Below are 70,954 nucleotides of genomic sequence, written 5' to 3'. Positions count from 1 at the left end.
AATTCTTAAACATTCCTAAAAATTCCCAAAAATTCCCAGAAATTCCTAGGAGTTTTTTAGATTTACAGCTTTTCAGGGAAAGTCATTAGTTCTCTGAGTTGGAATTCCTAGGAATTCCAAGTCCTGTTGGCTATAAACTCGGAATTTCTGGGAATTTCTAGGTTTTTAGAACCAGAGTTGTTATGGTTGGGAATTCCTAGGAATTCATAGGAATTCCCAGTCCGAATTTACCATGAAAATTCACACCTTTATTCCTAGGAAAATCCTAGGAATTCCTAGGAATTCCAAAAGCCATTTCGCAAGGGTGTTTTTGTCTATGTTTATTCATTAATTTTTTTCCCTTTTGTTTCTGTCAACCACTTTCCATGAACATATATCAAATTGAGAATCATATTTCTCTTGTATTTTTCTAATGGCATCAACAAGTGAAGCCATTCCATTTCTGTTTCTAGTGTATTGAATAGGGGACATGTCTCTTTCATTATAAAGCATGAGGGAATGCATATATTTCAATCCTTTATTTTTGTGGGTTTAAAGGTACAACTGATGCAATAAGAGAAAGACGATATCAAAAACTGTGCATTCAATGTTATTCATTGTATCATTCTCAAGAATTGACTTACTTTGAAGTGAATCAGTTAATAGTCCTTCAGTTTAAAACAAATCATCTAAATTTACTACAGTTCCACAAACATCTACAGTTCTTGGAAAGATTAGCTGTGTTCTAAACTTGATTTATAACACATTTTTTTGCTACTGTCACCAATGGTGGGTAAGGATGAGTTGTAATTCCAGTATTTACACAGTTTCACCATAGAGTAGTAAAGAGAGTATAGAGCTACAGCGCAACTTAGATTGAAGTTTGTGGTTCATTCACACTGTGTTGAGAAACCATTCTATTTTGAATATTCTCAATTTGTACTCCTCACTTCAAATATATCATTGTTAAGTATACTCTGAAAAATAATGCACAAAACTATCAAGGGACAGTACTTTGAGAAGAAGACTTGTACCTTGAGGCTGCCCTCTACCATACAAATCACAAGAATCAACTATTTTGAACCCCACATTACTATTACAATAGGTTGTAACAGCAATACACCTCAGTGTTATTATGTAATAGGTGTAGTTTTCAGATATGTGCAACTCAAAGGCTCTTCATAAAGAGGGACAGTACTGATCTCCCTCTACTGTAGTTTCTTGGTGAACAGTACCAGAGTAGCTTTCACTGTATTCCAGTTGATAATCAGTGTCAAACACATGTAATGCTGTTGGTAATTCTGACTGCATTATAAATGCCTGTCTGGTTAATTGTGACAAACTTGAATAAGATAGATTCCTATATTTATTATTTGCGCAGGATCATTCGCAGTCAGCTGACTCCCCTATGTGATATTGTAATAAAAGCAAAGAGCACAAACTCATTGCAACACACTGTTGTCCTACATTCTGTCCTAAGGCTAACTCATTATCTTGACTATAGAGAGCTGCTATTGTTTTGCTAGGGTCAACATATATTGGAGGACCAGGATTTTTTTCTATGTCTCTATCTCAGTATAGTTGCAATAATTTGCTACATGAGCCTCACTCTTGCACGTGAACATATCAGTTTGTTACAAGAAAACAATGTTAAATATCGACTGGCACGATATTTAATCTTTCTTATACTTTGACGAATTCTTTCACGACAGTTCAACTAAAAATTCGTTTTATTTAATAGTTTTTTTTTCATTTACATAACAGTACAATGTAGATGACATGGGTATATATGAAAGAATACGTTCATATACAAATTCTCTTGTTCCTACCTTTCAAACTTCGTATTGGTATTCTGCTTGGTTCACGATCACGTCTACAAACACGATGTGATTTGCGTTCATGCTTCTCTCGATTGACATTAGATGGTTCATTTAATATAGCATGTTTCTCGATGAAAGGTTCACTCGTAAAGAGATCTCTCACAAGGTTCGCGGACCGACCCGTTCCGAAAACGCTCGAAATCCTTTAGTGTGGATCAACCGCTAACGCTGTGTGCATATTATGCATGCATTTTCAGCATGTGTTCAAAACTTCGCGCATGCGTGTTAAGAATTTAATTGCTGTTTGCAGCTGAACAAATTGAAGAACGAAGCCGGAACCCGAGTAATAACACATTGAAACTCTTCAAAGGTTACACTTGGAAATCTGAATAGGGTGGAGAGGATGAGGGCTTATTAGGTGACTGGTCCCTCCGCTAAGTCTCATTTTATGCATGATAAGCAATGTGATGTGTCAACTGCACCCAGCTCTCAACTTATTCAGCTAGATATGGATGTGCAACAACTGTTTACAAATCTCAAGAAGGAAGCCGAGTGTCCGCTGTGTCTAGAAACAGTCAAAGATCCCAAGACACTGCCATGTCTACACTCATTCTGTCTGCAGTGTATCGACAAGCACGCAGGATATGCAAAGAGAAAGTTAGAAACGATGATCAAATGTCCAGTTTGTCAAGCTTCCTTTCAGATCCCCGAAGGAGACACGTTTGGCAGCCTTCCCACATCTTTTCATCTCAACCGATTGGTGGATCTCCTTGCTTTGAGAGATGGCAGCCAAGAGGCTCAGAGATGCAGCAGTTGTGAAGAAAACAACACGGCAACTTGCTACTGCTTTGTTTGCCAGAACTTTCTTTGCAAGGATTGTTTTGATGCTCATCAGCGCCTGAGGGCCACGAGAGGTCATCACAATGTTTTGATCGAAAACTTGCAAGCGCAAGATGTGGAGGAGTTGATGCACAGACCCGCCATGTGTACAAAGAAATATCACGAGAATGAACCCCTTGATTATTATTGTCGAGACTGTAGCGTTTGTATTTGCCACAAGTGTAGTATAGTAAGTCATAATCGACATACTTTAGTAGACTTACAGGAGGCTGCCGAAGAACAAAAGATGCAGATGACGCAAGTCTTTGCCAGAGTTAAGGAAAAACTTGTTATCGTGGAGTCAAAGATATCGGAGCAAACTGAACTCATGAATAAAAGCGAAGAAGAAATCTGCGCCGCTGAAGAGAAGGTTACGAAAGTTGTGCAAGAACTTATTCGAGTTGCGAAGGAACATGAAACGGCTGTAAAAACTAAGCTGGCAGAAATGAAAGTCACGCAACAAACGAATTACGCAGCGAAAATAGGAAATGTTCAGTTACTTGCGGCTCAGCTAAAGAGTTCTGTCGAATATGGTGAAAATATCGTACAACGAAGCATCGGTCCTGAAATTCTGCAAGCAGGACATGCTGTGCTTGGTCGATGCGAGGAACTTTTAACCACACAGGATATTGAAGTATGCACACCTCAACATGTAGTCTATTGTGTAAATGTGGAAGCTATAAATAATCTTAGGGGCTTGGTTCCGGGTCAAGTATTCGAGACTAACACGGATCCTTCACTGTCATCGGCAGAAGGAAGAGGTTTAATCGAGGCTGAAGCAGGCACTGAAACTAGCTTTACAGTAACAACGCGAGATTCAAAGGGAAGTCAATGTTATTATGAACAAGACCAACTGACCGTGATAATCCGCTCTCAAAAAGGAGAAGAGGAAACCAAAATTGATGACTGTAAGAATGGAAGCTACGTAGTGCGTTACAAGCCAAAGAGTGTTGGCTTACGTGACATTTGCGTCAAGATGAATGGCCAACCGCTGACTGGTAGTCCCTGGAGAGTTCAGGTGACTGGTCATCAATACAAAGTTATTCATTCAATTGGATCACATGGGAAAGGACCGGGACAGTTTGACAGACCAGATAGCATTGCAGTGAATAAAAGAAATGGAAAGATTGCCATAGCAGATCATAACGGAGTTTATTTGTTTGATCGTGAGTGGAAATATCTGAGAACAATAGGAGACAAATGGCTTGATGGTAAGAGACTCACGTTTTCTCATTCGGTGGAATTTACAACATCTGATGAAGTCATTGTCATTCTTAGAAATTTTTTGGAACCGCGTAAGATGTTTTTGTTTACTGAACATGGCGACTTCATTAAAGTCATTAGTCAGCATTTGATTGATCCTCGTTCCGTATCTGTCAGAGATGATGGTCACATGATCGTGTGTGACTGGGGCGACAAGTCAGTCAAAGTCCTCTCCCCTGACGGTACAGGATTAGTACAGTCCTTCAAAGAACCACGCGGTTTTAGTAATCCGGTTCTTGCTGTTTATCATGAAGACAAGTTTTTTGTTTCATTTGTCTCATTTAACTATATTAACGTGTTCAACAACGAAGGACTTTATCTGTATGACATTGGCGAGGAGGAACTCTGTGCAGGAAAACTCTTTTTTTATACAAAATTCACTATTGACGCGTTTAACAATCTGATCGTATGTGATAACAGCAATAATCGCAGATTTCAAGTGTTTTCTTTTGATGGAAAATTTATTTACTCGTTCAATATTGAAGAAATTGAATGTCCCTCGTTTGTCGCTGCTTTTGAAGATAATAAGTTGTTGGTTTGCGATGGCAAAAAGCATGTAGTCCATGTTTTGCAGTAGAAAGTGAACATTGCTCAACAGTTATTCTGATGCGATTCTTTCAATGTGGCCTTTGTTTCGTTGTAAGGTATGACCCTTTTTTTACAGCCGCTGAAATATTTCTCGCGGGCTCAAAAAGAAAAAGAAAGAATGGAAATTGGACTTTGTAAATATTTTAAAGATAACTTTGTCCTAATTTTGTTTTAGTTTATTCATTTTTTTCTTTCGTCGTCTTTGCGTTTGTCTCCATTTATTAGCTGTATGTGATTATCTTTCAGAGTAGTAAATAAAATAGTATTTGATTTGGTGTGGAAATTAAGGTAAAATTGTGCAATCTTGGAAGAAGAATCTTGAAGATTTTTTCCTCATCGGTGTTGATAGATCTCATTCAAAGAGGCCCGCATATAATTGTTTACTTTTACTGGTATGCAGCACGCTCTTCAAACACTAAACAGTTAGAGTACCTGCATTGTGTGTGAGTGATTAAAACTGTTTTATTCAAGAATTCACGGTCCAATTTTTTAAGCTGTTCTCACGACAACTTTAATCAATTTTTGTCACAAATAATCAAAAGGAGAATTTTCAAAGGAGAGTGGGTAGCCTGCAAGGAGGCCTAATTATTTGTTGACTGTTTCTATTGAAGTTATCTTTAATACTGAATTTTCTGGACATCCAATTACCCTTTCTTTTTCCCTTTTACCTCTCTCCAGGTCCCTCTTACCTCCTCCCCCCTCCCTCTTACCCCTCCCCTGTTCCCTTTTACCCCTCCCCCATTTCCCTGTACCCCTCCCCTGTTCCCTTTCACCCCTCCCCCTTCCCTCTTATCCCTCCCTCATTCCCCTTTACCACTCCCCCTTCCCTCTTACCCCCTCCCTCGTTCCCCTTTACCCCATCTCCCTTCCCACTTACCCCTCCACAGTTCCTTTAGTCCCTTCCCCCTTCCCTCTTACCCCTCCCCAGTTCCCTTTAATCCCTTCCCCCTTCCATCGTACCCCTCCCCCTTCCCTTTTACCCCTCCTTTCTTCTTTTCTACCTCTTCCTACTAGATTTAAGGGTGATACGTATGTTGTTCAAAACCTCCTATTTCAGTGTGCTAACTCTTATAATAACCCACAAGCTTATTTGAATTCAAATATCCCGGCCCCCATTCCTCCAAAAAGTATTCTTTTGTAAATATCCACGTTTACAAAAAATTACAGAACCATCATAAGTATCCCTTAACCCAAAGTTACATCTTCTTTACACCTGCTACTTGAGGTGACTATTGCCGTGTTCCGACTGTGGTTTGTCCTTTATCTGTGCAGGTGGCAGAAGTCTTAGTGACATTTCTAATGCGGCTGAAACTCGCTGTGACAAAGGATAACTTTCTGAGGTAGGCATTGATATAGAACCGACTCCCGCACTTGTTTTTTGTCATACTTGTCGCGCACTCTGTCTTTGTTGGGCGATTTATTCGGAACCTTTTATTGTTTTATGAACTAAAGGATTCCCAATCCATCACCGAAACAAAGATGTCTTATATTTGCGACAACCGTAAGTGTCGCAGTATCTTTGCATGGATCCAAATTTTAGAATCCTACTTCACGTTTGGATGATCTACAATCTGAGCATATAGGGTTTTGTTGTGGCAAGCATCCTACATACTGATAGGATCATAAATGTCGATAGCTTTCTACACAGAAATAGCACTAAACTTCTTTTGGGTTGGTATATTCTGGTCGTGATTGGGTTGTTGTTTCAGTGACGTTATGAAAAGGTGGGAACAATTTTTCTCATGCTATTTTTTTCCTCTTTCTTAAACAATCAAAGTTTTGTGTGTCACTTTCGGTGTAAACCTAAAAATTGTAGAAACTAAAGAAATTTAATGCTTCAGTTTTCAAGTTAGTTTTTGCGCACCTCTCCGACGTCAAGGCGAACACAAATTTCAACCGAGGAGATTGAATCGAATACCGGAGATATTTACAGACAATTCAAGCACAAAGTGTTTCCTATGTGATATTTTGTTACCTTTTCCTTCTGCAGACCTATGCCGGCGTGTTAGTCATGGATCATATTTCTTCTTGTTGTCAAACCAATACGAGCAGGAGAGAGTTTTGCCAAGTTCATTTAATCTCTGTTAATAAGACTTTACACGTTAGGTTCTCTTTCTGTAGAGATTAAAAGACCAGCGAACGCAAATCGAGTGGGTATATAGTCTTTGCATGGCAGCTACCGAAGCAAACTGGGTTAGGGAGGGGCACTTTTATACAATCCTTCTTGCCCAAGATCACTGCATAATAACCCGTGCGAGGTTTGAAACAGACTCTTTTGACGCTAAAATACAAAAAAGTCTTGTAAAAGCTTTTTCCCGTCTTTTTCCGCTAACACGTCCTCTAGTCGGAAGTTAAAGTTAGCCATGACGAGCTTTGCGTCGGAAAAAAATTTATGCAAATTAGCTGGCTGCACATTGAATGTGCAGCCAGCTAATTTGCATAAGTAATTCAAGCCAAGGTTCGACGCCTCTTGGTGGCATGAGGTGTTCGCTAAACAGTCTAGGACATCCCATAATCGCTTCAAAAATGTAATTATGCTACCCTCGAATGAAAAAACCGCAACTTCCGATGATTACAATTCTAATCATTTTCAAGATGCAACTCTACTTTGTTCACTCATTTTCCAGAAACAAGAGTCCAGAGAAATGTCTCATACAAACTTAACGGGTCTAATTCGAAAAAACTTAAAGGGCGGGACGCTAAGCTTATTTTCTCTGTAGAGACAATACATGTCTTAAAGAAGACAACAGTAAATCGTTAACACAAGGTCCGCGAATATTCCTGACCAAATGTTACAGAAACATATAACAGGAACAATTTAAAACACGTAAAACGAAGAAACTCAAAAATAGCTTAAAAAGCGGCACCGGTAAAGCTGATTTCACCTCCATGATCGATGACCTAAGCCTACGTAAGGTTAACTCCTACAATCCCTTCTTTATACAGGTCATGGTTTTTAACTTTTAAAGTCCAGAAACTGTGTTGATTAGATAATCCAGAGAATACACATCGCTTCCAACTGATGGTCTCCTTGTTCGGTCTTCAAGCTTCGGCACAATGCAGTTATTCTTATAACTAGTTATAGTTCTCACTAGAGCTGCCCCCGCCCTACAGTACCATTTTCTTTTTTTTTTTTTGAGTTGGGCTTGTTGTTTACAGTTGTGTAATTTCTCTGTTATGCTGTTACGGAATTGCGGCTCGGTACTTTGGTGTTAGTAATTTTGCATCTCAAAATACTACAAGTGTACAAAATGTAGTTTTGCGAAGTGCTTGGGGTTTTTTTTTTTTGCTGTGTGGTTTAACTTAGGATTTGTTTGTTCTTCACGATCAAGAAGAAGCAGAATGTAGGGACTTGGGTGAGTTTTAACATTGGAATGTTATAGGTGGCATTGGAGAACAATTTATAGACAGCATTGAAGAACAATTTATTATTATATAGTTATTAGACACAAAATTATACCTTAAGAGGGCCTACATTCTCTCTTCTCCAGTCTTCCTCTATACTAGGACAAATCTCGTGTCAAAGACGCCGATCCTAAAAGTCCTCGCACGCGTGTCTTTTTACTGGCAGCCCATGACCGTTTGCGGGAAAAAACGTTGATACCTTGCGGCCGTGCAAGCGATCAAATCGAGATTTTTTCTGGTTATGATCTACCGAAAATACCCACATTCTCTCTTCTCCAGTCTTCCTCTATATTACACGGGGAGTACTAAGGTGACCCTGCGGGGGCAATGATCTTCTATGTGCGAAGGTTTCAGTTTGGAACGGCATTTTTTAGCTTTTCCGAAGACATCAGTCTTGTCAAAATCGACTATAACAGGGGAGAAGCTGGTCTAAAACATCATTGTATTTTAGGTCATTGGGAACAAATTCACTCGTATGGATATCGTCTTTCGCGATTGCCGAGTTAGGAGGGATAAGAAAAGGTTATTATACCCTCAGGTATACGCTACCCAAGAGGATATAGAAGAGATTAAAAATAACCCTCAGGTATACACTACCCAAGAGGGTATAGGAGAGTGTAAGAATAACCCTCAGGTATACACTACCCAAGAGGGTATGCAAGAGATTAAAAATAACCCTCTGGTATACACAACCCGAGAGGGTATAGGAGAGATTGAGAATATCCTCAGGTATACACTACCCAAGAGGGTATGCAAGAGATTAAAAAACCCTCAAGTATACACTACCCAAGAGGGTATAGAAGTGATTAAAAATAACCCTCAGATATACACTACCCAAGAGGGTATAGAAGTGATTAAAAATAACCCTCAGGTATACACTACCCAAGAGGGTATAGAAGAGATTAAAAAAACCCTCAGGTATTCACTACCTAAGAGGGTATAGAAGGGATTAAAAATAACCCTCAGGTATACACTACCCAAGAGGGTATAGAAGTGATTAAAAATAACCCTCTGGTCTACACTACCCAAGAGGGTATAGAAGAGATTAAAAATAACCCTCAGAAAAAGAACAAACAAAAGCAAAAAAAAAGATAAATAGTTACCACTCCGCCCCTAGAAACAGAGTACACGAAACGTATATTTGCATTCACTCGGGCTTTCCGTCGGAATGTTTTTGTGTCCGCATTTGCCTAAGTTTTTATGCAATTATTGGCTTATCCTGTAACTTTTAACTTGATTAAATTTTATTTCGTGGGTTAAGGGGTTTTAGCGGGGTGAGTCATTTGCCAAATTGGGTGTCCTGTTATGTTTCCTTTTTCTTGGTTGACAAAGGATTTCAGGCTGATGTAGCTTTTGACTATAAACAGTCCCAAGTGCTAGGGTGATGACACTTAACCCATGCAAGAAAACCAATTACTTATTTTTCTTATCGCCAAGAGAAAACTAGAAGTCAGTACCAAAGCCTATTAGCAGATGAACTATTAATTTTATGGGGCTTTTAGAGTGGTTCTCATGAACCTATGAAATATACTTTAGCATATTTCGTACTATAACCCTCCAATTTGTTTTTTTCCATTTGGAGTTACAGGGCTAGCATACTTTAGTCAATACATTTTGGTTTATCGGTTAGAGTGATTTAATTAAACCTGATGAGAACTAATTGACTGTTAATGTTTAGAGTGATTTTTCATTTTTTGTGAAAGAATAGGGTAATTAATATTTGGTGGTGTACTGTGAATCTTTTGTTTTCTTTTGTTCTTCATCAACTATTACATACTAAATAGTCATTTTTTTATTTCATGGGCAAATGAAAGTCACTCTAAAACATGCAAAGAAACAAAAGGTGACAAAGCATTTAGCATCTAATCACTTTTATGTGATTCATCAGCAGTATCCAGGCTTATTGAAATCACACTAATCAAAACCACATTTGCATTTGCCCTTGAATAAGAGTTAAGTTAAGTTTGAAGCAGTTGAAGATGAACAAAAAATTAAGGGTCTACTTATTACAGTAATTGCAAATTTTCACTGGCATATGGAAATTATCTAAGTGTGTTCATTCTGTATATAAGAAGTGAGGAAAAAGACAATTAAACTAGTTTTAATATTTTTTCATATGACAATATAATTTATCTGCTAATTACAATGATAATATGATAATACCATGAACTTTCTTAAGGGCAATGTTGATGTCGTCAGATACTTTTTTCTCTTTGATAATGAAATGAGCAAAGAAAAGATATTCTGGATCCGTTGCAAATCTTCCACAGTGATGTAGCAGTCTGGCATTAAAGTATCTAACTGATGACAATTTGATTTGTTGTTCTGTGGTATGACCAAATCTTCCTTTTGGAAATAATACTGGAAATGCAAGCTCCTCACATAGTTTCTCAGTCATTACAGACACTGGGTGTTTGTTTTCACCAGGTGCTATATGGTAGTACTGATTTCTCTACCATTGGAGTTAACAGATTGATGTTCCTCAGTTAAAATGGGATAATCTGGAATAACTAACTGCAAACATGTCTCACTAGCAGGTGACCTGTGTATATTAAAAGGGCCTTCTACTTCTTAATTTGAAGTTCTGATCTATTATAAGGAGCATCTACAGAGCTGTTCAATTTTGAATTCTCAAGAAAACAGGCATCAAAAGGTTGTCCCATAATAACTAGATTTTCAAATGTACTCTCTAAATGATTATTAACAGTATTTGCTAGTAAGTTGGTGTCATCATTATTAGCCTGTGTCATATTTGTCAGTTCTACACCAATGTTTGAACAATCAGTTTGAATATCTTTGTATAAAGGATTAGTGGCTTTTAACCAGTTGAGTGCTGACATTATGAACTCTGGTCTAACAGCTTCAAAATAAACATGTACTCCTCTGAAATGAAGTTTTCTTTTTAACTCAATGACAATTATACCGGACATTTCTGAAGGACAAGGCAAGATGTTGCATTTTTGATTACAATTTACTGATACATTACATATAGAACCTTTAATTTTCCTCTGTTATCCTTTTGGCTTAACAATTGTTTTCCAAATACAATGCACTGAGCTATTATTTGTTCCAGTTTGTTGGGATGTTATCTACATATAAGTTGTTTACTCTTGCTTGACATGGAAGACTACCTTGATTGACTTTAGAGTGACAAGTCTTACAGATACCCTCTTTTCCATCAAATGACAATAGTATATTAAAAATGAGAAGGGTAACTAGTTGTATTGAGTTTTAAGACAGATTTTTTATACATTGTTCTGTTACATATACAACAAATACAATATGGGCCTTCCTTGATTTTTCTCTTCTTAAACTCTTCAATACACAAATCTACAGTTTCATTCTTACAAATACGATATTTTTGTTGTGTCTCTCAAGTACTTCTTGTTTTGTAGCAGCATCCATTGTTTTGCATTCTTGTGCTTTTTTGTTTAACAACTCTTGATTCTATCAGAATCCATAGTTTTATATTGTTGTGCCATTATCTTTAGCAGGTCTTGTTATTTTGGAACAGTTTTTTCTGCAATTATTCCTGTCTATTTTTCATATCTCAAACTTGTTTTTTCTCCAAAATATTTTTTCTTTGGTGGCTGCACTGCTTCATGGTATTGCCCTTGCAAACTGAATTCCCAGTTTTCTGCGAATTCCTAGGAATTCTCAAAATAACTTAAAGATCATGAAATTTGCTATTCAAACTAAGTTTTAGTAAATCTCTACATTAATATGGATTTTCTCGTGAATCAGCAGTCAATTATGTTAAATGGAAATTGCCAATTAATCCAATGTACTCATATTACAGATTTGCTTTCTAACCTCAAAGGACTCTTGGATTCCATGATCATAAAATGTTTTTATTGTGATGCAAATTAATGTCTCATGTTCACTGATGTGCCAAAATCATCAAACATTCATTAGCTGTTCCTTGGTACAGAACTTCCACAATAATTACATTGACATAAATGAAAGTGATCCTCGCAGTAATGTGCACTTTAATAATTACATTGTTATCTACACTTACAGAACTTTGTTCGTTATGAACATACGTTACTTCCCTAACCTACATTACTGGTTGCCTTTGTTAGAAAACCTTGGAACGGTCAAGCTCAGTTGCCTCAAACACAGTCAGAGACTTTTTGTTGACATTATTTTTAGCAGAAATTTCATGCCTTAGACAAACAAATTCAACACCTAACTAATCTTTCCTTTTTTCATGATTGTTGTTGCTGTATTTTTTTTCTTCAGTTTTTTGCTCTGTTTTCGTGACTAATTGCTGTAATTTGTTTTGCTGTTTTTATTCTTACAAAACATTTTTGTCAGAGTTCCAATACTTGTGGATCATCCACACACTTTGCAAACATTTGGCATGCTGACAAGACAGAGGTAGTCAATGTTCCCTTTGAGAAAGAACACCTTTTAAATGACGTCTTCAATTTACTTTAAACTCTGATCCGAAAATATTTGTCAACAAGACTTGTTAGTAGTGAGAAGAACAAACCAAGTTTCCTTTCATAACTTACTTTCTTAAATGTCCCAATCACTGGATCTCCCAAACAATATCACATCTTTTTATTTTTGGTGCAAAATACAAGTTCTTCGTTATATACAAATGAAAAGCGCAAGTCACACTTCAATAACAACAGCTCTAAAGTTTACTTGATGTTCTTCTCTGTCTGTCAGCTATCAACAAAATTGTTTTATACTTCGGACAGTGCATAACTATTTGTGGACCAGAGTTCAAACGCACCTCTGTAATCGCATATAGTTACTTCTGTCTCTTGTACAAATGTTTCTCCTTTGTAAGACGCACTCTACTCTGTTGTCACCACTGCTTTAAGTTCAGTGGAAAAGACTGACTGAGGAATCGAGATGGCGGTGTTGGAACGTGTTGCTGAACGCTTGCTACGGTCAAGCTTTGTAGATTTAGGTACTGGTACACTAGGATCATCTATGTGTCTCTTATACTTCCTAATGTGGTATCCTTCTTTTATAAATATGAGGATAAAAGACGATTTGTAGTTGCATTCAAAACTGTGATTGGCTTGTGTTATTTCTCACCTTTGCCATGAACACAACTCAAGTGAGCTTCGAGTCTTTGTTCCCTCAACAAATTTCGGCCACAAATCGTGCATTTCTAGTACGATCGATTCTTGTCGATTATTTCTACATAGAGTGAGTTCACATCATTATTCATTCACATCACCAAGGTATCCATCGTCTAGAAGCAGAGGACTAGTCGGAGAAGTCAGAATAAAGATATGCGCTTCTCTTAAGACTGCAATCGGCAAGCCAGCGGATTCACCTTGCTAGCCAATGACAAGTCCTAAAAGATCCACGTGATCATACCCGTGATCCGAAACAAAGAAGACTCCATTTGGCGCTCATCTTTGAATGTACTTTTCATCGGTTGATTGTTCGTGCGTTAAGTTGTTTCTTTTCTCAACTGTTTTGCTTAATGTAACATTTCTAAAGATAGCTTTTATTGTGGTTCAATGGGAAAACGAGAACAGCGTGAGTGTTGTAAAAGAAAAGAAAGTCGTTGGCGCCGTGGAGTTAAAAGAAGGGACAACAGTTGACATATTGACTGATACAAACAAGGGTCGAGTGGCCATCTGTAAAGCTACGATTTTGAAAGTTTGTCGTGAGTAAAAATTGCGATATTCGTTACGTGATCAAAATCTTATAAAAGAATAAATGTAACGGGTTGAATTAAGCGTACATAAGTCGCTCGGCGCAACTGAAACTAGAATAATTCTGAGAATCGAATCGGTCACTTGCATGCCGCAGTTTCTTAAGCCTATGCTTTACAATGAAATAAATCTATCAGTAAGGTTTCAAGATTCCTTTAGTCACGTTTGGGAACATTCAAGATTCATAATAGGAACTGTTATTAAACAAACCTTATCACATAAAGAAGCCCTCCTTGGTAAAAACAAAATAATGTATTCAGCCCTCTTTTAGTAAAATCTATGGGAGAGATGTACTAACTCCAATATAAAAGTCACTCAACATAACAGAGATTTCTCAATTTGAGAATCCAATAAATGCCCTTTTCCTTATAGCCATCTTAAAGGCCTGGTCTGAGCTTAATATATATATTTACATATATTTATATATATTTATATTTATTTATATATATTTATATATATTTAATATATATATTTACATATATTATATTTTTTTCAAATTCAGATGTCATGGAATCCAGATACAAAATGGTCAAGCTTCTTGTAGACAACCTCATTTAAGGCCAACTCATTGTGAGCCCAGGAAAAAAATACAAACAGCAGCTAAGTTTGCAGTTTAGGATAACTTCATTCTAATTTATTGTTACAGTTACAACAAGATTTTAATCAAAAAATCAATTTTATTTGTCTGTAATTAACCCCTTCACTCCCAAGAGTGCTTGGTTTTCAAATATAATTTAAGATATTGTATTTTATGGAAAAGAATCAACAGATTTTATTCACAATGTGTGTCAAACCAAATTTAATGATTGATTAGGACTATTTTATATGAATAGCTGTAATTGAGGATTAATCTGTATGAAGTTTTCAAGAAAAGAAAAATAAATCAAATTCCATCCTAATATTACCACACATTGATTTTAATAATTAATCAAAAATATTTTACATGTAAGCCTTAATTAAGCTTTTAAATAAATTTCATTGAATACTTGAATTTAAGCTGGGTTTTTTTTATTTAAAGTATTTATTTGATATCATTAGCCTCTAAAATTCCCAGTAATTCTTAAACATTCCTAAAAATTCCCAAAAATTCCCAGAAATTCCTAGGAGTTTTTTAGATTTACAGCTTTTCAGGGAAAGTCATTAGTTCTCTGAGTTGGAATTCCTAGGAATTCCAAGTCCTGTTGGCTATAAACTTGGAATTTCTGGGTATTTCTGGGAATTTCTAGGTTTTTAGAACCAGAGTTGTTATGGTTGGGAATTCCTAGGAATTCATAGGAATTCCCAGTCCAAATTTACTGTGAAAATTCACACCTTTATTCCTAGGAAAATCCTAGGAATTCCTAGGAATTCCAAAAGCCATTTCGCAAGGGTGTTTTTGTCTATGGTTATTCATTAATTTTTTCCCTTTCGTTTCTGTCAACCACTTTCCATGAACATATATCAAATTGAGAATCATATTTCTCTTGTATTTTTCTAATGGCATCAACAAGTGAAGCCATTCCATTTCTGTTTCTTGTGTATTGAATAGGGGACATGTCTCTTTCATTATAAAGCATGAGGGAATGCATATATTTCAATCCTTTATTTTTGTGGGTTTAAAGGTACAACTGATGCAATAAGAGAAAAACGATATCAAAAACTCTGTGCATTCAATGTTATTCATTGTATCATTCTCAAGAATTGACTTCCTTTGAAGTGAATTAGTTAATAGTCCTTCAGTTTAAAACAAATCATCTAAATTTACTACAGTTCCACAAACATCTACAGTTCTTGGAAAGAGTAGCTGTGTTCTAAACTTGATTTATAACACATTTTTTTGCTACTGTCACCAATGGTGGGTGAGGATGAGTTGTAATTCCAGTATTTACATGGTTTCACCATAGAGTAGTAAAGAGAGTATAGAGCTACAGCGCAACTTAGATTGAAGTTTGTGGTTCATGCACACTGTGTTGAGAAACCATTCTATTTTAGAATATTCTCAATTTGTACTCCTCACTTCAAATATATCATTGTTAAGTATACTCTGAAAAATAATGCACAAAACTATCAAGGGACAGTACTTTGAGAAGAAGACTTGTATCTTGAGGCTGCCCTCTACCATACAAATCACAAGAATCAACTATTTTGAACCCCACATTACTATTACAATAGGTTGTAACAGCAATACACCTCAGTGTTATTATGTAATAGGTGTAGTTTTCAGATATGTGCAACTCAAAGGCTCTTCATAAAGAGGGACAGTACTGATCTCCCTCTACTGTAGTTTCTTGGTGAACAGTACCAGAGTAGCTTTCACTGTATTCCAGTTGATAATCAGTGTCAAACACATGTAATGCTGTTGGTAATTCTGACTGCATTATAAATGCCTGTCTGGTTAATTGTGACAAACTTGAGTAAAATAGATTCCTATATTTATTATTTGCGCAGGATCATTCGCAGTCAGCTGACTCCCCTATGTGATATTGTAATTAAAGCAAAGAGCACAAACTCATTGCAACACACTGTTGTCCTACATTCTGTCCTAAGACTAACTCATTATCTTGACTATAGAGAGCTGCTATTGTTTTGCTAGGGTCAACATATATTGGAGGACCAGGATTTTTTTCTATGTCTCTATCTCAGTATAGTTGCAATAATTTGCTACATGAGCCTCACTCTTGCACGTGAACATATCAGTTTGTTACAAGAAAACAATGTTAAATATCGACTGGCACGATATTTAATCTTTCTTATACTTTGACGAATTCTTTCACGACAGTTCAACTAAAACGTCGTTTTATTTAATAGTTTTTTTTTTCATTTACATAACAGTACAATGTAGATGACATGGGTATATATGAAAGAATACGTGCATATACAAATTCTCTTGTTCCTACTTTTCAAACTTCGTATTGGTATTCTGCTTGGTTCACGATCACGTCTACAAACACGAAGTGATTTGCGTTCATGCTTCTCTCGATTGACATTAGATGGTTCATTTAATATAGCATATTTCTCGATGAAAGGTTCACTCGTAAAGAGATCTCTCACAAGGTTCGCGGACCGACCCGTTCCGAAAACGCTCGAAATCCTTTAGTGTGGGTCAACCGCGAACGCTGTGTGCATATTTTGCATGCATTTTCAGCGTATTATACACAGTGTCTATGCTGATTTTGCACCCCAAATGCTCCTCTTCTTTAGCCATTACACTATGCTATCCATGCTATGTATTTATCACGCGCATGCGTTCAAAACTTCGCGCATGCGTGTTAAGAATTTAATTGCTGTTTGCAGCTGAACGAAACGAAGAACGAAGCCGGAACCCGAGTAATAACACATTGAAACTCTTCAAAGGCTACACTTGGAAATCTGAATAGGGTGGAGAGGATGAGGGCTTATTAGGTGACTGGTCCCTCCGCTAAGTCTCATTTTATGCATGATAAGCAATGTGATGTGTCAACTGCACCCAGCTCTCAACTTATTCAGCTAGATATGGATGTGCAACAACTGTTTACAAATCTCAAGAAGGAAGCCGAGTGTCCGCTGTGTCTAGAAACAGTCAAAGATCCCAAGACACTGCCATGTCTACACTCATTCTGTCTGCAGTGTATCGACAAGCACGCAGGATATGCAAAGAGAAAGTTAGAAACGACGATCAAATGTCCAGTTTGTCAAGCTTGCTTTCAGATCCCCGAAGGAGACACGTTTGGCAGCCTTCCCACATCTTTTCATCTCAACCGATTGGTGGATCTCCTTGCTTTGAGAGATGTCAGCCAAGAGGCTCAAAGATGCAGCAGTTGTGAAGAAAACAACACGGCAACTTGCTACTGCTTTGTTTGCCAGAACTTTCTTTGCAAGGATTGTTTTGATGCTCATCAGCGCCTGAGGGCCACGAGAGGTCATCACAATGTTTTGATCGAAAACTTGCAAGCGCAAGATGTGGAGGACTTGATGTACAGACCCGCCATGTGTACAAAGAAATATCACGAGAATGAACCGCTTGATTATTATTGCCAAGACTGTAGCGTTTGTATTTGCCACAAGTGCAGTATAGTAAGTCATAATCGACATACTTTAGTAGACTTACAGGAGGCTGCCGAAGAACAAAAGATGCAAATGACGCAAGTCTTTGCCAGAGTTAAGGAAAAACTTGTTACTGTGGAGTCAAAGATATCGGAGAAAACTGAACTGATGAAACAAAGCGAAGAAGAAATCTGCGCCGCTGAAAAGAAGGTTACGAAAACTGTGCAAGAAATAATTCGAATTGCGAAGGAACATGAAACGGCTGTAAAAACTAAGCTGGCAGAAATTAGAGTCACGCAACAAAGAATATACGCAGCAAAAATAGAAAGTGATCAGTTACTCGCGGCTCAGCTAAAGAGTTCTGTCGAATGTGGCGAAGGTATCGTACAACGAAGCATCGGTCCTGAAATTTTGCAAGCAGGACATGCTGTACTTGGTCGATGCGAGGAACTTTTAACCACACAGGATATTGAAGTATGTAAACCTCAACGTGTAGTTTATTGTGTAAATTTGGAAGCTATGAATACTGTTAGAGGCTTGGTTCCGGGTCAAGTATTCGAGACTAACACGGATCCTTTACAGTCATCGGCAGAAGGAAGAGGTTTAATCAAGGCTGAAGAAGGCACTGAAACTAGCCTTACAGTAACAACGCGAGATTCAAAGGGAAATCAGTGGTATAATGAACAAGACCAACTGACCGTAATAATCTGCTCTCCAAAAGGAGAAGGGGAAGAAACCAAAATTAATGACTGTAAGAATGGAACCTACGTAGTGCGTTACAAGCCAAGGAGTGTTGGCTTATATAGCATTTATGTTGAGGTAAATGGCCAACCGCTGACTGGTAGACCTTGGATAGTTCGGGCGACTCCTTTTCCGATCAGAGTTAGAGATATGAGGAAATCGAGATCTGCTCCAACGGAGTAAGATTTCATTGTTTACTGAACATGGCGACTTTATTAAGGTCATCAGTCAGCATTTGATTGATCCTCGGTCCGTATCTGTCAGAGATGATGGTCACTTTATCGTGTGTGACAGGGGCGACAACTCAGTCAAAGTCCTCTCCCCTGACGGTACAGGACTAGCACAGTCCTTCAGAGAACCACACGATTTTAGTAACCCGGCTCCTGCTGTTTATCACGAAGACAAGTTTTTTGTCTCATGTAACTCACATAACTATGTTTAAGTGTTCAACAACGAAGGACTTTATCTGTGTGATATTGGCAAGGAGGAACTCTGTGCAGGAAAATTCCTTTTTTCTAAAGCATTCACTATTGACGCGTTTAACAATCTGATCGTGTGTGATAAGAACAATAATCGTAGATTTCAAGTGTTTTCTTTAGATGGAAAATTTGTTTACTCGTTTAATATTGAAGAAATTAAATCTCCCTCGTTTGTCGCTGCTTTTGAAGATAATAAGTTGTTGGTTTGCGATTATGGAAAGCACATAATCCATGTTTTGCAGTAGAAAGTGAACATTGCTCAACAGTTATTCTGATGCGATTCTTTCAATGTGATCTTTGTTTCGTTGTAAGGTATGGCCCTTTTTTCACAGCCGCTGAAATATTTCTCGCGGGCTCAAAAAGAAAAAGAAAGAATGGAAATTGGACTTTGCAAATATTTTAAAGATAACTTTGTTCTAATTTTGTTTTAGTTTATTCATTTTTTCTTTCGTCGTCTTTGCGTTTGTCTCCATTTATCAGCTGTATGTGATTATCTTTCAGAGTAGTAAATAAAATAGTATTTGATTTGGTGTTGAAATTAGTGTAAAATTGTGCAATCTTGGAAGAAGAATCTTGAAGATTTTTTCCTCATCGGTGTTGATAGATCTCATTCAAAGAGGCCCGCTTGTAGTTGGTTGCTTTTACTAGTATGCAGCACGCTCTTCAAACACTAACCCCAAGGCTGTGTCGGCTCTCCCTGTGACTAAACAGTTAGAGTACCTGCATTGTGTGCGAGTGATTAAAACTGTTTTATTCAAGAATTCACGGCCTCATTTTTTGAAGCTGTTCTCACGACAACTTTAATCAATTTTTGTCACAAATAATCAAAAGGAGAATTTTCAAAGGAGAGTGGGTAGCCTGCAAGGAGGCCTAATTATTTGTTGACTGTTTCTATTGAAGTTATCTTTAATGCTGAATTTTCTGGACATCCAATTACCCTTTCTTTTTACCTCTCTCCAGGTCCCTCTCACCTCCTCCCCCCTCCCTCTTACCCCTCCCCTGTTCTTTTTTACCCCTCCCCCATTTCCCTTTACCCCTCCCCTATTCCCTTTCACCCCTCCCTCTTCCCTCTTATCCCTCCCTCATTCCCCTTTACCACTCCCCCTTCCCTCTTACCCCCTCCCTCGTTCCCCTTTACCCCATCTCCCTTCCCACTTACCCCTTTCCAGTTCCTTTAGTCCCTTCCCCCTTCCCTCTTACCCCTCTCCAGTTCCCTTTTAATCCCTTCCCCCTTCCATCGTACCCCTCCCCCTTCCCTTTTACCCCTCCTTTCTTCTTTTCTACCTCTTCCTAATAGATTTAAGGGTGATGATACGTATGTTGTTAAAAACCTCCTATTTCAGTGTGCTAACTCTTATAATCACCCACAGGCTTATTTGCATTCAAATATCCCGACCCCCATTCCTCCAAAAAGTATTCTTTTGTAAATATCCACGTTTACAATGTGTAAGCTCTTAATGTTTGTCTCTCTTGTCACCTTATTTAGATCACTTTCACCAATTTATCAAACAGAGGAATGATTCAAATACTGTAAAGAGAGTGATAAATCGAGTTACAGAATTGTTAATAAAAAATTGTCTGACTGGAGAAAACGATAAAAAGTATCGCATTGAGCAGAACCAACGGAGCTACAAGGAGTACTGCTTTGCGTGTGTAAATGTTGAAAGCACTTTTAAGCTGCTGTTAATGAGACGTTTTACTGATATGATAGACCCACAGCAGTCCCTGCTTTTCGGCGAAGTCTGTAGCGCGAGTCAAAAAGATCAGCGCCCACCATACTTCCAGAGTTCCACGCAAGGCACTAACTTTAAATCTTTTTTCATTGTTTGGGTATTTGTCGTTTAGAGGGCTGATGAGAGATTTACTTGGAGGATTGACTTGTCCAAGACTGATCAGTTTTGGGAAGGTGAATCTAGGATTACTTGGACGTGCACTTCTCGCCTCATGAATACTGATGGAAATGTCATGTATACTTTCATAAGGCTACACGCTTCTATAACCCTGGAATCATGGATTTTAAAAGTTAGGATTATACATCGTTTCCCCTTGTTCTACACCTCTAAAGGAATGAAGTGTCTGATAGATATCAAGAGTCTCCACCCTTGTGGGTGAACTGGTGAACTACCCTTTACCCTTTAGTGGGTAAAGCAGGTGTCTACATTCCCCTTTTGTCTATCATTTTTATTCGTTTTTATTTTACATCTTTTTTTATTTTCAAGACTGGTTTAAAGGCGTGTCCAAATTTATTCTTATCGTGTCCTGTTCAAAAGCTTCTCATCTTGACAGGTAATTAAATATAATATTCTGGATTTCAATTTTGTGCGCCTGTTTGTTTATTTGTTTATTTTACTTTGGTATTGAAGATGATGATGATGATGATGATGATGATGATGATGATGATGATGATGATGATGATGATGATGATGATGATAATGATGATGATGAAGCTTTCATTGTTTTTGTTGTTCTGGTTGAAAGTTAGATGATATATGTGACTAAAAATTTTGAGCAAACTCAACTTTTTGAAAAATTTAACATTTCATCTACATTTTAACACAGTTTGGCGAAAAGATCTGACGACTGGTCAAATGCAAGGTATGATGTCTCAGATTAGTTGAGACCTAGTTTATGTGATATAATATTTTCTTGTTTGAATGACAATTTTTTTCTAACGATAGAAACTCTGCGATATTCGTTTAATGGTAAATTTCAGATGCAAGTATCACCACGCTGTGGTCATTGCGTTCACGAGGATGCCTCGGACAAAGTAAGTGAAGTAGCGAATTCATTCTCAGCTTAGAACGATAAATGAAAAAAAAAAGTAGTAATAAAATAATAATAATAACAATAATGATAAATACAAAGATAGTACTGAATGATAATGATAACAATGGTAGTAAAAAATAAAAAAAATTCTGAGCTTACCAGGGTTTTCCATGCCTTGTTGTGAACGGCTGCATCATCTCCTCAGAGCAATTTGAAATTTCTCACATTTAGTAACAATCAAACCTTTACTTTTTCCTGACGTATTTTTGTGGTATGAGTGGAATAAAGTTGGGAAATTGCGAATGTTCTGAAATTTTCAAAACTTGAAAAACGTGAAAAACAGGATTCACGGTAAAGAGACCGACTCTGAAAAAAATTACAGTACCAACATAAGTATCCCTTAGCCCAAAGTTAGATCTTATTTACACCTGCTACTTGAGGTGACTATTGCCTGTTTTCCGACTGTGGTTTGTCCTTTATCTGTGCAGGTGGCAGAAGTCCTAGTGACATTTCTAATGCGGCTGAAACTCGCTGTGACGAAGGAGAACTTTCTGATGCAGGCATTGATATAGAACCGACTCCCGCTCTTGTTTTTTTGTCATATTTTTCGCGCACTCTGTCTTTATTGGGCAATTTCAAGTTAGTTTTGCACACTTCTTTGACGTCAAGGCGAACACAAATTTTAACCGAGGAGATTGAATAGATTCAGGCACAAAGAATTTCTGATGTAATATTTTGTTACCTTTTCCTTCTGCAGACCTATGGCGGCGTGCTAGTCGTGGATCGTATTTCTTCTTGTTGTCAAACCAATACGAGCAGGAGAGAGTCTTGCCAAGTTCATTTAATCTCTGTTAATAAGCCTTTACACGTTAGGTTCTCTTTCTATACAGATTAAAAGACGAGCAAACGCCAATCGAGTGGGTATATAGTCTTTGTATGGCAGCTATCGAAACCAACTCTTCCCATTTTGTATACTATTCCCACTTAACTATCGGAGCTTAGCATTACGTTACGAGGTGTATTGTCACTCCTGTTCTTATGGGATAAAAATATGCAATCCCCTTCTTTCTTAGTCAGAATTCGTTCAGTTTACACGACAGTTACCTGATGCACACAGTGGGTTAGGGAGTGGCACTTTTATACAATCCTTCTCGCCATAGATCACTGCATAATAACCCGTGCGAGGTTTGAAACAGACTATTTTGACGCTAAAATACAAAAAAGTCTTGTAAAAGCTTTTTTTCCCCTCTTTTTCCGCTAAAACGTCTTCTAGTCGGAAGTTAAAGTTTGCACCAGTCAGGGCAAAGTAGGTCCACAACGCGTGCGGATCTTAAAATTTTTGGAACAATGTGGCATTAGATTTAATCGGACCGATGAAAAAAATCAATTCATTAACAAGATAAACAAACTCACAATGCATGGTATTATAGCTAGATATCATCTTTAGAATCTTTTTTTTGAAAAAAACACAGAACATTTATTTCGTCATGTTCCTTCACGTATAATCCTCTCCCACAAGCCAAGTTCCGTCTTAATAGCCCAACCCCCATACCCCTTGATTGTATTCTATTATAATTATACACACCTCTATTTTATTATTATTAACATCATTTTTTTAAGTACAAATTACAGACATAGTTAAAATTACTACACAGAAACAAGGAGGATTGGCGCAATTGCCGCTTGTAAGCATTTTCAAAGGACACTTTATGGGTCAGTCACTCTTCTTGAAAAGTTAAACTGGATTAGAAAATCCTTTAAACCTCACTCACGGGAATGATCAAAACGAAAATTCTCAGCAGCATCCAGAAATTTTCAAGCAGAAAGTTGATTAGAAAAAGTAGTAATATTTCATAATTTAGCTGTACAAAGCAGCAAATTGCAACTCCATTTTAATTATGGAGATAAAGCACACCTTCCGAGATTACCGAGGTAAGGTAATGCCACTCGAAAACGTATGCAAAGTTCATTGAATTTCTTTCCGTGGAAACTGAATTCAGTTCTTCACTTCATCTTCATAATTAAAATAATAAAACACTTTTAGCATGGAATCGTCGGTCGTGCGTGCGAAATTGTCCTGTACGAGTGTGGTCGAATTTTGTCACCTGCAGCCTTACGTGTAAGTTGGCAAACGGGGCCGTTTAATCAAGAAGTTGACGATGACTGTTCCTCGTTTAGGAGCCGAAACAGAACTTATTCCGACAAGTGTGCGTTAAAAATAAATGATTCCATAGCTTTCATTTCTCAAAAAGAAAAACTTTAAAAAAATGAGTAATCACTCCGCCCCTAGAAACAGAATAAAAAACACATTGAAACACTTTAGAGGCTACACCTAGGGTGGAGAGGGTGAGGGCTCATTAGGTGACTGATCCCTCCCCTAGATCTCCTTTTATGTATGATTAGCGATGTGACGTGTCAACCGCACCCAGTTCTCAACTTAGTCAGCTAGATATGGATGTTCAACAGCTGTTTACAAGCCTCAAGAAGGAAGTCGAGTGTCCATTGTGTCTAGAAACAGTCAAAGATCCCAAGACACTGCCATGTCTACACTCATTTTGTCTGCGGTGTATCGACAAACACGCAGGATATGCAAAAATAAAGTTAGAAACGACGATCAAATGTCCAGTTTGTCAGGCTTGCTTTCAGATCCCTGACGGAGACACGTTTGGCAGCCTTCCCACATCTTTTCATCTCAACCGACTGGTGGATCTCCTCGCTCTGACAGATGGCAGCGAAGAGACTCAGAGATGCAGCAGTTGTGAAGACAACAACACGGCAACTTGCTACTGCTTTGTTTGCCAGAACTTTCTTTGCAAGGATTGTTTTGACGCTCATCAGCGCCTGAAGGCCACAAGAGGTCATCGCAATGTTTTGATCGAAAACTTGCAAGCGCAAGATGTGGAGGAGTTAATGCACAGACCCGCCATGTGTGCAAAGAAATATCACGAGAATGAACCGCTTGATTATTATTGTCAAGACTGTAGCGTTTGTATTTGCCACAAGTGCAGTATAGTGAGTCATAATCAACATTCTTTAGTAGACTTACAGGAGGCTGCCGAAGAACAAAAGATGCAGATGACTCAAGTCTTTGCCAGAGTTAAGGAAAAACTTGTTATCGTGGAGTCAAAGATATCGGAGCAAACTGAACTCATGAATAAAAGCGAAGAAGAAATCTGCGCCGCTGAAGAGAAGGTTACGAAAGTTGTGCAAGAACTTATTCGAGTTGCGAAGGAACATGAAACGGCTGTAAAAACTAAGCTGGCAGAAATTAAAGTCACGCAACAAAGGAATTACGCAGCAGAAATAGGAAATGTCCAGTTACTCGCGGCTCAGCTAAAGAGTTCTGTCGAATATGGTGATGGTATCGTACAACGAAGCATCGGTCCTGAAATTCTGCAAGCAGGACATGCTGTGCTTGGTCGATGCGAGGAACTTTTAACCACACCAGATATTGAAATATGTAACCCTCAACGTGTAGTCTATTGTGTAAATGTGGAAGCTATGAATATTCCTAGAGGCTTGGTTCCGGGTCAAGTATTCGAGACTAACACGGATCCTTCACAGTCATCGGCAGAAGGAAGAGGTTTAGTCGAGGCTGAAGCAGGCACTGAAAATAACTTTACAGTCACTACGCGAGATTCAAAGGGAAGTCAGTGGTATTATGAACAAGACCAACTGACCGTAATAATCCGCTCTCAAAAAGGAGAAGAGGAGGAAACGAAAATTGATGACTGTAAGAATGGAAGCTACGTAGTGCGTTACAAGCCAAGGAGTGTTGGCTTACGTGACATTTCTGTTGAGGTTAATGGCCAATTATGGTTAATGGACTGGTAGTCCCTGGAGAGTTCAGGCGATTGGTCATCAGTACAAAGCTATTCATTCATTTAGATCAGATGTGACAGGACCGGAACAGTTTGGAGAACCAGATAGCATTGCAGTGAATGAAAGAACAGGAAAGATTGCCATAGCAGAACGTCTTAATCGTAGAGTTCAGTTGTTTGATCGTGAATGTAGATTTCTGAGAACAATAGGAGGCAAGGGGCCTTATGCTAAGAGAATCAAGTTTCCTTTTTCGGTGGAATTTACAACATCTGATGAAGTCATCGTCATTCATGGAGAACGTTTTAAATTGAGTAAGATGTTCTTGTTCACTGAACATGGCGACTTCATTAAAGTCATCAGTCAGCATTTGATTGATCCATCTGTCAGAGATGATGGTCACATGATCGTGTGTGACTCGGGCGACAACTCAGTGAAGGTCCTCTCCCCTGACGGTACAGGATTAGTACAGTCCTTCAAAGGACCACACGCTTCTGATTACCCGGCTTCTGTTGTTTATCATGAAAACAAGTTTTTTGTCTTATATCACCCATGTTACTATGTCAAAGTGTTCAACAACGAAGGACTTTATCTGTATGATATTGGCAAGGAGGAATCTTGTTCAGGACAACCCTTTTGTTTTGGAAACAAACTAACTATTGACTCGTTTAACAACCTAATCGTGTGTGACAATATTAATAATGACAGACTTCAAGTATTTTCTTTAGATGGAAAATTCATTAACTCGTTTAACGTAGGAATTAAATCTTCCTGGTCTGTCGCTGCTTTTGAACATAATAAATTGTTGGTTTCTGGTTATAAAAAGCATGTTATCTATGTTTTGCGGTAGAAAGTGAACATTACTCCGCAGTTTTTCTGATACAATTCTTGTCCAAGATCACAGCATAATAACCTATTAAGGTGGTATGATACCTTAAAAAAGGCAAAAATTTCGAAGTTTTACCTAAAAATTTTTATTGCTGGAAAAGGTCCGTATTTCACTTGGTATTAACGCCACAGTTTAATTTTTCATGAAAATGTTATTTGTTGTCCAGTATTTACTCATTTTTGAGACCAGGTCTTTGGTTGCCAGGGGCAACAGGTTTGTTTTTATCTTGTTTACAGTGAAGAAACAATCCCCCAATAGTTGTTTTCGCCCGGAAAACGATCGTTGCGTGACAAGGGACTCTCTGTTACCCCGTACATAACAACGATTAGCCCATCGTAGTTGATGAGCCTGCGAAACACGAAAAATTGTCGTTGCGAAATTCACAACAATACTAGTGGCGTGACGTTTTGAGTTTTTTATCCTGTTTCTCGTTCTTTTTTCACGTTAACAACCATGCCTCCGAAGCATCGTGCAATAAGGCGTCCTAAAAGGAAGTTTTCGGGAAATCAATTCACGAAACCTTCGAAAGAAAATGCCAAGAGGACGAAAGAAGCGAAAGAAGAAGCACATGGTTCGAACACCCTCGGTCAACATACTAAGAAGTCTGTGTCTTCGGAAAAGCTTTTGCTTAAGTCCGATGCCATGGAATCAAAACCTGGCAAAGTTGAAGAACCTTACGAAGAGGAGGCAACATTAACGGGCTTCAGGTTTGTCGACATGGAGCTACTCGGCATGGCATTTTCTGCCATGAGGTGTGCTGATTGTGGAGAATTCAGCATCGTGCTTTCGGAAAACCACTTAGAAAGGAAGGGATGTGCTTCGAGTCTTCGAGTCTTTTGCGAGAGTTGTGGCTGGAAACATGAGTTTTGGACATCTAAAAAGCAGACTTTAAGTTTTGAGGCGAATAGGCGTTTAGTGTATTCCATGAGATCGATAGGAAGAGGGCACAGTGGAGCGAAGAAATTTTGCTCATTAATGAATATGCCACCGCCTCCAACAGCAATGGCATATCAAAAAAATGCAAGAACGATTGCTAAACATGTGAAAGTTATTGCTAAGGATGGTATGTCCAGTGCAGCAAAAGAAATCAGGGATGCCCAGCATGCTCGTGAAGATGATTTAGTGAATTGTGGCGTTTCATGTGACGGTACCTGGCAGAAGAGAGGATATTCTTCACAGAATGGTTGCGTGATTGTCATGTCAATTGATACTGGTAAAGTTTTGGATGCAGAACCTCTCACTAAAGTTTGTAAAAAATGTCAGCTTCACTCCCATTTAGATAAAGACAGTGAGGAGTACCATAGATGGAGGGCAGAACACAATAACTGCAAAGCTAATTATAAGGGCTCTGCCCCAGCCATGGAATCAGAGGGTGCAGATCGTATTTTTAGACGGTCTGTTGCAACTCACAAGCTTCGTTATACTGACTTGTATTCAGATGGTGACAGCAAAAGTTACAATAGAGTCAAGGATGTTTACTCTGCAGATGGAATACAAATTGCTAAGAAAGAATGTATAGGACATGTGCAAAAACGAGTTGGCACAGCACTCAGAAAACTAAAGAAAGAAACTCCTGCTCTCGGTGGGAAAGGAAAACTCACTGATGCCATGATTGATAAACTTCAGAACTACTATGGAATTGCTATTCGTTCTAATGTTGGAGACTTGAATGGAATGAGAAAGGCAATACATGCAAGTTTCTTCCATTGTGCCTCAAGTGAACGGCGTGATCTTCACACCCACTGTCCAACTGGACCCTCGAGCTGGTGTGGTTTCAAGCGAGACAGAAACAGTTTTAAACATTCTCCTGGTTTGCCTGATGCTGTGATTGCAAAAGTCAAACCTGTATACCAAAGATTAAGTGAAGATTCTTTGTTAGAAAAATGCCTCCATGGAAAAACCCAAAACCAGAATGAAGCTGTAAATGGAATGGTGTGGGAGCGCATTCCCAAGGAAGTTTTCGTGGGAGCTGACTTGCTGGAATTTGGCTTGTTTGATGCCATAAGCCACTTCAATATTGGAGCAAGGACTGTTCTACTGCTTCTAAAAGCACTCAAAATTTCCCCAGGAAAATACACAGAAGAGGGGTGTAGGCACCTTGACATGGATCGAATTTGTGGTGCTGAGTACAAACACAGCGAGGAAAGGAAAAAGAGGAGAAAGGTCCTAAGGGGACAAAGAAAGAAGAAAGAAGACAAGAACCAACAAGCAGAGGGTGTTACTTATGCTGCTGGAGCATTTTAAGACACTTCCTTTGCTCAGAGATTGAACAGAGGGTTTTCAAACCCAAATACAACTTGTAAATGCATTTTTCCATCAAACTGCATTTTGATAGAACTCCGAGTAGCTCAACATGTTCAGTTCAAAAACTATTTAAGATAATTTCATGAAATTTTCCACAGAAAATCTTGAATGGTGTTTCTGTGCAATAAACCTAAAACAAAGTACAAAGGTAAATTGATGATTCAATGGCAGGCAAATTTTTTCCAGAAGGGGCCCATTATTTGTTTATGTGAAAGTTTTTCATTATTTGACATGGTTATAATCATGTTGTATAAAATGCTTAAGGTTCATTGCACAGATCCATCTATGCATAAGACATCCTGAAAATTTCAGAGCCATGGGATTTTTTGTTATAGAGTTATTGTTGTTGGCGTGATGCCTGTAAAATGAGGGTTTGGTGGGCGTGGTCCTGTTGCTATAGTAACAGATGGTGTCAACAACAGTGCCAAACAATATCTCTCAGTGAGTGTTATCACTGGAGGGACTAATAAAAATGTTTCAAATAATGTAAAAAATTTCCCTTTTTGAAGGTATCATACCACCTTAAGCAAGGTTTGAAACAAACTATTTGACGCTAAAAATGAAAAAAAGCCCTGTAAAAACCCTTCTGATCTAATATTAAGGTTGCTCCGTAAGAAGACATGTTAAGAAGTGAGTTAACGTGTATTTTTTTTTCTTTTTTCCGCCAAACGTCTTCGAGTCGGAAACTAAAGATTGTACCATAACCAGTGCAAAGTAGGTCCGCAATGCGTGTGGATCTTAAAAAATTGGGTGAGCAAGGTGGGGCTATATCTAATCGGACTAAACAATGAAAGCACTGATTCATTAACAAGATAAGAAAACTTATAACGCATGGAATCATATTTCGATATCATCTCTAGTTTGTTTTTTTTGTGAAAAAGAAAGAAAATTTATTTCGTCCTGTTCCTTCACGTGTAATCCCCTCCCATAAGCCAATTTCAGTCCAACAACCCGACCCCTTACCCCTTAATAGTATTATTTTATAATTATCCACGCCCGTAATATATAGGCTCTCCTTATTTTTCTCCCTTGTCACTTCATCAAAGTCACTTGCAATCACAAACATGCTTCAAAATTTATTAAACACCCAAAATTTTCAAATACTTTGGAGAAAGTAATGAATCAAAAAAATCATGCGAAAGGAGGAAACTATTTGAATGGCATCACGTCTTGCACAACCCCTCGCTAAAACACAGGTAAAATGCAACGGAGCGGCAAGGAAAACTACAGTGAGTTCAGTAATTTAAAACTTGCAAGAGCTTTTAGCCGCTTTTAGTGACACATTTACTGGAAAGGACGCAAAACCAGCAAAACTAAGGAGGCTCTGTACGCTACATTACAAACAAATCAATGGGTCACTCTTCTCAAAAAGTTCAACCGGCTAAGGAGATCCCATAATCCCTTTCATTCTAAGGACTGCTCTAAACGAAAATTCTCCCAACAGGATCGAGAAATTTTCAAGCAAGAAGGTGGTGAGAAAAAAGAGTAAAAATTTCCAATTTAGCGATGCGAAGCACCAAATTGCAACGCTATCCTAATTATCGAGATAACACACACCGTTGCAAGATTACCCGAGGTTAGTTTATGCCTCTAGAAAACGTTTGCAAAGTCCACTGAATTTCTATGCATGACTGAATTCAGTTGTTAGTTTCGTCTTAATTAGAATTTCAAAACACTACTAGCATGAAATCGTTGGTCATTCGGGCAAAACGTCCTGTACGAGTGTGGTCGTATTTTGTACTGTCATCTGCAACCGTGTGAGAAGGTTGGCATAGGAGCTACGGACAGTAAGATTGGGTTTCTCCCGGTAGCTTTTATAAATGGGGCCCTTTAGGAGAGGCCGAAGACTGTTCCTCATTTACGTGCCGTGAGCCTACACAAGCAGAAACTTATTCCGACAAGCGTGTGTTAAAAAAAAAATTCCATGGGTTCCATTTCCCTCGCCTAACTATTATTCAAAGAGGGAAAAAGAGAAGAAAAAGAAAAATAAGAAAAAAATAATTACCACTCCGCCCCTAGAAACAGAATGAATAACTCATTGAAAGGCTTCAAAGGCTACACATATAAATCTGAATAGGGCGGAGAGGGTGAAGGCTCATTAGGAGACTGATCCCTACCCTGGGTCTCGTTTTATTGCCCCCGCAGGGTTTTTGGCGCTAGAGGGCCAAAAACCCGAGGAGGCACCTTAGGACTCCCCGTGTAATATAGAGGAAGACTGGAGAAGATAGAATGTGGGTATTTTCGGTAGATCATAACCAGAAAAAATCTCGATTTGATCGCTTGCACGGCCGCAAGGTATCAACGTTTTTCCCGCAAATGGTCATGGGCTGCCAGTAAAAAGACACGCGTGCGAGGACTTTTAGGATCGGCGTCTTTGACACGAGATTTGTCCTAGTATAGAGGAAGACTGGAGAAGAGAGAATGTAGGCCCTCTTAAGGTATAATTTTGTGTCTAATAGTACTGAGCCGCAATTCCGTAACAGCATAACAGGAAAATTACAAAACTGTAAACAACAAGCCCAGCTCAAAAAAAAAAAAAAAAGAAAATGGTACTGTAGGGCGGGGGCAGCTCTAGTGAGAACTATAACTAGTGTATGATTAGCGATGTGACGTGTCAGCCGCACTCAGCTAGCTCTCAGCTTTTTCAACTAGACATGGATGTTCAACAGCTGTTCACAAATCTCAAGAAGGAAGCCGAGTGTCCACTGTGCCTAGAAACAGTCAAAGATCCTAAGACACTACCATGTTTGCACTCATTCTGTCTGCGGTGTATCGACAAACACGCAAGATATGCAAGAAGAAAGTTAGAAACGACGATCAAATGTCCAGTCTGTCAGGCTTGCTTTCAGATCCCTGAAGGAGGCACGTTTGGTAGCCTTCCCACATCTTTTCATCTCAACCGATTGGTGGATCTCCTCGCTCTGAGAAATGGCAGCCACGAGTCTCAGAGATGCAGCAGTTGTGAAGAAAACAACACGGCGACTTGCTATCTATCGAATGTGGCGAAGGTATCGTACAACGAAGCATCGGTCCTGAAATTCTACAAGCAGGACATGCTGTGCTTGGACGATGCGAGGAACTTTTAACCACACAGGATATTGAGGTATGTAAACCTCAATATGTCGTCTATTGTGTAAATTTGGAAGCTATGAATACTGTTAGAGGCTTGGTTCCGGGTCAAGTATTCGAGACTAACACGGATCCTTCACAATCATCGGCAGAAGGAAGAGGTTTAATCGAAGCACCAACAAACAATGAAACTAACTTTACAGTCACTACGCGAGATTCAAAGGGAACTCAGTGTTATTATGAACAAGACCAACTGACTTTAATAGTCCGCTCTCAAAAAGGAGAAGAGGAGGAAACGAAAATTGATGACTGTAAGAATGGAAGCTACGTTGTGCGTTACAAGCCAAAGAGTGTTGGCTTACGTGACATTTCTGTTGAGGTTAATGGCCAACCGCTGACTGGTAGTCCCTGGAGAGTTCAGGCGACTGGTCATCAATACAAAGCTATTCATTCGTTTGGATCACATGGGACAGAACCGGGACAGTTTAAAGGACCAGTTAGCATTGCAGTGAATAAAAGAACAGGAAAGATTGCCATAGCAGATTATTTTAATCGTAGAGTTCAGTTGTTTGATCGTGAATGTAAATATCTGAAAAAGATAGGAGACAAGGGGCTTGATGCTGAGAAAATCAAGTTTCCTCTTTCGGTGGAATTTACAACATCTGATGAAGTCATCGTCATTTATGGAGAACCTTTTAAACCGAGTAAGATGTTTTTGTTCACTGAACATGGCGACTTCATTAAAATCATCAGTCAGCATTTGATTGATCCATTTTCCGTATCCGTCAGAGATGGTGGTCACATGATCGTGTGTGACTCGGGCGACAAGTCGGTCAAGGTCCTCTCCCCTGACGGAACAGGATTAGTACAGTCCTTAAAAGGACCACACAGACTTGATTACCCGACTTCTGCTGTTTATCACGAGAACAAGTTTTTTGTCTTAAATAATTTACATAACTATGTTACAGTGTTCAACAACGAAGGACTTTATCTGTATGATATTGGCAAGGAGGAGTCTGTTTTTGGATCGCTTAGAAAAAGCTTCACCATTGACGCGTTTAACAACCTGATCGTGTGTGACAATGATAACAGTAGTCTTCATGTATTTTCTTTAGATGGAAAATATATTAATTCGTTTGATGAAGGAAATATATCTCCCTGGTCCGTCGCTGCTTTTGAAGATAATAAGTTGTCGGTTTGCGATTATAAAAATCGTGTAATCCATATTTTGCAGTAGAATCTGAATATTGCGCAGCAGTTATTCTGATGTGATTCTTTCAGCGTGATCATTGTTTCTTTTTTTTGTAGTAAGTTAGGGCCTTTTTTTTTCACAGCCGATGAAATATTCCTCGCGGGCTCAAAAAAAAGAAAAATAAAGAATAGAAATTGGACTTGTAAATATTTTAAAGACAGCTTTGTTTTAGTTTTGTTTTGTTTTAGTTGGTGCCTTTTTTTTTTGGCGTTTGTCTCCATTTATTGGTTGTATTCAATCATCTTTCAGAGTAAAAAGTAAAGTGTTCTTTGATTTGGTGTGAAATTATAGTTAAACGACTTAAAGAGTGTTATCTTGGAAGGGGGGGGGGAGTGAAAAGTTATTCCACATCGGCGTTTCAAAAAGAAACAACAACAACAACAACAGAAGAAGACTACTTTTCGGTCGAGAGGTCTCACTCGAAGAGGTCCACATATAGTAGGTTGCCTTCACTTGAATGCAGCAGGCTCGTGTTCTTCCTGTGACTAAACAGTTATAGTACCTGGATTGTGTGTGGATGATTGAAATTGTTTTACACAAGAATTCAGGACCTATTTTTTAAGCTGCTGTCACGGCAACTTAATCTAATTAACTTCTCCCTGAAGAGTTTTGTCACAAATAATCATAAGGATAAATTTTCAAAGGAGAATGAAAAGTATTCCTAGGAAGCGTGCGAGAAGGCCCTTGTCTTAGCGTTTAGGCGCGCGCGTTTTGAATCTTTTCCTCCCCCCCCCCCTCCATTAGACCTCCTTGTGATCTTTACATTAGTTATACCGTTGAGATTAATTTATTTTAAGGTTTACAATAATCAATCAAACTGACTCTGATAGGAATACTTATATTGTGTGAGTATTTTTCGTTTAGAGGGCTGATCACATTTTGCCATACTATTCCCGCCCCCAAGAAAAAGTTTTCCAAGACTGACTCACTTTGCTATCAGAGCTTCGCATTATGTAACAAGGTGTATTGACACTCCTCCACTTATGGGATGAAAATATGTAGCTCCCTTCTCCCTTATTCAGCATTCGTCAAGTTTCAACGACAGTTCTCTGATACATATTCTGTGTTAAGGAGTGGCACCTTAATACAAAAGCCTCTTGCACAATAATTCAGCACAATAACCCGAACAAGGGTCGAATCAGTCCCCGTTTTTTCAATTTTTAGGATCTTTACAGGCTACCTATTTACCACTCCTACCAAATTTGGGATCAAATTTGGGGGTGGGACTGTTCTTTTTCAGCCTTGTTTTTCCTCGATTCAACTTCTGCTGTTACCCGAACCAGAAAATGGCTACGTATAAATCTGTGAGGTCATATTATCATACAAAGTTTTCGCATAAGCTTTAAACCGGGCATTCGTAGCCAAGAAGAAAGATGTGTCCAGAAATGTATTCATTCAGACTTTTTGATCCGGAGTTCGGCGAGTTAGCCGTTTGGGCGTTGTACATGTCTCCCTTAAAAAAACACAGGGAAATAAAATGGCCGACATAGGGAGTTGGCTGTTAGTGTATGTTCGTCTGTATTCAAGAAGTCTTTTTTTTTTTTTGTAGGGGATTTGTTTCTTGTGGAACTTAACGGTGGAATAACATAACTGGAAGATCCCTAGTAGTCAAACGTCAAGAAAAAGGAGAGGCTAAAATGCAATGGACATACCTTGTAAGACTTCAAACGTCGTTCAGTTGATGGAGCGTCAAAACATGAGTTAGGATGTGAAATAATGAGTCCCAAAAAAATTATTCCCCCGGATCATCCTGGAGTTGGACTAAAACGAGCACAAAGAAGGTCCTCAAAGCGTACGAATTTTAAACTGAAGGAACAACTTGCGCTTAAATCAAATTGATTCATTGATGAGATAAACAAATTCGTGTCATGAATTATATCCTATTTCTATATCATCTCAACGATACTAACAATAAAACAAATCCACACTCTAGAACTTACTAATTAACAATGATTTTATTACAGTGTGAAACACAGACACAAACATTGGGAGAGATGGGCGTTTAACCTTTAGTCTTAAATTTCGAATCTTCTTCCACAAAATTGACTACATTCTAATGAGCCGAAGAATCATTTTTGAAACACAAGAATTGATGAATAACTTATATCAATAGCATTTAAATTAAGATTTTCTTTTGGATAAGTAACTCTCAAGCGAGTTACAAATTGTCACCCTTAGCAGCGATTTTCGACCATGATGCCGTCGACATGTCCTCCGGTCTTATAAGAATTGTCATCTGTACTAGCGTTGCATCCCAAACGCTCAGTCTCTCCGTAGCATGATAATTCTTTTTCCTCCATTTCAGCAAAAGGCTCAACCTCTTCCAAGCTCATTCGCCGCCATCTTCTTCCTTCCCACAACTGGATTATTTTGGCTTTCTTGTTCGTCAGAGCGTGGCGGGACTCGCGCTGTAAATCCTGAAAGAAACTCTTTATCTTGTTTGCCGAGCTTGGGCTCTTTTGAGGCGAAGCATCACTGCCATCTGGTGTTGAAACTTTAGGTTGTTCCTGTGCTGGACTTGTTCTGCCCGACGACGAAAAGTCGTGCTTTGGTCCGGTCGCATTTTTCGGAGTTTTCTGGTCGTTTCTCAAAGAAGTTTCCATTTTTGTGGTAGCTTCTTCAGTCGCCGAGTGCGTCCTCTTCTTTGACTTCTGGATGTTTTTCAACTTTCGAAGTAGTACACAATTCCAAACCTCGCTTGCAAACGCAACTGCACCATTGAAAAACGAGCCTCTTATCGAGTCTATACCGTTTCAAAACCACAGAGGAGCTTTTTAAAATTTCAAACGAGTGCATTCCAATAAACCGACACCTCTTCCTTTTTGTACTCAATCAGTCCTTGCGCAAAATTCCGTTCTTTTGCCACACGAATTTGATCTCATATCAACAGAGCTAATTAGTCATGGAACTTGAAGTTCGTGCATGCAACGTTGCCCCGCCTCCCAACTGAACAGACAACTAACAGAGCACGTGTTTCCAGCCGCATGATCTGACAGTTAATTTTTCCCTCTAGCTGCGAGACATTTCCTCGTAATTAAGATATTAGAATTTGGTGTTCGATCAGGATAACAACTTCTACCTGTTAAGTTTGAGTATTCTCATTAACTGTTTGCTGGATAATGTATGGATATTATTATAGCGAGAAGTTACATGCTCACCTCTGAGAGTAACACGGTTATTGTGCTTTTCATTTTATATCTCCTCTCTCTTTCTTGCTACAATTTACTTGCGTCAGAATTAAGCACCTACAAGGAATCTTTTCATTAATTTGACCAGTTGAGTTGTACCCTTATAACATTCCGCCTTTTGAGAGGAAAAAAACAACAAGGAAAACAACAAGGACGAGACAATGACAAAAAAAAAACAAATAAACAAACCAAAAATAGAAAGGAAAAAAAACGTACACGCATCGTTCCATGTGTGATTTTTTTAATCAAAATAATCTATGAACAGTATAAGTTACACCTAACTCTACAGTTTTCAAAGTTTAAATGATAATCCTACACAAGGATCCCACTATGTAAAAATGCGCCGCTGCAGAGATTGGTTTACAACCTTATTCATATTAACGTTTTCATGTAAAAAAAACAAAAAACAAAAAACGAAGCCACTCTAACTGATACAGGACAGGGCCCTATGCACTTCCGCAGGGCTCCCAGCTTTAGCTGCCCTTATAGGTATAGTCAGTGGCTTTGTTTCCTCATTCTTTTTTCCTTTTCTTTTCTATTTCTGGTGCGATGCCTTTTTGAGATTGATTATGCAAGCTGATTCCAGCATATTTTATATAGTATCAGGGTAAATCAAAGAGTATCCTATTGCACTCAGATAACACGAGTATGAAGGGGGGGGGGGGGGTAAGAGGAAGAAAGGGAGGAGTGGGAAAGGGAGGTAGGGAGAGGGGTGAGTGGTGCCCCAAAAAAGTATAGTTTAAGATTATGGTCTGACTATAAGTAGCACCGTATGGATTTTAGTAACCAGGTTTGAAATGGGTACAGGAAATGACATGTTATGATTCCAAGGTGAACAGATGAGAAAGATGGCAAACCAACTCTAGTAGATTTGCACAAGTACCCCCCCCCACCCCACCCCTTCTAAGACCAGTCATTATTTATCACGTGAGAGAGGAGGGGGATCAAGTAAATTTTACAGCACTACAACCAAAATCCTCTGGTCCCTGACATTCAGGCAAGCTCTGCAATAACCCTTAAAATCATAGAATGAGATTGATGACTTTCCCCTCCCCGCTGCCACATATGTCCTTGTAAATAAGATAGGACCATATGATGTTCTCTAAGGATAAAACTTTGTTTGTAAATCTGCTTACTTTGATCACCAATTTGAAGGATTTTTTATTAAAATTATTAGAAGCCACATGGAAGTTACTTTACCTCTGAGAGTTGATGGATAAAAAAAAGGATGCTTTTACAAGCAGGAAATTGTTTGATGTTTTTGAAAATCGGAATACCTCTCTAAACTATCTTTGATAGCTTACATCTTTTTTTCTTTGCTATTTTTGCTTTGAGTTTAATTAAGAAATACCTGTAAACATTTACCAAGACAACAACGTAGCATCACTCATTACTGAACACAGCATATCAATTCCCAGGTGTGACATGCTAAATCCTATGAAGTAATTTTCAGTGAAATACTCATAAAATATATTTCCATAACACACTGAGGCTTAAAGTTTACGTCTTTTCCATCTTTTTTGAGCTGCGAGACACACTCCCCTTTCCCCTCCCCTCCACTTCTCTCCCTTCCTCACCCCACCTCCTTCCCAACCTGCTTTGCAATTTGAACTTTTCATGAGTCACATTTTTACCACATGAAAAGTTCCAAAAGGTTTCCTCACCATGTTCAAAATTTTATCCCATAAAATAAGAGCAGAATGCCTTTCAGGTTGGTGTTGTACAATGAAGATCAAGTACATGTAATCAAATTAAAAAAGAACAAAATTGCTTGAGGAATCAGAGCAAAAAGTTTAACAAATTTAAAGTGCAGGAAAATTCAGTGTAAGCAAGATATTTTTCCATTAAATATTGAATATGCTCAGTTGAAAAAGCAATGCAAGTTTCCTGTACCAAAAAGCAGAGTAGAGTAAAGCAAAACCAACCCACACCCTGCCTACAGGTGTTTTGACAATCAATTAAGAATTACTCTCTGAATTAAATATCCATAATTATAGTCACTTTGAATGCAACATCTTGTTTACTTATTGACAAACTTTTGTTTAAGTCCAGCACCTACTCCTATCAGTTTCAAATCTATTACTGTTCAGCAAAAATTCCATGGGACTAGTTTTCATTGCCCTTATGGGAGTGGCAAGAGGCAGGAGGCTGTGGAGGCTCAACCAAAGTTGTTCCCATACTCCTTTTACTGTTTTTACTTATCTTTTGATGTAAGTTGCTCTGGAAATTACTCGTAATTACTGGTAGGCGCAATAATGGAAGGTTCAATTTCAATAAATATTTCATTCTCTACAACATCAGAAATTCCTAAGATGATTCAAACTGTACCACAAGGGCATCTCTATGTTCAACATGGAACCCAGACAATGATGCATCTGCTCCTTTAGCTGCTTGGATTGCCTGAAATAAAGCAACATTGTTCCTTTCATTTTTTGTTTCATTTCACAGATTCCAATAAGAAACAAAAATGGTAACACTACCACTGAGAATAAGAACTCCCTGCTTTAGAGAAGAACTGATACCAAAACATGACTGTGCAAGTTCTCAAAATCTCAATGTAAGATTTGGTTAAAAAAACATCGGGGTTACAGTAAATTTTTCCACATGTGGCTGCTGACAGTGTAATACAAATGTAGGTGGTTGTAAAGAGAAATGCAGCCTGCTTTGTACTAAGACAGTGGTGAGATGTCTTACAGGTGGCGGTAGACTGTCAGTAACCCCCTTTCATTAAAACCTCTGTGTTTTTGCTCTTTAGATTTTAAAACCATTCTTCAAGAGAAAAATAGTCTGTTACAGTTCCACTCTACCTCCTTTCAAAGATAGTACATGTATACATGTATGTTCTAAACAACTTGAATTTTTCAGGAGGGAGAAGTACTTAAGTGGGTTAACAAATACAGTTCTGGTGTCCATTTCTTAATATTCCTTATAATTTTGACCTTTTTTTTTCCAGAACTGTTCCCAAAAGCAGACTTAATCTTACCAGCTGATTCCTGGATTTGCAACATGCTAGCACTATGCCGTGGAGAGTTTGTTGTAAGGACAGGACGGTTTCAATTAATTCGGGACTCAAAAACATTGGCCATCAGATTCTTCAACAGTAATCAAACACTTACAAATGCGACATCTCCTTGTGGTATTGGTTCACTAGCTAACACTGACGAAGGTGCCTTCACTCCACCAGGAAGATTGGAACTGTTATGTAGTGCTGAACCATTAACAGCAGATAATTTTGACCTGGAAGCCCAATAACATTTGTGAAAGGTTAACAAGAGCTGTGGCTGCATGGTCAGATGGTCATGGAGACTCAGACTAAATCCAATGTGCCAATGTCACTAGGGCTTTTGCATAATCAGCTCTTGTCAAATGTAATTGTTATTTACTCATTCAACAGAGTTCACATTTCACCCTTCAAGATAATTTTCTTGGCTAACTAGAGTTTTCTTAGTGAAAGATCAATATTAACCCTTTACACCTTAACATCAGTATTCATATTCTCCACACTGTTCTCTATACATTTACTAAGGTGCTGACAAGGAGAATTAGTCAAACAATCAAGAGTTTCCTTAGTTGGTGACCATTTCCTTTATTCTCATGACATCAATGTGTGATTTACTACCCTTGCAACAGTTCTGTGAGTTTCTGTGAGGTTCTGCCTTGTTTTCTTTCACTCTTAGGGGTTAAAGGGTTAAGTTTGGGTGCATAATTCTATCTAATAATATAACCTAAGTGTTAAAATAACTGCAGAGGGAAGTGCTAATGCTTGAATGTCAGCTTGAGAAACTCTTTACAGAAGCCAATTTACAAAAAACAAAAAAAATCATCTTATTATAGCCCAGTGACTCAGCACTAGGCGGAGTTTCCTTTACATTTTTTGCAATTGCAGGTATTATCATTGTTGTACACTTAATTCAACTGAGAAAATGTTAAGATCATCTAAAAATATTTTGTGCATTAAGCATTGTGAAATTCAGCCATATTTATATGAACTGATCCATGTATTTCAACGCACCAAAATTGCTTCCCTTCATTATCAGAATATCCAATGATACTGTTGTGTTCTCAGTGTCAATACACTTACATGTACTGTCTGGATCTTTCCATGTATTCCGTTCTTTCTATACTGTGAGGTTCTGTTGAGGAGACATCTATGACTTTGCTGCAACATAAGTAATGTTATTAGTTTGCATGTGTCACATGATTATGTTCTGAGGATCACCTGACAAAAAAAAAATTCAAAACATAGAAGTTCAAATCCTCAAGTTGTACAGGCTCTGTTTCCATTCAAAGCAAGAGGAGGCAAGACTCATACCATTCAAGTTCAAAACTTTTCTTCATTTCATCCTTGACTGTGAAAATTTCAAACAATTTTATGTCACATCTAACCCTTAGACTCCCATGAGTGATCATGAGAGAATATCTCCTTAAAATATCAATACAATATCAAGCAGATAAGTGAGGAGAATCACAAAAAAATTTTTTTTCAGGATTATTGGGTGAAAACCAAATTCTCCAAACTAACATCATAAAAAAATTCTATGGCAGAAAGTAGAGAGAATTAGTAAAGAGATCCTGGGAGTGAAAGGGTTAAGCTGTACAGTCAGGCAATGTGTGTCTTGTGACAATATTGATGGTATCCCATGGAGAACTGAAATCAAGTTTCTGGTTTTCACCAACTTTGAAACAGGATGATACAGTGGTTAAATATAAGATGGTGTTTGTACAGAAAGCTTTACATTCATAGAATTAATCAATTTGTACTCATTAATCTTCCTCAGAGAGTCTTGGCTTAATGGCTGATATAATAAGCAAAATTTTGAATGGTTAAATTATCCTTTTGACATAGTCTTGGCTTCAAGGCTGATCGAGTGACCAACAAAATCCTTAACAACAACTAGCCAGGCAAGTAAACCAGTTCCCAGCTCTTGTAGCCATGTACAACCCTCCAATGTGCAAACACAAGATTCATACTCATTCAGTTTGATGACAGATGATTATAACAAGAAAAATTACATACTGTGCAGTTTGATGAAGTATTCTGCTTAATAATGATTGTTCATCTGTCTTGGATATTGGGCCAGAACTATGGTTGAGTACATCATCACTGAAAATGAAACCAAGTCACAGACTAAGAATACCATGAATGTTTCAGTTGTTTATTGTTAACTAGTATAAGTGTTAACTGGTCCTCTCAATTGCAAGCATTCTTAAAACAATTAAGTTACTTAATATATCATTGAATCTGTAATGTTCCATGCCTGTTGTATTAAGATGCAAGCCAGATAAACTGGGTTAAGTTCAGTGTACATAGAGTTTAGGTTACAAGTAAATTTCACCATACAACAAATAAAGTAACATAAATTTACTTGAATGGGTGGACATGTTTTATTTTTTTGTTTGGGTTTCACATGTCTTTTAATAAGTTCCCACCAGAGAAGTTTTGTGATTGTGTTTTGGAACTCTGCTCATTCAGCAATTCCGGAAAAAAAAAAGACGACAAGATATTTTAAATTCATAAAAATTAGTGTGAAAGTGAACAACAAAGTCTCCTCTTGATAAAGACCCAAATTTCTAGGCTCATATAACAAATGTAGCCATACCCTTCACCCCCCAGGTGAAATGGAGGCAAGGAAATGTCTATGCAAACCTAACACTTATTGTGTTCCATGATGTCCCTCTTTTGCGAAAAAAGAAAAATATAATGACTGTTTATTGGTTAACCCCTTTTGCCAATTCTTTTTTAACTTGTGAATTGTGTGCATGCACAAGAGCGAGTTGTAAATATGTTGTAGAGAATAGCACTCGCTTGCTCGCTCGATCGATTCCTGAAAACTTTTTTTTGATTTTAGGCTTTTGAGTGCATTTGGTAGTTTTTGGCAAGTAATAAACAAACAAAATGGCAACCTTTATTGCTAAGAATAATGGTGGGGTGAAAAAGAAGCCAATGATAATCTTAAAAGGATTTTTTTTTTCGTTTTAGTTTCAATAAGCAGTGCCAGTGACTGGCAGGTGTGCGAGGATTCACACTGAAATGAGAACAACCTTCATTTTTCATAAAATTAAAATCCAAAATGACAGTGGCAGTCTGGGCTTAGTTATAGCACTCAAAACTCATTCCTGTTTGTCTCATTTGATAAAGAGGGAATCATTAATGTTGTCATTAAGACAGTATTGACGTGATTTTCCAATATTTACAACGATAGACAGTAAATTTCACTTTTCACCTATATTTACTTCCAACCTTTTCTTTTGAACCAGAAACAAAAATGATATAAGTTTAAAACACATGCCATCATCCACCCTTGTCAAATGTAATAGCATGATCATTTCAATTGTAATGCCTTCTTATCCCAATGTTACTTTGTTTCTTTGCTACATTAGTGAACACTGAACTACTGCTCATACTCTAAATATGACAATCAACTACAAATTCCCTAAACCAGATAACATTAAACATAATCCAAAAAATCATGTTAGTCACCTGTCAATTCACGAGTTTGCTCACAGAGCACTTTGATTCAATTCTGATTGGCTAAAGTTGGTAATTTATTTTGACACTAGTTAGCAAACACAGTGTTCTCCCTTATTTTAAGCATGACAGGTAAAATAAATTTTCAAACCAGAAAAGCATTCCTTTTACCTGTTGAATTTCAAGAATTCTAAGCAATTTTAAACAGTAATAAGAGGTACTAAAGACGGTAAATGTTACTGGTTACCACCTGAAAAGGAGAACACTGCAAACAAGATGGTGAAAAAAATGCTTTCATAGACAACTTCTCAGACAACAGCCATCTACGATGAGGTTTTAAGGCAAGTTAGCATGACTTTTGGGCCAGAGACATTTCAAGAAGAACAGCAGAAAGCCATAGATATGTTTTTCAAAGGTAACAATGTTTCTGTTTTGTTACCAACTGGCTATAGAGAATTCTTTAATATATCAAGCAGTGCCAGTGATTGATCACCTCTCTTCTCAAGAAGAAAACCGGTCAACTGAACTCAATTAGTGCCAGGTTTGCGTAGACATTCCCTGGCCTTTGTTTCATCTTGGACGGGAGGGTACGGCTACACATAGGCTAATTACAAGTGTAGCTCATTCCCGTGCTGAACTGGATAGAAATATTCTTCAGAGAGATTGAGGGTGACAGCAAAGGTAAAACCTTAAACAGTCAACTCCCATTATTTTGGACTCCCTCAGAGAGGAGATTGAGAGTCCGTAATAGTGGGGTACGAGAGAAAAACAATTGTTTTGTCTCTAAACATATGAAATAATAAGTAACTAAGCGAACATATATTTTTAAATGTCGCCTTATAAACTGGAAAAAGATCTGGCTGCTGCAAGCAGGAAATTCTCCTGTTTGCACCCATTTTAAAAAATGATTTCTTTTGTTATTTTAATGTTGCTTTATAATGTGTGAGTCAGGTTTTGGACAAGTTTCTCAAGTGTCCAGAACAGAGAAAGAAAATACAAATGAAATACTGTGCTGGAGGGCATAAAAGTGTCTTCCTTTTTGTGATAGCGAGAAACTGAAATAACAGGAGTTTATTTCAGTCAGTTCCTTATGCATTTTGCTGAGGAGTGGGAAGGGGGTTGGCTCTTGTCCACAATGGCAGGGTGTCTGTAATAGCAAGGTGTCTGCAGGGCGAGAGTTGACTGTACTTTGAGCTAAAAGGTATGCCAATTAAATAAAAACACTGTGCTTTTGGAGGTTCTCTAACCTTGAAATATTGCAATGAGACAATACTTAGATGGTCACAAGACCTCCTATCTTTCCTCCCTGGCCTAAGCAGCTAAATGGCATCATACAAAATAACAGCAAATGCGAAATAATCAACTCACACTGGTCTCTGTCCATTGGTAATTGGTGTTGATGTTCCTCCTAGTAATGGATCTCTCTCAGTTGCTTGCCTCTGCAGAAAATACACATCAATTTTGTAGATAAGTCAATCTCTTGAATAACTTTACAATCAGGTACATTTTAGCCTAGTAAGATTTATACGCTGCTATTTTAATTACCTAATTCGAAGAGGCAGACCTGATCAGATCACTTATAAAGAGTATAATATTGTAATCACTGAGTGATTGTTGACCCAATGACGTAAACTATTGAATTTTTTTCTAACAGTGTTTTCTATCATAATCACCTCACTATGATTAGAAAATACAGATCAGCTCAGTTAAGTTTCGGCTAAAGTTTATTAGGATCTTTTGATCATTGCATTATTACAATGTACGTTACGATAATCAGACGACAGACAACAGAGGTTCCAAACTACACGAATAATCACACAGGCACAATACATATACCTGTAGAAAAGATATAAAGAAATCTACAAAGAAGGCGAAAAAAATAATATTCGATTCTCAGGCCCCGAAAAAGACTGACAGTCACATGACAAATTGATCCTATACGAAAAAGAAACATGAAAACCTCACTTACAGAGCCATCAGTTCTTTCCTCGCCACTGAAACAGCACCCCATTCCTGGAAGGCTAGTACAGACTGTTTAACGAAGAGTTAAGCTAGTTTCAGGGAACCAAATGTCTTCAAAACCTGAAAATAGTTCGAGGCACGATACTTCACATACGACGGATCTTGCAAAATCTTCTCACAGGAAATTTAATCGTAGCAGGCTTGGTTTCTCAGCCGCACATACACACACATTCACACCGCGCTAAGCTTTGTGGGATTAATCGTGTCAATTTCAAAATCAACCGCCAAATCTTCTAAGCAGTTTACATTCTATTTTGCGGTTCGATTTGTGCGTTTTCTCGATCTTGCTTCTGTTTGGACTATTTTAACGTATTCTGCGGAGTAAGCTCCTTGGGAGTTCCAAAATGAATGAGGCCAGCTCCAAGTTTTTGTTGAACTGGGTGAGTAATCCGTTATTTTTCGCATTTCCAATGTACTAAAAGTGCTCGTAGCCAAATTAAAACTTCATTCGAGTTGTACATTCGTCAGCATACATTTCTCTTGATCTCTTCCCATTTGCAGAACTGACTGAAATATAAAGAAATTTTTACCATTTACAGCAAAATTAACGCAAATTATTCTTGTTTCATTTCCCGTCTTTGTTTGATAATTTACAGATCAATGCAAATGCTTCACGCGAAGAAGAGAAAATCGAGAACATTACGGATCCGGGAAGTAAAAACCTGTTGCTCAAGATTATACATCTAATGTAAGTACTAAGTATAAAAAAAATCTTCTCTCTATTTACCATTGCATCCACCAGCTATAAAAGACGAGGATCGGCGAGAGTCGGTGAAGCTACATGCATGTACATGTACGTTCGTTGGGAGGCGATTTGATCTTGTATTTTTCATGTTGCTTCCTCAATCTCCCCCAAATCCATGAATTGGCTTCGACAAATGAAACTCATTCGATACATTTGTTTATCCTTCACATTACTCATCGGTACATAGTTTTGATTTATGTGCGCTGTAATTATAAGTGACGGAAACCTGAGTCTGAAATTTGTTTTGTACCACACGTACACGTAGCTATTCACATTTTTCTGCATTCCCAAACAACACGGTTTGGTTACCAGTCTTTCCTCACAACAAGGCATTATTGTGTTGCCTATATTAATTTTGTTATGTTTTATTTCTTCTATTTTAAACGCCACCCAATTCTTTGCTTTCAAAATTTTGTGTTTGTTACTCTTTTCAATACTTCTGAACACCACTTAAATATCCCTGTCATCCATATTGTAACTGTTAGTGACAAGGAAACAGTCAAAGATCTTCCAGGTGGCAGTGATGAATTCCAACTTGAGCAAGTATTGTCACTGATTATCTCCTACCTAAAGGGTATGTAAGAGTCATAATTTGATTAAGTTTAAATCAAATATACAACTGGCAATTATGTTAAGGCATCCTGTTAATACTGTCACCAATGGGCCAAAACAAATTGCCATACAGGAGGCTGTATCACTGGGATAGGGTCAAATTTTATTTTTTATCACTTTGCAGTTTGCCCAAGAGAATGTTAAGGTCAAGATTTACTTTCCTTTAACATTTTAATAAATAAAGAAGGAGGGTTTCTTTCTTGGCTGTAAAGTAAAATCACTCTTTGATTAGGAAATGACAGAGAACAATGACAATGACATGTCACAGGCATTTTATTTTAAGTGCTAGTGGCTGTATTAAAGGGGTAAAGTTTTGAAGGACTCTACTATTTAGGATTTTAGAATGTTAATGAGGGTTTTTTTTTATAAGAAGGTGTATTCCTGTTTTGCCAGGACATAAAAAGTGGCTGTAATTTTTAGGTGACCAAATTACTGAGTTTGCAACAAAGCAGGGTTCTGCTGTATAAGCAGACCTGAAACTTGTGACCTGTATTATGTATTAACAAATTTTTTTTATAGCTACTATCTGCAATGGGTGGGGAAAGGTACATGTAGTTTGCACCCTCCCCTCACTCGGTGGTCCACAACCCTTCAATCAACATGATGAACAGAAACCTTGTAATTCATAATTAGAAAGTTACTCAAAAATTCCTCTTTTCCCAATCAATATTGCAAGAGGCTATGTATATGTAAATGTTGAAACAGGGGAGAGGGTTAGACAATTGAAAGTTGTAAAAAATCAATGGGTAGTAGAGCGTAGTAATGAGCTGAGATTTAACTTGGGTTGCTTTTGAAGACTGTTAATATTTGGAAAATATATTAAGGCTTGTGGAGAGAATGACCATGAGCAGAAAGCAGTGATGACCATATTTTACAAATTTTTGATGGCAGCAAATTTTTGATTACACATAGTTACTAACTTGTGCATAGACTGTCATTCTCACTTCAGCACCAGGGGCTTAGTCATAGGGGGGTCAGGCTTCGTGGCTGAAATGTGACATGGGCTTCTTCTCAGTGGGTCCCTGAGAAATTAATGATAAATATAATGAGATAATTTAGCACTTTTTCCCCCATTCATGTGAAATAAATGAAAAAAATTATTTAGTAAGCACATGAAAAAATTTCTGTGTTTAACTCTCTTCCTTTCAGGATTTCACCGCCAGGACTTTTACTCTGTTATAAATGAAGATTATCTCAGGAACAGAAATGAACTAGAAATAGCAAAGGTTGCTTGATTCCCTTTTTTTACTCTTATTATTTTTCATTCTTAGATGATCTTCTTAGATGAGTATATGAAATGTTATATGTTTGCTTGATAAACAAGTTTGGCAAATGAAAAAAAATGTCTCACCTATGATTGAACTGCTAAATTGTTTGTGTCCACCCAGGGGTTTCAATAAGAGTTGTTAACCAGTGGAATTTGCTGTCTACTGTATGTCAGCACAAATGACCACCTATTTTCTCTGAAAATAACAATGTTAGAGTGAGGATCAAACTTCCGGTAGCTGTCAACTTTATAATTTTTTCTGCCTTAAAAATTTTTTGAACTTCTTTCCACCCAATATTTACCAGGCTTGGCATGAGCTGTGAGACATTTTACCCTTTAACTCCCAGAAGTGATTAACTTGCAACTTCCCCCTATAATATCCGTACATTATCCAGCCACCAGGCAATGAGAATACTCAAACTTATCAGGAAGAAGTTGTTACCTTGATCTAACACCAAATTCTCATAACTTATTTACAAGGAATTGTGTGCCAGTTAGAGGGGAGAATTAACAATCAGATCTTGGGAGTGAAAGGGTTAAGACCTTGTGGATCACTAGAAGTTGTTTCAAACAGCATGTGTACTTGCAAGGTCAAAGGTCACAAAAATTTATACCCTCATGGTTTTCTTCTTCTACAGGTTATTACACTGTTACTTTGTGGAGCAACACAGTGTGATAATGTAGCTGTATTTGTGGATCAGATTACCAAAATGGATGTTGAAGATCAGTTCAGTTTTAAATTCCTGATTGAATCTGTGTTTACTGACATGGAACAAGGTTGTCTCACAGCTGAATCCTTTGCTAACATTTTAAGCAAACAAGGTGAGTTGTACATGAATGTAGCTTTACAGGAATTGAAATAACAGAGAGTAAAAAGAATGTGTGCAGCTAAAATAACGTGTTTCTTAGATAAAGTGCATCTTTTGTACTACATGAGATAGCCATGGTGAACATATTGGTCAATTGATGGACATATATGTGATATTAAAAATTATTCAATAAGAGGGCAAAGCAAATATTGTTTAATAATCCCAAGATGAAGTTAAAGTATTATTTAACAATATTTGCTGAGCCTAAGGTGAATAAAATAATGTTTCAGTTTGATTGCTCAAACAAGTGCTTTTGAATTCTGTTGTAAATTCATTCTGTTGTTGAAACCATTCTGTAAAGAAGGAAACATTTTGCATATCTTTTGTTACAATTCTCTTGATTACTCGTATCAATATAATCACCTCACACAAGGTGATTATAGTGAGATATGACGCAGTCCTGGACCAATCAGAGTGTATGCATCTTTATGATCAATGAAGCAATTACACTAATAGTATTATACTAAAACAGTTGGTAGTGTCAAAGGCATTCTCTGATTGGCTACTCACTCTAAGGATTTTTGCCCAAAATAATTGAAATTTCTTGCCAGATGAAATAAATTTAAATCACCTTTTTGTGCTGTAATGTCTCACTGTTTTAGAATAAACTAAAACAACTACAAGTTGTATTCACTTCAGTTTAGATGGCTACGTAGTAGTGGATATTTACCTTACTGCTTTGTGGCTCTGTACATGTAAATGTCCTCTGCTAGCCATCCCACTTGGGTGAACAATTGCCAAATAGGTAGAGGCAGATCCAGGAATTTTTGATAGGCAGAGTTGTTCAAACTTTGATTCAGAAAACATTTCTTCTTTGTTAATGGTTTTGTTTTTGTCTTTGTTTTTACAGCAGAGCCTAACAAGGGCTAAGAGTATTTCAAGATAACTTACAAAGTATAGAATAGATGGAAATTTTTGAATTGGTGCTGTGATACTTGGTGGAGAAAGTACCACTTCTAGATAACTTACTTGCCAACCATTTCATCTCACTTCTTTTTTTTGCAGTGAATTTAGTAGAAGGCCAAAAATTAGACCTTGATTCTGATCACATGCCATCACCTTTAACTGTCCAGTCACCAGTGGAGGCTTTTTTCACCAATTCCCCCTTAAAATCTCTTGTGGGGTCTCCACAGTTACGCAGCAAACAAAATCAGGTCAGTTTTCTTTATTCCATAACTTTATAATGATTCTGTTTTGATACTAAGTAACTAATGGGTTTTGAAAAAGATTGTTTGCAGCATCGCCTGCAAGTACAGGCACTCCCCATTGGGCAGGGAACAATATACAATCATGTAGAGGCCATTATCTTTGTATGTCTATGTGTTTTAAAGATTTTACTGCTCAGACCCCAGTTTTCTGAAGAGTAAAATCTGTGTTGAATACATGTAGTTTCTCTCCAGTGTCACATTCAAGTGAAGAGGACACAGTGTCTATGCTTGACATTTAGAGAAAAAGAAAGCAAAAAAAACAAAGAAACTTTTCCCTTAATATGTAACTGGGTAAGCTTAAGGAGTATAGTCTACTCGGAGCCAAGTGGTCCATGCAGCCGAAGCTGATCCCAGTTTTTGTAGCATTATGGGACTGGCAGTTTTCCTTCTCCCCCTGGATGGGTTGTCAGTCTATTGAAGTTTATCCCCCTTCCCTCCCAACATCTCATTACGTTCCTTTGACAGTTCGCCGGAACCTATCTTTGCATGTACTCCTGGGCAGAGGGAGGCACAGTTACAGTTTAGTGTCTTGCCAAGGGACAACATGATGACCGGCTAGAATCCTGCAGGAAAATAACCTGAAGAGAAATTAGTTTTCTTAATTAGAAGAAAAACTTCGCTTTAGAGTAATACCGACCGTGGACACCCGGGAAAAAGTCGAACTTTTGTCGTTTGCCCGTTTCCGATAACGTTCTGCTGAACCTATCTAACACTAAACCCATCTAATAGGTAAAATAAAGTTTCTGAAAACAATAAAATTACTTCCTTCGTCTTTGGCAGTTAATGCTGAACAAGTTGCAACAGAAAGTTACCAAGCTACAAGCCTCTTTAGACTCACAGGCTCATTTGCAAAGCGACTTAGAGGCTGAAGTTACAGAAAAGAACAAGGAGATTGATGCAAGAGGTAAAACAGAGCAGAGAAAACATCTAAAACTGACATTTTTAAAGAATTACACTGCGCACACTTTTTTTTTCTGGAAGAGAAGGCATGCTAGTCAGCAGTATATGAAGCTGGTCAAGTCTTTCACTAAACAACAGCACAAGGCCAAGTTGCTCGGAAGCCGGTAAAATGTCCGAAGTAAGGGTTTAAAGACCTGCGAAGTTTTTTTTGGCTTTAACGCGCCTTTTCTCCGTTTTTAGATGCCACAATCTTAAAATTGCGCAAAGAGGTCACAAAACTACTATCGTCAGCTGATGAATTGGAACTTATGAGGCACTTTAAAGATGAATACGAAAAGGCTAATAAAGAGAATGCCAGGTAACGATAGCAACGAATAGTAGAAGTCTCTCTTGTGTGATCTGTGGACCTTAACAGCAAATAATTTTAGGTCTCTTTTTCCCCAAGCAAGCAGGGTGAAGTGAATCTTGTGTTATGAGAAGTTTGTCTCGCAGCGAAGATGACCAACGCTTACTTTGTTTTCGCTTTTTTCGAATCAGAAACGAAGGGGGAACACGACCATTGTCAGGTAGCCATAAATCAATGCGCATTTCTTGTCTTTAGGTTGAAGCAGAAGGTGGTGGAACTGCAGACATTCAAGCAACAGTGTGGAGATCTTGAGCAGAGAGTTACCACTTTCATTCAAGAGAAGGAACAATTTGAAAAAGAGGTGAGGCTTTTTTTTTTTTTTTAATGCTGTAAAATAACAGAGGTGATTGCTGCGTTTGCTTTCGTTTTCTTCAAGTGTATTTATAATGTTTGAGCAAACTGAAAATTTTCGCCTAAATTGGGAAATTTCAAATTTTTAAATCCGTGTCAAAAAGTCTCTTTTTCACTTAGTTTTCCTTCAGTTGCTTGGGTTTCAATGTAACTTTTTCAATGCGCGGATGCCGATATTGTAATAGGTGGCCGTGCCGTAAGGCGAATCCCAGACACTAGAGCTAGTTCGCACCCTAAACAGGCGGTGGCCGACGGTAACCTGCTTTTTTTGAAACTCCTACAATTGACGCTTTGGTTTTTCTCTACCTAATCTAGCTAAATATCTTGCAAAGTGACTGCTTTACGTTTCTTATTATCGCTCAAGATAATCCTTCAAATGCGGTAATTAATTCTCGCTCAATTGGTTTATATATGTACGTCACTTGATCGAGTTAACCTGAGCCAAAATGGGGGAATGTTTGGTTGTATTCCTCGTGGTCATATTCCAAAGATGTTTAACTTTGTGTCCAGTGGGATGAAAGTCTTGCGATGCAAGTCATTTTTAGATGGGGGCGTGTTTTGCTTGTCTTACACACATGTAGGAAAAGACAGTCGTGGGCATATTCACTCTATTACAGACGTTTCCTTTCACGCACGGCCTGCTCGAGTCTCAGTTTCAACGATTTTGTTTCATAATATCGACTGAATGAGATTCTACACGCTCGCTAACTAAACAACACGACATTTACCGTTAGAGAGAAGAAACGGATCGTTTAAAATCCATTGTTGACCGCTACAAGAATAAGATTCATCACATGGAGTTTAGAACAGGCGAACTGGAGGCCACATTGAACAGGAAAGAACAGATGATTGCAACGCTTCAGAAAGATTTGGAGGAGGTAAGATCCACGCCGTTACACGATGTGAATTAATTTCATTTTCTCTCATTTGTCAAGGAAATAGATCTTCCTCCAACCCTAAGTCATAAACCAGAGGCAATCGACAAAAGTGTTGCCATAGGTAGAATCAGAAATAAAAATTGAAGCTTTTACCGCGTTGTTTTGCGAAGCAAGTCTGTTTGATTGGGAGGAGATTTGAGATTGAGAACTGAACCAAAAAGAGGAGATAAAAAAATATAAAAATTTAAAACTTTGAATGAAGAGGAAGCAGATAAGAGAGAGTCGTCACTGGACGAGCTGCCATTAAGACTTTCCAGTTATGTTCTCTCTTCCCTGTGGTACATGTAATTCTAGTTTTAGTCGTCTCAACCTCGTCTTTCTCTTTGCCGCGCAAAGATTCGTTGAGAACCATTTCATACGTCGTTCTTCACATGAGTCGAATTGACCTCAGGTTATTAATTTCATGTAAATAGCACGGAATCTCGTTGCTCAATTGATCTATTCGTTACTAATGGTTGTTTTAACAACCAATAAGAAGTCCGATGTAGGAAAATAAATTGAATTTGAATTTGACCGAGTTACTGGGCCATGGGAACGAGACCCACGTTGCAAAGGCAGGAAAAAAAAAAAGAGTTCTCTGTTCTGTAATCAAAAGATAATCATGGAAGCCATTTGTATTCTCTAACATAGGCGTTTAGTGCTGCATCAAAATCTGCTGAAATTAGGATGGAGAGGCAGAGGTCAAAGGCGCTTGATGATGAAGAGCTGAGGGGGAGTGAAGGTAACCATCATCACTAAACTGAAAATCATGCAAACAATATCATCCCTTGTGCATGTTTAAAAGTCATTTCTCAATATTCACAATCACCTCAAGCTTCATTTCTACCGTACCAAATCTTTCTTTTTCGCTTTTCTACCCTCCTGTTGTTTTTTCATGGACTTAAACACGATTTTTCTTTTGATCTCCGTGCTTTGAGAATACGTCCTTAATTATGGCCGGTCAGACAGCACCGTTGAGCAGGGGGATATCATTTTTAATCAGAACTACCCAAACTGATCACTCAGTTTATAAAGTTTGTCCAGTACCCTTGTAGAAGATTTAAATACATTTATGAAAACACACGGAAACCATCATTCTTGTTATTATTACTGTTTGCTGTAAGTTATTATCATTATTATCATTATTATTGTCACGAAATACTGTTAGAGGTATACCGGCATAAATTACCTGGCTATATAGAAGTGGCGCACATAGGCGCGTGCAATTGAACAATCACAATGAGCGCGCCACTAATGATTATATAACGATATGCGCATTCGGGATGTAGTCAGTTATCTCTGCGGTCTTTACATGAAACTGCTCGGTTCATGTTGAAGTAATAAATAGGCTCTTTAACCCAAACTTATTGTTACAATTATTATTACTATTTTCGTCAGTATCACTATTATTGTTTTATTGTTTCTTTTTAACATCATCATTATTATTGTCATCGTTCCAGTATTTTCAACTTAACGCTTAATATGATAGATCGTGAGTAAATGCTAGGGAGCACTCCTACTTGAACTTCCCGCTCTTGTTCGGGTCACAGAAGTTCTGTGATTGAGCTTCTCCGTAAGTTTCAGGTCAGGCTTCATAACCCCTTTTCCCGGTTACAAGAGATCGTTGTTTTAATTACAATGCGTAATCGCAGATTATATGTTGGTTTCCTTGTCATGAGAAAACGATAGAACTTGACTATTTTGAGCAACCTCAATTTTGTTTATTCTTTTCACGAAATTAACAAAATGGCTATCGCTAGACCACGGTTTGTTCTTTCTTTCAGATTTTATGTCAGTTTCCTTGTCGTGAGACAAACGATAGCTCTTAACTATTTTGAATAGCCTCAATTTTGTTTATTCTCATCACGAAGTTAACAAAATGGCTATTGCTAGACCGCTGTTTGTTGTTTCTTTCCAAGACGAATCACCAAGACGACATGCCCCATTGGCAGCTGTCAACATCGACAGCAGAGTAATTGAACTAGAACTGGAGAAAAATCGCTTGGAGTCGCGTCTGTCTACAGCAGTTAACCAAGAAGAATACCTGGCTTTAAAGGAGACTTTGGAGGACACCAAGAAAATGCAGACCTCTTACAAGGTATAATTCTCAGTTATGTTAAAAAAAAAATAAATAGTATTCCGGCCTTGTCAAGAGTAGCCGAGGGTTTCGAACGCCAGTGGTGCGCACAATTCGCGCGTAAACTACCATGCTGTCAGAATTTCTCGCTATGAGAGCAGCTGGATATAACATAAAGCCAACAATTTTTTAGTCAAGTGGAGGAAGTCGTCGATAAGAAAAGGGAAGAAATTAGGCAGTATTGTCTTGTACCGAGAAGCTTGGAGTGGCGAGGAAAAGGAGATAATTTGTTATTTATTTATTTCACCTATTTTTGCGTTTAAAGGAAGAGTACGTAACCGCCAGAAGCAGGATCCAAGAACTCGAAGATCAGCTGGCGGTCGAAGTTCATAAAAGGTAATGCTCAAGTATTTGGGTGAACTCAGTATGGAAGGCTTGAGGTCCGCCTAGGCATACTGCACTCACATAAAGATTTGATTTGACCTTATTTAGTCGAAGGAAAAGTGAAAACGGCAAGCTGATTGATCAGTCTATTACGAAAATAACTCGCGCTTATTCTTTTCAGTTGGAAGCAGCTACAGTAACAATCGTATTGTCTATGATCATGCACGGTTATATCCTAGCCTGCTTATTTGGCGGCCTTTTGGTGCACTTTAGAGCTTTGAGAGGCTAAGGCGCCAGAGCAAAGCACGTTGTTGCAATTGTTGTTGTTCTCGTAACTTCTCGTATCCGCCGACTTTATCTTCATCAAATGGCCGAAAAAGCATCACTTACGCAGGCTAGGTCAACCCTGGTAGTAAATACGTTTAGTCTTTGACTAGTTATTACACTTTCTGTTAAACGTAATTATCAACAGTCTTTTGATGATATTTTCTAATTTTACGCATTGATATTGATCAACCAAGGAAATATGCAAGAGCCGATTTATTACTAGCCTTTACCCACGCTTCATTAGTGTCGGTCGTGCATTAGAGCTGGTTAGTCGTGGAACTACTACAGTTTAGAGTTATCATCGATTGCCTATTCTTTCTTTGTTACGATCGACTTTTAGAGTCATTCGAGGTCTGTTTTCTGGTTTCTTTTGTACCTTGGTTGGTCCCTAATTTGCGCCAGCTTTTCGACTGGTCAGGTCCAAATCAAATGAAAGAGTAATCGTTGGTCATCAGTGGCAATTTTCCACGCATCGGACAGTTTGGTATGCTTTGCATGCCATTTTTGATTGTTCTGTCTTTGGTTTTACCACATGCAATTCTAAAAGTCTTTGTTTCTCTTCTTTCTCTAACTTTGATGTTAGGAGACATTATAAGTTCTCTATCTCATTCTTTCTGTTAGAGAACAAATGGACGAACAACTCAAGAATATACAGGAACATTGTTTCCGAGAGGTAGAAGAACTGAAGTCAGCTCTGTCGAGAGAACACTTGCTAAAAGCAGAACTTGCTAAAGAACTTGATATCAGAGAAAAGCGGCTGCAAGAGACGACTATTGAAGTACAAGCCTTGGCGAATTTGAAAGCAGGTTTGGAAGGCAGTCTTCAAACCAGCAATGCCCGTGCACATGACAACCAGTTAAAATATGACACAGAAATGAGTTTAATGAAAGAAGAGGTAGACGAACTCACCAAACAGCGGCAGCGATTGGAGGAAGAACTGGAGAATAGATTACAGAAGATTCAAGCTTTGGAAAAAGAAAGGGATCAAGTTAGAGAAACTTACGAGAAGATGCTAGCGGCCTTAAAAAGCGAATTGGGTGAGTTTATTTTGCGATTCTCGAACGGAAAGAAATAGGAAACAGTAACAATGTTTATTTAGAACCCTGCTGTGTGTTTGTTCTCTATGATGGAAGTTATCGTTTACCCTGTAATTAGGAGATTGCTTAGGGTTAGAACGAGCCCCTATCAATATAGCCACTTCTATGATACTTCGAGCAACCTTTTCTTGATAATTTCTGCTTTAAATTCCATCTTAATGTTGGAAACTGCAGCTGTACGAATCTCTTCGATGGTATTTCAAAAACAGCGTTATTTATCTTAAGTAATGAGGAAAATGTAACTGGCTAGCGATAACACTCTACTTGGTTGTTTTGGTCGGCTCTTACCGATAGTGCTGCCCGACTCAGGTGTTTTTCTAAACAGCCTTTCGCTCTTTCTGCGAACATTTCTAATCAATATATTTCCTTTCTTCAAAAGATTCCAAGATCGTTAGTATGGCGCAAGAAAAAGCCGCGGTTGCCTCTGAGTTCCGTACGAAAACTAACCAACTCGAGGAGGAGTACGAGGAGGTGAAGGAGGCCTTCGCTAACAAACAGAAATCCATGTTGGATGAAGCTGAAAGAAACGCCGCAAAAATCCAGGAGGCTTGCGACGCAGAGCGCACAGCTTGGAAAAAGAAATTTGATCAACTGTCAGAGGAAGTGATGAATACGCGAAGCGAAATGTTTGAAAACTCTAAGAGGCATTCAGACGAATTGATCGAAGTTCGAAAGAAAGCGCGAGTAGAAGTAGAAACGCTGGACGAAGAAGTGAGGAAAGCCAGAGAAGACAACGGTCATTTGGAGAATCAGCTTCTGAAATCTAAAAGCATCGTTGCTGAGCTAGAATTGGAAGTCAGTGGTTTCGAGACGACCAAGGAAGAATTGGAATTGGAGCGCAAGAAATGTGTTGAGCTGAGAGGCAAATGCGAGAGTTATGTTATTAGAGTAGAGGAGCTGGAAGCAAGTGTTGATTTGCTAAGGAAAGAAGCAGACACCGAGAAAGATCGAACAAGGAACGAGATACGTCAATTAGAAGAAGCCAAACAAACTGAGACGAACGCTGTGCAAGAGGAGGTTGAAAGCTTGAGGAAGGATTACAACGAATTAGAAACAAAGAGACAACAGGAGTATGAAGCACTCGAAAAATTGCAAAAGGATTACAGTGAGTTGGAAAAGAAAGGGAAAGAACAAATCGACAAGATTATCGAAGAGGAAAAAGAGACAAGAGATGGCTTGATAGTGCGCATAGCTGAGTTGGAAGCTAAATTTGGCGAAAAGGATAAACAAGTTGAAGAACTTGACTTGTTGTTGAAGGAAACGCTGGCGTCGAAAGAGGACGCAGTTAACGTGGTGAAAAATTCTGAAGTTAAGTGGGAAAGCAAAGAGAAGATACTACTGACGAAGATAGAGGAGCTTAAGCGTACTTCTAAAGGAATGAAGGAGACAGAGAAGGCGTTTGCAGAGCTGAAAGATCACATGCTGGAATTACAAGCTGAGAAAAATCAACTGGAGCAGAAAGTCGAGGAGGAAACTCTTATCAACAGACGGCTTGGCACAGAGGTACACTCTATGGAGGCACAGTTGGCTCATGCCGATAAACAAATACGAGAACTTAGACAAACTTCTGCTGAGTCCGAAAGTATTATAGAGTCGCTCCGAAGGAAGGCCACTGAAGGGGAAAGAGCGCAAATGTACGCTCGACAACAGTTTTTCGAAGAGGATAGCTCCACTGATTCTGACGAAGGCCCACCATTGAAGCTAGCGGATTTTGCAAGCTCTGTTAAGGGAAGCATGCAAGCGCCTACACTCCCGAGCAATGCTTGTAACCAGTTAAACAAATCTCTCAACACTCTGCACTCGGCCTCAAGTTCAAGCTTGAGGGCTGGAGTTCAGACTCGCGCCAGCCGCCGGCAGAGTGCTATTTACATGCGAGGTGACACCCCGCCTGAAAAACGCACTACAAACAGTGCTGCATACTTCATCCTGGGAGATGAGCTTGGACCAGAAATGGAAGATGCTGAAGTGGAGTATGACTGGAACCGACTGGCCGAGCTGCAGCGTCGGAATGCGTCGTGCCTGCCGCATCTACAGACATCTTACCCGGTAGAAACTCAAATGAACCCTGACTTCTCTGTGCAAGAAGATGTGCTTAAAACGGGAAGAATGTCTTTGGACGCGTCACTGGCCAAATCATTCAACACACGCAAAAGAAAATCGGTGGAAGGTGCGTCTAATCTGTTTAAACCAAAGAACAGCGAAAGACCGAGTATAGCAAAATCTAAGTCTGCCCCCAGCATTACTCCAGCTAAACAACCACGATCCCAGCGTATCGCCACGGCCATGCAGTCGGCACTTGGATCTCTTCGGTCCCGCTCAAACGAAAATCTTCCTAATGAAGCAGCTCCAGACGAAGGTTCCTCGCGAAGAGAAAGCCTCGCTTACAACATCGAAATAACGCCGCCAAAGAAAACGAAGACCTCGATTGCACGGCGTCGCACAATTACGCGGTCGACGGCGTCAAGTTGCCTGTTAGATGACAGCAGCAAACGCTTCTTAAAGAAGACAAAGTCCCAGAATCTGGTTGCAAGCACAGTTAAAGATAGAAAGCCGCTGAGACCGCGCGACTTGAAAAGAAATGCCAAATAACTCTGCAGAACTTGTAAGGAGAGCAAAGAGAATTGCATCGTTCGAAAGAGTTAAACCACACATCCAGTACGTGGTAAAAACAAATATGAAGGCTAACTGCATAATAATTTGGAGAGACGTTTTGGGAGTTTTCTTAAATTGGTCAAATAATTAATGAATCATGTTGAGCAATTGAAAAATTCATCACTTTCAATGAACATATGAAAACTGTTTAGTGTACCTTGCATAATCATGACAAGCACATGTTGTAGCCAACATACACACTATCTGATTTAAAAGTGTTGTAGCTAGATAAAATAGCGAGGTCATTTTTTCCTCAAGGAAATCAATCTGCATGTATTTAACTGTAGTTATTGTAGTTATAATTATTGTTTGGAAAATCACGTTTCATTAAGCAGGATAACGTTGACATTTAGCGAATCTTTGAATTTTGACGCATTTTGATTACTTTTAGGAAATCGAAATTGTTAAGACACGTCGAATCACTTGTCTTTCTGCAAGTTTTACGTAAATGTGAGTGCCATGTTTAGCTTTGCATTTACCAGATGAGACTTATGATTTTAATTTATCATGCAAATATTGCATAAGAGGAAACTCGGTTAGTGTTTCAAAATAATTTATACAGTTTTGTTTTGAAGGTTTGCAAACGAGTTTTAACAGGGATTTTTAATGTAGTAAGGGAAATTTTCATACGTTAGGGCACGATATCTGATTCGTTCACATGGTATTATAAATGTTTACACTTATCCTGTTTGTCTTTTTTAAATGGTTAAATTGAGCCCATAGGCACTTTGGAAGTTGGATACTTCTATGAGGCATAAAGAAAAAACTCCACATCCATATATGAACAAAGTGAAGCAGAAATAACAGAAAAGTGAACAAAGTTAGCAGCTCTAAGAGAAGTGGAGTTTTAGAGAGTAATTGGTCGAACACCTAGTCTCCATCGCAGCCGTTCTCAGACTCGTCACGCAACGCTCCTTCTCAAAGAAAGTTCGTTGAGCAGGAGTGTTGATGAGTTTGAGAACGGCTCTGGAGGAGAATAACGAACGCCGAGCGCATAGCCGATTTGAAAATCGGGTACGATTACCCTTGCATGGTGCAACATGTCCTTTTGCGTTTAATGGGGTCTAACAAAATGCGAGAAACGCAGACATGAAGTATTTCATTTCACGAAAAGTACCTTATTTCATACAAAAGACTATTACCCAACCCTCAGAGCCCTCCAAAAGTCTTAATGGAAAGGCTGAGAGGCGTCAACGGATAATGAGACGATGCCACCACTACATTGGGGACTGGTCATCTGATATTTATTTGTTCGCCCCGAGGCCCAGTAGTAATCTTAGGGTTTCCCTCTATTGGCGGTCAATTTTATTTCCTTCCCTTTTATACTCTGTTAGAGACGACCGATTCATCCCGAAAACCACGTGATTCATCCCCAAATCCTCCGCGCCCCACTGATTCCCAAGCGACAGATAATGGTTGTTCACTCACCACTTTTGTCCCGTTGAGTTCGACATTTGCAATTTCTTGGCAAATTTTCGTTGTTCTTGTAAATTCTTTTGAGCTTTTCTTGCGTTTTGGTGCTTAACTTTTAGGGCTTTTTTCTTTCAAAACTGAATTGCGGACCGCTTTACAAGCTCGTCTTCCAGTTCATGCGGAATGGAAAATATTTTTGAATTTTATTGGTGTGTACATAACTCAGGATTTTGCGAGCGTTACTTTAAACTATGCTTACGTTTCCAGTTATACCATTTTACATAGTTAAACTATTTGAACCACTTCAGCTGGTTAGAACATTTAGAGTAGCTGGATCATTTTATCATAGTTGGATCATATTGAACAGTTGGACTATTTTATCTAGCTGGACCATTTTAACCTTTTCAGGCCTTATTGACCGGTTAGGCCATTTTATCTTCATGGACCAGTTTATACGGTTGCATCATTTTAGCAGGTTGGACCATTTTCAGTCAGTTAAGCTAATTGGACCATTTTATCTATTAGACTATTTCAACCGGTTGGATCATTTTGTCGAGTTCGCCCATTTCAACGGATCCATAACATGACTATAAATTCTTATTGTTTAGGCTATTTTAAAACAGGAAGGTCATTTTAACCCAATTCACCTTTTGGGCATTAGTTTTTACGTGCAGTGTCACGTGACTTTTGATGTAAACAAACCCCGAAAGTTCGGACATTGAGTCGAGCTCGCAGCACATGTGTCCAAATTTCGACTTTGGAAATTTTTCTTAAATAAGTACCCACTTCCAAATAAGAAACATTTCTTCTCTCAAAATTGGCATCTTTCTTTTATCATTTATTTGATCGTGTGTCAAGCAAGTTGTCATTTCGCTGCCGTTGAAGCAGATGCGAAGAATGTTACAGGACGCGTTGTGGCATGGAATAATCGAACTACTTCTGCGTACAGTGATGTATCTGATCAGGTATTTTTGGGCAAGCTCGACTCAATGTCCGAACTTTCGGGTTTGGTTACATCAAAAGTCACGTGACACTACACGTGAAATCTAAAGCCCAAAAGGTAAATACGCGAATTTGTTAATACTGAGGTCAGAATGGACGCTGGGATTGGCCAACCCAGTACTAGGTCTCTAAAGTATCCATCCATTGTATCTATCCATTGTATCCATGATCTGCCGAGGAGATCATTGATCTGTGTGGGCAGGTGAAAATGACCGTAGATATCGGTGCAAGGCACAAATTTTAAGGAAAACCTTTCATTTCCATCCCGATTTAGGTAGACCTTTAGGACCTCAAATGAAAACTGTTTATTCCGAAGATTAATTATATAGGTATAATGTAGACCAGTTGAATAGGTTTAACTTTTTATCTGGTTAGACCATTTCAAAAACCGAGTGAACAATTTTGATTGGTTGGATCGTTTCTAAAGGTTGGACAAATTTAGCTAGTGAAACCATTTTTACAGGTTAGAACACACATGCTAGTTAGACCATTTGGATTATATCGGACCGTTTTAAGTGGTTGGACCTCAAGTCTAATAAGACCGTTTTGAGCGGTTGAAATATCTCATCTAGTTAGAACCTGGTATCAGGGTGTGTCATTATATTTATAAGACCATTTGAAATGGTCAATCTGTTTTAATCAGTTTAATTAAATCATTTCATCTATAGTAATTAGACCATTCAAATGTTTGCAGCTTCTAAACTTTTCTCTTAAGAACATTCACAAAATTTAAACAATTCGGGAATTTAGTTGGTGTCCGCTGAGGTCTTCCTTTCTGGTCACAAATACCACTCACTACGTTGTCATGTTTAGCGCTCATGCCCATCGATCGAAAACTTTTTCAATGTTGCAATTCTTCTTTTCTCAAAATATTGCTTTCAGTTCTTAAAACCAATGGCGCTGATTTGCGTCTATGATGCTTAACTTCGGCTAGTTTTGGACGGCCACTTTTCAAAACGATTAGTGCATTTTCATTCAAAGACTCTGATCTCGGCATCCCGCGGTGATTGCATGTTTTAGCATTGTATCTATCATTCGATAAATTCGTCCTCCTCTTTGATGGTTTCTTTTGGCGTGCATATTCAATCTGAACAATGATAGTTCTGGTAACAGGTCGAGTCACTTCAAACAAGTTTCCATGGTTTATTAAAGTCGGACATGATATTCTTCTATCCTCGACTGCCTTATCTTGTTCTCCACGCACGGAGATCCAGCGTTCAAATGCTTCTGCCGCCCAAGACTGTGAGCGCGCAGGGGACCGTTTAGCCATTTCGGTGTCGACAAAATCTTTGATATCCAGAGACACGATGGAGTACCGGTGCCTTTTCGCAAGAAGCTTAGTCTGGCGTACTGGCTGAGTTTTCTGAGGTTTTTTAAATTTCAGCAATTTAACTGCAGCCTTCCTGCATCGTCTGTTCCTATAAAAATAGAGGGCAGGATTCACTAGAGAGTTCACCTGGACGAAAATTTGTGTCCATCGCCAAGTTTGCTTCACTATGAGTGACAAGTTTGCAAAGAGTGAAACGATTAAAGGAACAAACGAGGCAAACACGAAAAATGTTAGGAGAAAAGCCGTAAAGGCGATTCTACTTTCGATCCTTGCTTTGATAAGAGCGTCTTCTCGACGGAATTGACTTCGGTGCTGTTTTCGTATTTGTTTATAAACCATGAAATAAAAATACACCACCAATAAAAAACCAATTAACCAAAGAACGCATATGATGATGTCCGTTACCAAAATGACCTCCAACTGAACACCAGCGGCGTCGAATACGATGTAGAAGGCTGTTGCTGTGATGGCTGTAATCCAAGCAATTACCACATCTCTCTTAATGCGTCCTTTTGTAACTATAAACTTGTACTCCAAACATCTAACTACCGCAACATACCTCTCCCAGGCAATTAAAATCAAGTGATTATATGAAGCGATGAACGTAGCGAGCATTGCAAAGAGGTAAATCTTGCGCATCGTACAAGTCACTTGAAACGATACAGTTCTTCGATGATGCAAAGCATCTGTAACGATGGCTAGCGGTGCAGGAACTAAGCCTACTAGTAAATCAGTGGCGGCCAAACTAGTTAGCAGAATGTTTGAGTTTGTCCGTAACTCTCTCGTCTTCAATACTGTTACGATCACTAAAATGTTCAAAAGAATTGTACTTGGACACGAAATGGCTCCGACAATGAACGCAAGGTAAAGGGAAATTGATACCTCTCCTTTTGATACACGAATCTGCGCAGCACCTGGACATGGGAACACGGATCGGGAGGAATTAAGGAGCGAATCTTCAGAGAAACTTCCATTCATGCTGATGAACCTTATTAAACGGCTGTGGACGTGTACCTTGTAACGTACGGCTCAAGAACTCGTCGCTCTTCAAGTCATGCGAAATTGATTTTTCCTTTGATGAAAACTTGAACTCTTTTGCAGAGAATTGTTTCCGTTGACGTAGATCGCAGATGTGGGGGAGAATTTATTCACACGAAAATCTCTGTTTATGACGATTATGATGAGATGTTATTTCTTTTAGCTATTCATTGAGAGATCTTTTCTTTTGTTCTTGCTCAAAAATGGGTTCATTATGATGAGGAAGTTAGCCGAAATCGAAAGAGCACGGATCTGGGAAGAATATCAAAGTATCATCAAATCAATAAATCTGAACCCAATTAATACGATCGATATCCTCATATGAAAATTCAATTCACTTAAATCAAAAATAATTCTTTGAATACGAGAGGCTCTTAATCTGACTCATTAAGGTTAACCAATACTGAGACACGAATCTTGTTTTGAAACTTTTTTTTCTCTCTCTCTCACTGTCTCCTCCTCTGTCTCTCCCTCTTTCTAAATGAGCCTTTTTGTGGATGCGATTTCCGTTCCGGTCTTTTAAGAAAGTTTTCAAACAAAAAGCCTTCCGATTCTCAGTCAAGTAGTTGCAGATTAACTTTTTCTGAATGTTTCCATGGGGTTAGACAGAAAACGTCCACACGAGATTTATTTATAGGTTTAAAAGTATGGGAGAAACGATTGCTGTAGACAACAACATTTCAGCTAATGTACAAAATATACTAATGAATCTCGTCACATCTCATCAATATCCAGGTCTCCTATGGTTTTACGGTGTTGATTATACGTTTTCAATGGATTTACACGACAAAGCGACCTCAGCCCTCAGTTTGCGGCCAAAATTATTTTTCTTCTTTTTTGTCGAAGACGACCATGACAGAAAAATTAAATTTTGATTACCTTTCTCAGGAGTTTACCTTGGTTTTGACACCAATTGCAAATGATACTAGAGTTCGTAAATATATTATTGGCACGGAAACTTAGTGGCAACAACTTGTCCTTATCAAATATTCGAAATAAAAAATCGTAGCTTAATTAGGCAAATGCTTAGTGCAAGTTTCGTTGCATTTAATAATGACAAGCCCAGATGATTTGAATGTTATTTAGAGGGTCTCAATGGGGTTAACCGTTTGGCGTAAAACGGCCAAAAAATTTAGCTGTTAGACCTAAAAATTGACAAATTTTAACCGTTAGCCGTAAAAAGAGTTAACCGTAAAAATATGTCTGGTGGAAACAATGGAAAGGTGTTAACCGTTAGCCGTATTTTGGCCAAAATTTTAATCGTTAGCCGTAAAAGCCATCACCCCATTGAGACCCTCTATTTAGACACATCAAAGATTCCCAACTGAAGGATCTGAAGCTTGCTGTCCCAGAACATTAAAGTCAGTTTTTCAGCCTACATAGAATAGAGAATTCGCTATAACGAAGAGCCAATGCTCCAACTGTGAGCTTTAAAATCTCTCTCCGGTGGCTAATTTACCAAATTCTCTTTCAACCACGAGAAGGTCTCAACGGGGTGCTGGCTCTGGCGGCTAACGTTTAAAATTTTGGCCATTTTACGGCTACATATATAACCATTAATTAATTTCCGTTACGATTTAAAGAGAAAATTTTTTACGCTTCACAGTTTTTACGACTCACGGTTAAATTTGTCAATTTTTATGTCTTACGGCTGAATTTTTTTTTTGACGTTTTATGGCTAACGGTTAATCCTATTAATCCTTTAACTCCCAAGATCTGATTGTTAATTCTCCCCTCTGGCTGCTACACATTTCCTTATAAATTCATTACGAGAATTTGGTGTTCAATCAAGGTGATATCTTATACCTGATGAGTTTAAGTATTCTCATTACCTGTTTGCTGGATAATGTATGGATATTATAAGGAGAATTTACATGTCAATCACTTCTGGGAGTTAAAGGGTTAAGACTCTAAGACTCTGACATGCTCCAAGGAAGAGACAACGCTCCTAAGGTTAGCTGTAGAACAATTTACTTTGGCCAATTCGCATCATCAAACCATTATTTTTTGATAAAAGAAATTATCTTTCAACTGACAAGTTTGTTTGGGACGGAAACGTGACTTAGCGCCAATGTCCAACTATGGTAAAGCAAATTTGCATAGCTTTATCATGGCGTTACAATTTCACCCGTGTTTTTGGAGTGGGGGAATTGTGGGGAGACATGAGCGTGATATCGAACTAACAATGTAGCTAAAAACCATAAATATCAAATTGAGCCGACGGCTATGCTTGCAGGATCCCTTGCTGTTAAAAAAGACGGCCCCAAAATTAGCTAATACTAAAAAAAAAAAACTAGCTTTAAAATCCTGGCTTCTGGAACAGACAATTGGTTATTTGCAAAGTCTAAGTGATAACCAAGCCAAACTCCGGATTAAAAAGACTGCCAGCCAGACTTTTGTCGGTTAATGCAAAACCCCACTAAAGCCAAGTCCGATTGATACTGCTAAATTCTGAACAGGATTTTGAAACCGCGGGACCTCCAATTTCGTCGTCTGAAAATAGGATATTTAGGCGACCGCAACTCCTCTACAATTTCACAAGAAACCCCACAACTTAGTAAATATGTACGGTGAGCCAAAAGGTAATAAAAAAAGAGCAAAAAAAAAAATTTGACCGATATTGCCACACGCCAGGAAAATCCAAGATGTTGAATGGTCCTAAATTGAATGCGTTTTTTTCTTTTTTACATGTAATGATATGATATGCATGTATATGATATATAGTCTAGTAGAAACCTCTATCACTATCGGCGAACAATAGTTCTGCTCCGATGCGAACAGCGAAGAAATTTTCCTTTTTTTCGTAACGGCAAAAGGGACTTGCAACAGCTTGAAAAAAACAATTCAATTACAAAAGCAGTCCCCCTAGCTTTCGGAAAGAACTAGAGTAAGGAGATTAATAACGAATGAGGGATTTCGGTACTGGAAAATCTGATATACGCTTCGTAAAGGTTTCATTGTTTTTGTTCAAGGGTAAGACGCTATCAGCTGGTTAAATCGCTATCCGCTGGATGGTATAGTACGTTTTGTGAACACTGTTCGCTGGATAGCGATTTATCCATTGGATAGCGATTTATCCATTGGATAGCGTTATCCTCTTTTGCTTACTCGCATCCAAACGAGCCCTTACAAAGCAACCGTCGAAGGAACCCAACGTACGTTTACGAAATCGGTTCTGCTATCTATAACAGCTCTTCGCAATCTTCTTATTTGTTTATCGGGGTTGTTGGGGAAACAATGATTTTTTGTGAAATTAAAAATCAATTTATTGATGCTGCTGTTGATGCAGCTTCCATTTGTCAAGTTTTGTTAAGTTTAATCAATTCTAGAATAATTTGTAAATTTTATCTGATATTACTGATTTAGGATTAACTGTCTCCTTAGTTAAGAACTCCATGACCACTATTGTCGGTTTGCCATACTCGCTGAAATGAACACAATAACCTTGCGCAAATGTATCCCAATTGTTGGTTATCGGAAGGACAGGTCTCTAAAAGATTTCGGCTCCAGTTAGAGCACAACTTCCTTCACTTCAATTACACAACGACATTTTAGGAGTTATATACTGTAAGGACTACAACACAACGCCAAGCACGTATGTCTTATCTAAAGGATCTCAAGCTTATTTTAACACTTCAAGTAAATCAGTATCTGATCAACATGGAAAAGAGAATCTTTGCTTTGTTAAGGGGGTTACTGATTGTGCCGTCAAAAGAGACTGCGTCAAAAATTGTTCGAACTGGCCGTATGCGATCAATTTGAATCTTCTCATCGATCTTTATCCAACGTAATCGTTGTATTAATTTTGGTCCAAACGTCCAATATCTTACAGGGAAAGTGATATAGGCTCTCAAATACCATTTGGCAGTTTGGAACGGAAACGATACTTAGCGCTGATGTTCCACAATACTTAAGTAATTTTCCCGTATTTATACGGTTTTTTTTTTTTTGGGGGGGGGGGAGGTAGAAAAACGTATTGAAAGAGGAGAAACGGCAACGGGGTTAATTTTTTCACCCGCTGCAATGACAACGATCCAATGAATTTACATGGCGGCAATTTTTGATGTGCCTTATTGAAATTAGCAGGTAATTTTCAGTCTCTCGTACTTGTAACTGGTTTTCACTTAGCTAAAAAAAGTAAGTTTCCTATATATGTTTCACTTAATATAATGTTTCCGGAAAACCAGCTGAGGTTAAATATGTCTAATATCGCTTTGTAATGTTTCTTGCACTGTTGAAAAAACACATCTTTATTTTTCTGCGCATATTACGATGTACGGATTTTTAAATGGTATCTTTGATTTCCTCAGAATCATATTTACAAAAGCCTGCTAATAAATAAAAGAAGGACAGAAAATGACTGAAAATGATAGACATAGTAAGTTTTCGCCTTTTTTTTGAGTTGAATGTGTAATTTTCTGGTAATTTGAGCCACGCATGCAGATGTTACAATATCTCGCCGGACCAATGCGAAGTAAGTTCTTTAGAATGAGCAAATTAGCTTGGAACTTGAATAACACATAATTGCTTTTTCTTAACATTTCTCGCTGAATACCGTCAAAAAGTTTGATTCGGTTTTCTTTGTGTGGGTAATGAATGATATCCCAAACAATTGTGATGGTAATTAGATGCGCTGGAGAAATCTGCTTTATACGAACTCTCACCCAAAAAATTTATTTCAGCGAAATGCGATTAATAGTATTTTCATTAACATACATTTTTTAAGAGTTGTCTTAAAAGTCAAACATAGATGTCTTTTCATTTTCTAAATATCAAATATCTGTTCAATTAATTCAATCGAGATGTCTTTTTTCATTAGTGGAATTTTCATCAGATATAGACATCGTTGGTCAAGTCTTAAATCGTTTTCTACGTTTTCATCAAGAAGTCGTTTTACCAATCTCGGCGAATTTTTAAGCGCGCGAAGAATATCGAAAAAAGATTTAGGAATTAGGTAAGCACACATAATGTTTCAATGAAATGTATTCGAAACCAGCTTTCAAAGGTGTTAAAGATCCCAAAACTTGCAAATTATTCTGAGTTATATTAAAAACAAAATGGATGTCATGATAAACTGTGAGGAAAAAATTATGATAAAAGAATTGCATAGGTGTCTGGAATGAAAATTAATGACAATTTTTTTCATGTTCATTGCCAAGACGGTGGTGTTGACAGAGGGTTTCAGTTGTCCGGTAACTAATTTAACCAAAATTCATACGATCGTGAAGCAGTGTTAATTAAAAGACCTTGTGGATCAGGTGAGTTTGATTTTGATTCTGGTATTGTTTAGTTTAATACAAGCATCAAATTCAAAGAGCACGAGGTGATAACGGGGAAACTGATTGTCTGATTCATTGTCTTTAGCCGCTTTGTCACCGTTTTGGTAACTTGTGACACCCTTTAGTGAACTGAGATTATTGATACCATTTGCTTCTAGTTATCTGACAAATTGTTGTCCCTCTCGAATAAACGATCCGCAAGTGGCTGAGAGCAAATATGACAGTTCCCACGATTTTGCATAAATAAACTGACTCGAAAACATATCACGTTCACGCAGTTCGTTTTTGTGGAGCTATAAACTTTTGTTTTAACTTATTGAAATTTTGTTTCAACTTTTTCCGCAATTGGTGGAAAAGTTGAAGTGGTGTTTCTTTTAAATTTTTAATAACCGATATTCGTGGTTTACGAATTTGGCTTCAAATTAAGTACATAAGGCGAGACTTCACTGATTATTTTTTAACATATTCTACAGTCTACAGCGGCATCGTCGACAGAACACCATGAAGGTAGTAAAAGAGTTTTGTAACGATATTTCCAAGTACTATCCCGACACGAACGACTTTTATAGCTGGTACATCGTGCTTTGTATAATCAACGGAATTTTGGCTCTCTCTGCAATATTTGGCAATACGATTATCATCTGTGCCCTAACAAAGACAACTTGTGCCTTATCTCCTTCGCAAATACTGCTGCTTGGTTTGGCTTTCTCCGATCTAGGTGTTGGCTTAGTCGTACAGCCCTTGTACATCTCCGTGATATTTGAGATGCTCCGAAGTGATTCTGCTTCTCCGGATGACTCTGAGTGCAAAACCAAGATTGCTTTTCTGGTTGTAGGAACTTTTCTTGCCGGCGTTTCATTCTTCATCGTTTCCGCGATCAGTTTTGATCGCTTCCTCGCTATCAGCCTGCATCTTCGTTACAGGGAAATTGTTACAGAAAGGAGAGTAGGCATTACTCTGACCGTACTATGGACGCTCAGCGCGGTTGCAGCTCTCGGTTACCTGTTCATGGGAGATGTTAACCGAGAGGCAGTGTGCAGCACATTTGCGGTAATATTTTTCATGACAACCACCATAACTTTTGTAAGAATCTACCTCATTGTCCGCAAACATCGTTTGCAAATAAAATCTCAAGAACAAACGGCAAGTGAAAATTGCAAAGAATTAGCGCTGAGCAAAAGAAAGCTTAAATCGGCCGTCAACATCTTGTATGTTTACATCGTGTTCACCGCTTGTTATCTTCCCTATACAGGTACAATGCTGATCATAGTAACGTCTGAGCACGGATTATTTCTGAAAGGAATATTTCAGTTTTCACTGGCATTAGCATTTTTGAATTCGTCTTTGAATCCCATCTTATACTGCTGGCGGATGAGAGAGATACGGAGATATGTTTTAGAAATTCTCGAGAAATTCCTGCCATGTTTACAAATGGATCAAGGTACTGAAATCCCAAAGGAGAAGAAATTATCAATTCTCAGCTCCTCTCATTTCAAAAAAGACCAGTCTACAAAGAGTCGAGCAAGTCAAGTTAACTAAACGAAGCATTCGTCATCAAATGATCAAAGAGGATTTTTGAGAGGCACTAATTCGACAAATAGACATTTTCCACCGATAGACTCGATGTCGATATGGAAAATTGGAAAAAAAATCTTCAAATTGGACAGATGCTTCATGGAAGGACATAGGAGGAGTTTAATTCATTTTAAGTGTTATAGCGCACGGGGTTACATTTAGATGACGTACGTAACTGCCAAATTACAATTTGTCCAACCTAAATGTCTTTCTATTCAGAAATCTCGTCAACAGGGCTACGGAAAAGAATGTATCAAAAGAAGAAGCGGTTGTTAAGTGCTGGCTTAACAACCTCATAGCCAGCCACTTTTTATCATTTTTCTGTGAAGAAGGAGATTATTACAATTATTCGATCTTAAAACCCGCCACTAGCCTTTGGCATTTTCAGATGAAAGTAATTTGCATAAAACTTATGGTCTGATCAGTAGGAAGTCATCCTCTGTAAGTCTTTTGAAAAAATGTCATATGGTGGTGTTTCTGCGAATGCGAATTTGAGTGCTATGTCGGAGGGATGCAGATTAGTTGATGTCGATCAAAAACACCTTCCTTTTTTTTTTTCAATTTATTCTTCTCTTTCGCTGAGGAAATCTGAGTGTTCAGCAAGTTATGATGTACACAGTCTTTTACCCTTTTGCTTGAAACGCAACTTTTTCAATTTGACATCAGATTGTTGAGATAATCTTCCCTCACGATGTTTCTACCATTTGTTTCCAAACTGGTGATCACCTGTAGCAGTCAAACCGGGCGCTAAAGAAGAATTTTTCCCCATTGTGATTAATTTTGTTTTGCAAAAATTTCCGAAAGAAAAAAAAGGTAAGATTCATAAAAAGCTCCGTAGTGCTTATTTAATTTCCTAACCTAGTCTATACGGTCCTTATCATAGT

At 38.3% G+C, this 70,954-nt stretch overlaps 6 protein-coding genes and 3 pseudogenes across 6 annotated transcripts; 7 read left to right on the top strand and 2 right to left on the bottom strand.

Moving 5' to 3' along the window:
* Positions 1 to 1,909: 1,909 nt before the first annotated feature.
* LOC131779253 (E3 ubiquitin-protein ligase TRIM71-like) lies at positions 1,910 to 4,879 on the top strand. The gene has a single exon (XM_066161374.1). It carries the CDS (start codon positions 2,248 to 2,250, stop codon positions 4,516 to 4,518), a length of 2,271 nt encoding a protein of 756 aa, XP_066017471.1. The 5' UTR covers positions 1,910 to 2,247; the 3' UTR covers positions 4,519 to 4,879.
* Positions 4,880 to 16,899: 12,020 nt separating this feature from the next.
* Positions 16,900 to 19,368, top strand: LOC131779254 (E3 ubiquitin-protein ligase TRIM71-like; annotated as a pseudogene).
* Positions 19,369 to 23,389: 4,021 nt separating this feature from the next.
* LOC131775696 (E3 ubiquitin-protein ligase TRIM71-like) lies at positions 23,390 to 26,278 on the top strand (annotated as a pseudogene).
* A 147-nt stretch (positions 26,279 to 26,425) lies between these two features.
* Positions 26,426 to 29,120, top strand: LOC136278103 (uncharacterized). The gene has a single exon (XM_066161390.1). The coding sequence runs from the start codon at positions 26,771 to 26,773 to the stop codon at positions 28,559 to 28,561; it is 1,791 nt and encodes a 596-aa protein (XP_066017487.1). The 5' UTR covers positions 26,426 to 26,770; the 3' UTR covers positions 28,562 to 29,120.
* A 1,740-nt stretch (positions 29,121 to 30,860) lies between these two features.
* Positions 30,861 to 33,130, top strand: LOC136278104 (tripartite motif-containing protein 2-like; annotated as a pseudogene).
* Positions 33,131 to 36,354: 3,224 nt separating this feature from the next.
* LOC131797522 (ragulator complex protein LAMTOR1-like) lies at positions 36,355 to 44,746 on the bottom strand. Its single transcript, XM_059115143.2, has 6 exons — positions 44,569 to 44,746; positions 43,968 to 44,038; positions 41,148 to 41,234; positions 40,212 to 40,289; positions 39,247 to 39,367; positions 36,355 to 38,530 (listed from the first exon to the last, which is right to left on the bottom strand). The coding sequence occupies exons 1-6, from the start codon at positions 44,608 to 44,610 to the stop codon at positions 38,438 to 38,440; spliced, it is 492 nt and encodes a 163-aa protein (XP_058971126.1). The 5' UTR covers positions 44,611 to 44,746; the 3' UTR covers positions 36,355 to 38,437.
* Positions 44,747 to 44,852: 106 nt separating this feature from the next.
* Positions 44,853 to 59,075, top strand: LOC136278196 (nuclear mitotic apparatus protein 1-like). The gene is made up of 15 exons (XM_066161628.1): positions 44,853 to 45,001; positions 45,218 to 45,309; positions 45,852 to 45,940; positions 47,128 to 47,204; positions 47,884 to 48,067; positions 49,120 to 49,268; positions 50,103 to 50,226; positions 50,463 to 50,580; positions 50,824 to 50,929; positions 51,714 to 51,857; positions 52,548 to 52,638; positions 53,816 to 53,994; positions 54,299 to 54,369; positions 55,306 to 55,721; positions 56,161 to 59,075. Exons 1-15 carry the CDS (start codon positions 44,966 to 44,968, stop codon positions 58,368 to 58,370), a joined length of 4,086 nt encoding a protein of 1,361 aa, XP_066017725.1. The 5' UTR covers positions 44,853 to 44,965; the 3' UTR covers positions 58,371 to 59,075.
* A 2,614-nt stretch (positions 59,076 to 61,689) lies between these two features.
* On the bottom strand, positions 61,690 to 63,156 carry LOC136278042 (melanocortin receptor 4-like). The gene has a single exon (XM_066161228.1). It carries the CDS (start codon positions 63,154 to 63,156, stop codon positions 61,690 to 61,692), a length of 1,467 nt encoding a protein of 488 aa, XP_066017325.1.
* A 5,840-nt stretch (positions 63,157 to 68,996) lies between these two features.
* On the top strand, positions 68,997 to 70,044 carry LOC136278219 (adenosine receptor A3-like). Its single transcript, XM_066161689.1, has one exon. It carries the CDS (start codon positions 68,997 to 68,999, stop codon positions 70,032 to 70,034), a length of 1,038 nt encoding a protein of 345 aa, XP_066017786.1. The 3' UTR covers positions 70,035 to 70,044.
* Positions 70,045 to 70,954: the final 910 nt, after the last annotated feature.

Source organism: Pocillopora verrucosa, chromosome 14 (assembly GCF_036669915.1).
Source record: "Pocillopora verrucosa isolate sample1 chromosome 14, ASM3666991v2, whole genome shotgun sequence".
In the NCBI taxonomy this organism is placed as follows: Eukaryota; Metazoa; Cnidaria; class Anthozoa; order Scleractinia; family Pocilloporidae; genus Pocillopora; species Pocillopora verrucosa.
The sequence above is the reverse complement of the archived record's forward strand: the minus strand, read 5'-3'. Positions and strand labels throughout refer to the sequence as shown.

What these genes read in the sequence shown, in the direction of transcription:
- LOC131797522 (XM_059115143.2), bottom strand. Translation starts at nt 44,610, where the DNA reads ATGGGGTGCTGTTTCAGTGGCGAGGAAAGAACTGATGGCTCT. An exon ending in AGGAAAGAACTGATGGCTCT is followed by an intron (nt 44,039 to 44,568) that starts GTAAGTGAGGTT and finishes TATTTTCTGCAG; the next exon opens with AGGCAAGCAACTGAGAGAGA. An exon ending in ATACTTCATCAAACTGCACA is followed by an intron (nt 40,290 to 41,147) that starts GTATGTAATTTT and finishes CTTATGTTGCAG; the next exon opens with CAAAGTCATAGATGTCTCCT.
- LOC136278219 (XM_066161689.1), top strand. Translation starts at nt 68,997, where the DNA reads ATGAAGGTAGTAAAAGAGTTTTGTAACGATATTTCCAAGTACTATCCC.
- LOC131779253 (XM_066161374.1), top strand. Translation starts at nt 2,248, where the DNA reads ATGCATGATAAGCAATGTGATGTGTCAACTGCACCCAGCTCTCAACTT.
- LOC136278196 (XM_066161628.1), top strand. Translation starts at nt 44,966, where the DNA reads ATGAATGAGGCCAGCTCCAAGTTTTTGTTGAACTGG. An exon ending in TACGCAGCAAACAAAATCAG is followed by an intron (nt 49,269 to 50,102) that starts GTCAGTTTTCTT and finishes CGTCTTTGGCAG; the next exon opens with TTAATGCTGAACAAGTTGCA. An exon ending in TTCAGAAAGATTTGGAGGAG is followed by an intron (nt 51,858 to 52,547) that starts GTAAGATCCACG and finishes TCTCTAACATAG; the next exon opens with GCGTTTAGTGCTGCATCAAA.
- LOC136278103 (XM_066161390.1), top strand. Translation starts at nt 26,771, where the DNA reads ATGCCTCCGAAGCATCGTGCAATAAGGCGTCCTAAAAGGAAGTTTTCG.
- LOC136278042 (XM_066161228.1), bottom strand. Translation starts at nt 63,156, where the DNA reads ATGAATGGAAGTTTCTCTGAAGATTCGCTCCTTAATTCCTCCCGATCC.